General features: G+C 42.2%; 2 protein-coding genes across 2 annotated transcripts; one reads left to right on the top strand and one right to left on the bottom strand.

The window, feature by feature from the left end:
- Window positions 1–20,170: 20,170 nt before the first annotated feature.
- Window positions 20,171–28,829, bottom strand: LOC149473165 (small ribosomal subunit protein mS34-like; the record flags this gene model as incomplete). The annotated part of the gene is made up of 3 exons (XM_089681748.1): window positions 20,171–20,463; window positions 25,155–25,197; window positions 28,731–28,829. Coding segments are annotated over 3 exons (435 nt in total), but the record flags the coding sequence as incomplete, so codon positions are not given.
- LOC149473166 (structure-specific endonuclease subunit EME2-like) lies at window positions 28,829–46,609 on the top strand. The gene is made up of 8 exons (XM_089681749.1): window positions 28,829–28,835; window positions 29,158–29,294; window positions 34,745–34,836; window positions 38,343–38,447; window positions 40,522–40,624; window positions 42,388–42,503; window positions 44,120–44,309; window positions 46,379–46,609. Exons 1-8 carry the CDS (start codon window positions 28,829–28,831, stop codon window positions 46,607–46,609), a joined length of 981 nt encoding a protein of 326 aa, XP_089537875.1.
- The last annotated feature ends 25,480 nt before the right edge of the window (window positions 46,610–72,089 follow it).

A 72,089-nucleotide genomic window follows, 5' to 3' on the forward strand; every position in this document is an offset into this window, starting at 1 on the left:
TTGCCATTTAGTGATGTTGTAATACATAACCATCATCATCAAAAATGCATATACAATCTAATGTCATCTAGTGGCCATTTATGAAAAATAGTAAAATGAAAATAAAAATGAAAAAATGTGTGCTCCCCATTTATAAAATCGCTATCAACACCTATCTAGCTTAGTTTGAATGATAAAATCTCAGAAGTATGAAATATCTCCTCCTTGATACTGGAGATAAAACAATTGAGATCTTTCTCTATCTTCAAATCCTGTGGGCTCAGGGCTTCCAATTTGTAAATCCCCTGGGTTTTCTTTCTAGAATTATTCCCCAGTTGTGTTTTCTTCACTATTTTTGTTTGCATATTAGGGTCACCTACACACACACATATATATATATATATATATACTGTATATGGCTTGTTCTTTATTCTAGGAAACTATATTCTAAAGTTGAGTGATAATTCACAGACTTATAGGTAGAGCTGCCTAGCGGGTACATCTGAAAGCAGCGGCTGGGTTCATTTGCTAGTAGCACACTAAAAAAATTAGAGCTTTCAAAAATAGACGTGTTAATAGTTTATGTAATTTCCATTTTGCTCATAAAAATAAACAGCAGAGAATCCCAAATCAAATCAATATTTGGTGTGACCACCCTGTGCCTTCAAAACAGCATGAATTCTTTAAATCTTCTAGGTACACTTGCACACAGTTTTGAAGGCACTTGACAGGTAAGTTGTTCCTAAACATCTTGGAAATAACAACAGATCTTTAGATGTAGGCTGCCTCAAATCCTTCTTTCTCCTTATGTAATCACATACAGACTGGATGATGTTGAAATCAGGGCTCTGTGGGGGCCAAGCCATTATTTTCTGGACTCCTTTTTCTTGTGTACACTGAAGATAGTTCTTAATGACATTGGCTGCATGTTTGAGTGTCGTTGTTCTGCTGCGGAATAAATTAGGGGCCAATCACACACCACAATGATGGTATGGCATGATGGATAAGTATCTGCCTGTATTTCTCAGCTTTGAGAACATCATTGATCCTGACCAAATCTCCAACTCCAAATCTTCAGCTCCATTTGCAGAAATACAGCCCCAAACTTGCAAGGAACCTCCACCATGCTTCTGTTACCTGCAGACACTCATTATTGTACTGCTCCCAAGCCCTTTGCAAACAAACTGCCTTCTACTACAACCAAATAGTTCAAATTTTGACTCATCGGCCCAGAACACCTGCTGCCATTTTTCTGCACCCCGGTTCCTATGTTTTCATGCATAAGATATGGAAACAAGGCCTAGGCGACTCAACTATGCATGAAAACTGGCGTGCAAAAAAATGACAGCAGATGCTGTGGTCCAATGAGTCAAAATATGAAATATTTGGCTGTGGCAAAAGGCAGGTAGTTTGCCAAAGGGCTGGAGTGCGGTACAATAATGAGTGTCTGCAGGCAATAATGAAGCATAGTGGAGATTCCATGCAAGTTTGGGGCTGCATTTCTGGAAGTGGAGTTGGAGATTTGCTTAAGATCAATGGAGTCCTCAATGCTGAGAGATACAGGCAGATAATTATCCATCATGCCATACCATCAGAGAGGCGTGTGATTGGCCCAAATGTATTCCTCAGCAGGAGAATGACCCCAAACATACAGCCAATGTCATTAAGAACTATCTCCAGTGTAAACAAGAACGAGAGTCTTGGTAGTGATGGTTTGGCACCCATAGAGCCCTGATCTCAACATTATCATGTCTGTCTGTGACTACATGAAAAAACAGAAAGAGTTGCGGCAGCCTACAGCCATAGAAGATCTTTGGTTAGTTCTCCAAGATGTTTGGAACAACCTACCTGCCGGGTTCCTTCAGAAACTGTATGCAGGTGTACCTGGAAGAATTTATGCTGTTTTGAAGGCAGAGGGTGGTCACACCAAATATTGATTTGATTTGGATTCCTCTTCTGTTCAATTACTTTCCATTTTGTTCATTAATAAAAATAAATGATTAACACTTCTATTTCTGAAAGCATTCCTTATTGACAGCAATATATATATAAAATCTGTCTAAAGTTCCTCAAAGTATAGGTGGAAGAACTACTCACCCCCCTGCCTCTAGGTCAGGCTGTTCTCCACCTCCTACCCACTCCTAGCACAACCCCTTGTCTGAGCCGCCCCCTCCTTCTAGCATTGCTCTACATCTGCCTGAGCTACATGCAAACAGCCTATAGAAGTAGATGCATGTCACAATCTGGATCATCTGCACGGCCCTGTGTGCACACAATCTGCATTTGGGGCTGCGCAGCTATCACATTTTGACATGTGGCTGTGTCATTGCAGCTGCTGCATCTGCATCCGCTTCTGTAGTTTGTTTCTGCATCCACCCTGAGCTGCATGCAGGCAAAGGCAGCCTGCACACAGGACGGGGTCCAATGCCCATCTGAATGAGGCTTTAATTGCGATATTTGGCATGGATGCGCTTCATATTGTTGCGCTCTACTACTCCGTGCCTGGTGGGTGACAGAGAAGTTGAGGGCTCATGCACATAGGCCCTCTGAGCCATATAGTGTAATACCAGGCATATCTTTGCCATAGGTCTTATGTATAGTTGGCTGCCAACAGCCTGTAGAAATCAATACCAGAATGATATACGCAGCAGCTGTATTCATATTTACACATCCCAGCAGTAATTCCATACAGGGACAAATACCTACAGGGATGCAGAGCATATGTCCCTATACACATCAATCACAAAACTCCAGTATCACGGGGGATGGGCATTAATAAATGGGAACTGCTGCTGTGTGTTGCACCTTGGCATTGATTTCTACTAGCTGAATGCAAGACCTGTTATTTGCTAGCACAGGAACATGCCCAGTTTTTATACAGTACAGCTCTCAGTTCCCATGTGCATGAGCCATTAGAACACATCTTTGCATGAACGATAACCCCCACTGACTACGGGAATTATAGGCCCCTTCTAGCAACAATAGTTACCCCAGCAGGAAGAATATATACCCCAATAACAACAGTAGATGTATGAGCAACAATAAATAGCAGTAATAGTTACCCCAGCAGCAAGAATATATACCCCAACAACAACAGTAGATGTATGAGCAACAATAGATAGCAACAATAGTTACCCCAGCAGCAAGAATATATACCCCAACAACAACAGTAGATGTATGAGCAACAATAGATAGCAAGAATAGTTACCCCAGCAGCAAGAATATATACCCCAACAACAACAGTAGATGTATGAGCAACAATAGATAGCAAGAATAGTTACCCCAGCAGCAAGAATATATACCCCAACAACAACAGTAGATGTATGAGCAACAATAGATAGCAATAATAGTTACCCCAGCAGCAAGAATTTATACCCCAACAACAACAGTAGATGTATGAGCAACAATAGATAGCAATAATAGTTACCCCAGCAGCAAGAATATATACCCCAACAACAACAGTAGGTGTATGAGCAACAATAGATAGCAAGAATAGTTACCCCAGCAGCAACAATAATTAGCCAAGCATCAAGAAAAGATAGCCCAGCAGTAACAATAGATACCCCAGCAGCAATAATGTGCCTCTTAGCAGCAACAATAGATGCCCATACTGTTCCTCAGCAGCAACAATAGATCCACATTCTCTATGTAACATGAACAATTAGTTATGGGGAAACTGTGCACTCAGCCAGGAGGAGCGAGGACACTAGGAGTGGGCACAGGCAGCAAACCTACAGGCAGCAGATCTCTCTCAGTCCCTGCAGCCTGTTCCTGGCTCCCCTGTCAAGGCATATCCCCTACCCTATACAGGGAGAGGGCAGCTTCACATAGATCTCTGCTGGAGACGGTCAGAACTGCTGCAGCCGCCGGCCAGCACTATAGAGGCAGCGTTGGCAAATGCATCCGCCTGCTTACTCTGTGGCCGGCACAGCTGCAGAGAGCTGAGAAAGTCCCACTCGTTCCCCGCGTACATCAGTGGGGGTGTCAGACCCTAGTTCAGCCAGAAGGAAAGCCCTGTGTATATATATATATCTATCTATCTCACACATGGACATGTTTTCTGTTCAGCATTAGGGACTCAAGCCTCCACATCACAAGGCCCCAATGATGAAGAGAACTGAATGACATGTCACTTGGGACACTTCAATAACATTCTAGCAAAATGTAAACAACCCCATCCACCAAAATCTGATCTAGTGAATGAATTCTACAAATTCTACATAATTAGGGGATTAAAAATGCATTGTATGACAAGTGTATTATAAGGAAAAATCTATTGTTGCTATTAGCAACCAGTCAGAATTCATTTCACAGCCTGGTGCAGCACTGACAGCTAGAGGCTGACTGGTTGCTAGGGGCAACAAGAGATTTCTGTCACAGCACACTTCTCCTACATCATCCCCAGACAGGGCTTTCAGTGATTGCTGCATAGGGATGATGGCAGGCTGTGCATAACACACAGCCCTGATACCCAAAGGGATGCTGGGACTTGTAGTCTGCACAGACTCCAGCCTCAGGCTCATCACTACATCCTATATCATGGCATATGGGAGGGGCCTGGAAACCACAGGGCAGGCCTACCACACCAAACCCCACCCACAGGGAGAATAACTAGTCCTCTAGAGGAGGGGTAGGCCTTGTAGGTGGGGCTAGCACTGTAATTGGGATTACTGGTGGGCCATTCAGATTCCTAGGGACACTGCTGGGGACAGGCCCATCAAAACAGAGAAACGGTAACCATAGCAACGGTTTAAAAAATTTATTTAATAACACTCACTTATTGTCTCTGGGCGTTCAGACGTCATCTCCGGTCTTCTCTGAAACGAAATCACTGTAAAATCGCTGTGGATGTGACTAGAAATTACCAAAGTCTCCCTGCTTCCCTCCTCTCCAATCTCTCAAAGCAGAGTGAGCTGTTAGTGTCAGAAGTGACAGGTGGAGGTCACCTGACCCTGACCGACCAATCACTGGAGACTTTCTTCATTTTCTTGCACTCCGGCTAAACTGCACGATTTGTGGCTCACAATGACTTTATATTCCTAATAAATTATATATTTTCCGAAAGCAGAGACTCTGGAGAACACATTGATGCTAGTTTCAAATTTTTATCTTACAGCATACTAGCACAGCGGTTTAATAAACCCCCTATTGTTAGTAAAAAAATGTATATAAGTTAGTTTTGATGTATACAAACACTAAAAAATTCTCATTGTTTGATGAAATATAAAAGATAAGGTTGAGCCAAGTACAAACCCAACATGTCAAGCCATAAAATTGAAATGGCAACAAACTTTGATACCCCAAATTATCCATAGGTGATGCTTTAAAGGGTTCTTTGCAGGTCATCAGTTTTGTCTTTTTAGATCTGTCCTAATAAAGAAATGGTTTTATCGGATGGCAGTCATTCCTCCATCCTTAGATCTAAGCTAGACTAGCACTTGATAGTCCTGGCAGACAAGGGTGGACCAGCCTGGAGCAGTAGTTTTGGTGTTCTTCAGTTCACAGTTAACCATGAATGATGGCCCTAGAATTGTTCTCTCATTCATATTTAATATGTGTGATACAATCAGTTTTTCTTTGGCACACTCTACATACGTGTTTACATTTGTATGTGCATGCACTTATGTAGACGGTGGGGGGCATTACCCCTTGGTGACCAAAGGTAAAACAAATGTTAATGCCTGAACACCATTTTGCAACTTTGGCAAGTGTTAGTACAACTGTACATATCGGTGCGACTACTTATTGTATCCAGGTCCATTATACCATGGTGTATTTCAGGACAAATGGGGCTTTCTTATAGTGGTAAATGGTAATGGATAGCTCCTGATTTTTATTTTTATTATCAAAGGGAAACTGATTCAAATTATTTAAAAAGAAAAGCAAAAACTTATTTTTAAAAATTTAGCTTTTGTATTTTTTGCTATTACCATGCTTTACCACCAAGAAACAACCCAAAATAATATCTCCTACTCCTGATGATCGCAGCGATACCACATATGTGTACATTATTTGTTTGTACCCGTAGTACAGCCCATAGACAACAGTGTGTATTTTGCTTTTTTTATCCTACCTAAACAGTACTAATTAATAATTTTAAAAAAAATTTTATTTTTTAAATCCTACTTAAAATATACTGTCCTTGACCTTTTACCTTTACCTTAACCCTAATGCTGACCCTGGCATTGATTTAGATCGTACCATGGTATAGCTAATTTTTTCTTTGTTTTCATTTTTTCTAATATATTTTCTTTACACACATTTGTTTATTTACTTCTTCCTCTCGTGCAAGAAGAGAAAGATACAATGTATCCTCCTCCCACCTAGAGTAGGAAACACATGATCCACAATAATATAAAAATCCTGGGCACATGCTACATACGTGTTTACTTTTAAATATGCGTGGGGGTGGCGGCTTAAAACTATTTTTTTAATTCATTTTTTTCACAGGAACAGGTCTCTCCACTACGCCATTTCATTTCACTTCTTGCTCTAGTGGAAATGCTAACATTCTGCATTTTGTCGCACTTTCTGTCCCAGTGGCAGTGGTCTGCAGGATGCATAGAGAGGGTGAAGGGTGAATCTCCCCAGATGGGGACACCAATAGAAAAAAAGAAAAAGACAAAAATCGAACCCTTCCCCCAGACTATTTCAGTTTCATTCAGTAACAATGGTTGCTAAAACCAATAAAATGCAAAAAAAAAAATGCCCAGAGTAGTACAATATTACTATGGTAACATTGTATTGCTTTGGGCACCATGTGTTGAAAATGGTAATAAAATAAAAAAGTAATAAAAAAACTGAAAAAAATAATTAAATTATTATTTATTTTTACATACTGTCACCAGGTCAGTGTCCCTAATCACCACCACGCCACTTATATGATAATACTGGACTGGACTGGTGACAATATGTTAAAAAAAAATATATATATATATATATATTTATTTACAACTTCAAAAAACTTGCCGTGCCTCTTACTAAATAACTTTGGCTGTCTATTTTCCAAAAAATGGGTCATTTGGGGGGTATTGGTACTGTCCTGGCATTTTTGGGCCTCAAGAATTGAGATTGGCCATCAGTACATTAGAATTGATTGATTGGTAGATATACAGTGGGGATCAAAAGTTTGGGCACCCCAGCTAAAAATTTGTATTAATGTGCATAAAGAAGCCAAGGAAAGATGGAAAAATCTCCAAAAGGCATCAAATTACAGATTAGACATTATTATAATATGTCAACAAAAGTTAGATTTTATTTCCATCATTTACACTTTCAAAATAACAGAAAACAAAAAAATGGCATCTGCAAAAGTTTGGGCACCCTGCAGAATTTATAGCATGCACTGCCCCCTTTGCAAATCTGAGACCTGCCATTGTCATGGATTGTTCTCAATCATCGTCTGGGAAGACCAGGTGATGTCAAGCTCAAAGGTTTTAAATGCCCAGACTCATCTGACCTTGCCCCAACAATCAGCACCATGGTTTCTTCTAAGCAGTTGTCTAGAAAACTGAAACTGAAAATCGTTGACGCTCACAAAGCTGGAGAAAGCTATAAGAAGATAGCAAAGCATTTTCAGATGTCAATATCCTCTGTTCGAAATGTAATTAAGAAATGGCAATCATCAGGAACAGTGGAAGTTAAAGCAACATCTGGAAGACCAAGAAAAATATCAGACAGAACAGCTCACAGGATTGTGAGAAAAACAATTCAAAACCCACGTTTGACTGCACAATCCCTCCAGAAAGATCTGGCAGACACTGGAGCTGTGGTACACTATTCCACTATAAAGAGATACTTGTACAAATATGGTCTTCATGGAAGAGTCATCAGAAGAAAACCTCTTCTACGTCCTCACCACAAAAATCATCGTTTGAACTTTGCAAATGAACATATAGACAAGCCTGATGCATTTTGGAAACAAGTTCTGTGGACCGATGAGGTTAAAATTGAACTTTTTGGCCGGAATGAGCAAAGGTACGTTTGGAGAAGAAGGGGCACAGAATTTAATGAAAAGAACCTCTGTCCAACTGTTAAGCATGGGGTTGGATCAATCATGCTTTGGGGTTGTGTTGCAGCCAGTGGCACAGGGAACATCTCACGAGTAGAAGGAAAAATGGATTCAATAAAATTTCAGCAAATTTTGGATGGTAACTTGATGCCATCTGTGAAAAAGCTGAAGTTAAAGAGAGGATGGCTTCTACAAATGGATAATGATCCTAAACACACCTCAAAATCCATGGGGGATTACATCAAGAGGCGTAAACGGAAGGTTTTGCCATGGCCTTCACAATCTCCTGACCTCAACATAATTGAAAATCTATGGATAGACCTTAAAAGAGCAGTGCGTGACAGACAGCCCAGAAATCTCAAAGAACTGGAAGACTTTTGTAAGGAAGAATGGGCAAAGATACCTCAAACAAGAATTGAAAGACTCTTGGCTGGCTACTGAAGGAATCAGCCTTTCAGCATTACCATACCGCCATTTTGTCTCTTAGCCTAAGCTCTGCCATTTTAAGATAAGTATCCATTTTAAAACTTAGTACTTAAAGATGAATTTGTGTTTTAAGACTGTTTTTTACTTTCGATAAGAGCCTAAGGTTCCTCTTTTCCCTTCAGGTATAACTTCCCTTTTTCTTTTAGCTAGCACAAGACTGAAAGTCTGCGGTTGGATATATCCTGTTGCAAGATTATTAATAATTATAGCCAATGTTAAATAGGGAAATTGTCTACTTTCTATACTGAACAAAAGGTCATGTTTGACGCACTTAATAATAATTTACATAAATGCCAAATGATTGGGCATGACTGACGTATGTAATATTCTGATTGGTTTATGCATATCTGACAATTGATTGGTTCTTCTATTTCCATGCATTGTTTTAAGTTTCATATATAAGTTTAAACACGGAAGAATAAATTCAGTTCCTTCTGAGATACCACCTTGTGTCTGTGTGCATTTCCTGTGTCTCAGAGGGGGCTCCAGGCCTGAGGACAGACACTGATCAAGGCCAGGGACTGACGGGGGTCAGTGGCTCGAGAGGAACGACAGTCAATTCCTTTCAATTGGGGGCTCGTGTCCGGGATGAGATAATCACCCTTCGGTAAGTAAGATTTTTTGTCATTCTGCCAAATAAGTCTCTTGCCGTTAAGGCTCTGATAAAAATTTCATGCCCTATTGTAGCACTGGACCTCACGTCATAAGACGCCAGTGGCCAGGCGCAGAGTGCTGTGGGAAGCACTCTGGAAAGACCGGAGCAGTTTTGGGAACTGCAAGTCTCTTAAGAGAAGGGACTGAAAAGAGTTTCTTTGAGAAGAAACCAGAAAAAGTCCGGGGTTGATCAGTTCTGTCCTGCAACTCTTTGCTTTTCTTCCTATCGCATAGAAGTATAAGATAATTTGTTTGTGTGACACAAGTGTCCAGGTGGTAAGTGTATGGACCAGCGGTTACTGAAGGTATTGTCAATTTCAGTGTGACATGCCCCACCCCTTCAGCTAAACCTTATTGGTTGATGATCTGGATGGGGTGATTGCGTGGCAACACTGAGTTGGGTGCCTATGTAAATGTCTTGTTCAAATTGTGTTGTAGGCTTATTGTTAGAAAAAGTGGGAGGTAGTCAGAGTCAGGATATTATTAGAAGTATTGTATATCCAGGTTATAATCTCCACTTTTGGTCAACCACTAGAGAAAGACCCAATCAATATCTTAAGTCCAGACATTTTTATAAAGTAAATTGTCATTTGGAAGTTGACCCCTGTCTTTTGGGACAGCCTATAGGACAGATTTGTAACACAGACCTTTGTAAGTGTAAAAAATGGGAAGTGGTCGAAGTAAGGATAAACTCCCCCCCCCAAATGTTGGTGAGATATGTAAAGATTATGTAGCCCGTATCTGTGGGACAGATTACTATCTAGTTAACCCCTGGGTGGATAAATTAGCAGACTGGAGTGAATTCATGGGAAGTGTTGACCCGTTTCCCCGTGATGGGAGTAATGATACTTTTCATATGGATATGATTAGGGGTCTCTGTCTGGGGGATAAACAGGCTTTTCCATGGTATGAGGGAGATCCTGCGTGGGATCAGAAATATATGGCCAGAGGAGGACAAAATTGGTTAGAATTTGCCCCTCTCTGGTTTCATAGACAAACTGGGAAACAAAATAAAGCCAAAGCTAGAAATGTAGATGCCACTAAAAGACATGCATTAGAGTCAGAAATAGACAGACCCACACACCCTCTCATGCCATTCCCTCCCCCATATGTCCCACCTGTCCCACAGCCCACAAAACTTTATCCATCTCTAAGAAGATATTGATTTTTTAGCCAGACATTATGCAGTCCAGCACCCCACTGCACCTCCAGCACCAACACTTCCACAGACCCCTCAAATACCTAGTGCTGTTTACATTTGTACCACACAGCCTAGTACAGTTCAAACTCCCGCGCACTCCCAGGGTGTGGTTCAAATTCCTACCACACAGGGAGTGACAGGGGGAATAGCTGTTTCTTCAACTACTGAAGCAGATGACTCACTTGTTGATGATTCCGCTAGTTCAGGCTCTCTGCTGTTCAGAGCAGCTAATAGTCTAGGTATAGTGGACATGCTAAGTCCATCACACACACGCCATAATACCCAATATGGTATTGATTCCAATACACAACAGATGCCCTTCATGACAATAGGAGACAATCTATTAAAGATCCATTGAGATAGAAGACATAAATAGGATTGTCAAACATTGTCCAAGACCCACTGTTTCTTCAACGGCTACTGTGAGCTATTTGAAGAAAGCATGTAAAGGTAGAAATTACACACAAGAGGATATGCGCCTTATCCTCGATGGAATATTGGGACAAACATCCCCTTGGAATTGGGGTAATGTTGGGACCATATCCATCTTAGAAGCAGGCAACATTACTGCCACAAATTATAAATTAAACACAGAAGATGATAGGGACAATATGTGGAGAGAGGTCTCAGAAGAAATGGAATGAGCTTTCCAATCTAGATCCTCCCTCCCTACCGCAGTAGCCTGCAAGCAAAAGTCAGGAGAAACTGTGTTAGATTTTTGGAAAAGATTTAATGAGACATGGACACAAGAGGCAGGATTGACATTGCAAGACACCATGCATAGTCTACTGATTCAGACTTTCCTGTCCAATCTAAAACCCAGTGTCATGTTAACTGTAAAACAGATGATTTCTGAATGGCCCACTTGTACCAGAGAACAATTTCAATTAAAATTGACTGAGAAAGATGCTGCCGGATGTCTAGAGATACCCAAGGCGGTGGCCACTCATTTTCAGGAAGATCCTTTTCCCCACACAAACCCGCCGTACAAGAGAAGGGGGGGTTTCAATAACCGAGGCAGAGGCCGGTTTAGGGGAAGAGGGAGGAATAATAGGGGACGGGACACGGGTTGTTTCAACTGTGGGGCTGAGGATCATTGGAGAAATCAATGTCCATATGAAACTCAGGACCACGCCCAGCATAGCCCCTCCCCAGGCCAACCACAAAGGGACCTCCCACAGCAGAATGTGAGGTTTCCTATCTCTTGGCAGACACAATCACAAAATAAATGAAGGTGCCCAGAAGGTGGTATCCCAGCATTCCCGCTTGCCTCTCATTCTTATAAGGAACAACCCCTTGTATCCTTACATATACAGGGCAAATTAATCCCATTTTTGTTGGACTCCGGGGCCACTCGTTCGAGTCTGAGTGAGGATTATTATAAGGGAGAGGTAATGAATGCTGAACCTTCCATGGGAATAAATGGGATACTGACCAAGACTTATAAAACACCACCTCTTCCAATTTTTGACCCCATACAGGGAATCACTCTGCTAGATCACTCATTCAGAATCATACCCAATTGTACAGTTAATTTGTTAGGGAGAGACCTCCTGGGAGAGTTGAACATCAACTTGAAATCCACAAAGAGAGGTGGTATTGTGGCTCACTCTGCCAAAATGCCAATCATCCCTGCCATGACAATGATTACTAAAGAAGACCCCTCATTTCCTGCTGGAATAATTAATGACAAAGTTTGGGCAAAAAGTGCCTTGGATGTGGGATCCATTTCCTGCACTCCATATAAGGCCACACTGAAACCATGGGCTCAACCTGTGTTTCACAAACAATACCCTTTGTCAAAAGAAAAGGAGGAAGGAATAACGCCCATGGTGGAACACTTTCTCAAGGAAGGAGTTCTTGAAGAGGTGATTTCACCATACAACAGCCCAATAAATCCAGTTAAGAAGCCGGACGGCTCTTACAGATTTGTGCAGGACCTGAGGGCCATTAATGATCTTGTGATTCCCATTGCCCCAATAGTGCCTGATGTACCAACACTCATTTCCTCCATCCCAGCTGATGCTGAGTTTTTCACAGTGATTGATCTGACAAATGCATTTTTTTCAATCCCTGTTGCCAAGGAGACACGCCCAATTTTTGCGTTTAATTACAGGAGAAAGACCCTTGCTTGGTGTAAGTTACCGCAAGGGTATGTAGATTTGCCTGTGGTCTACTCTGTCGTCCTCCAGGCTACCTTAAAGCCATGGACTCCTCGCCATGGTTCAGTTTTGGTTCAATACGCAGGTGATTTGCTTCTCTGTAGTGTTAATCGGGCAGCCAGCCAGGGGGATAGTGTAGATCTCATGAACTGGTTATATGAATGTGGTCATAAAGTGTCTAAGAAAAAGCTACAATGGTGTCAGAAAACTGTTGAATACCTTGGTTTTGTTCTCACAAAAGGTGAAAGGAAAGTCAGCCACAAAAGAGCTGCGGCTCTTATGGGTCTGCCCCGCCCATTGACCAAGAAAGACATGCTCACCTTTCTTGGTATGATTGGTTACTGCCGCCAATGGATACCTGACTGTTCCTACTATGACAACATTTTGAGACAAGCCACAGGTTCAGAAATGTCAGATCTTGTGAAATGGTCAGATGATATGTGCAATGCTTTTGTGTATCTGAAAAATGCTATGGTAATAGCCCCTGGTCTTGGTCTGCCCGCATATGATCAAATGTTTCATCTGTATGCTAGGGAAAATTGTAAAACTATGGCAGGGATCCTGGCCCAGGAGCATGGAGGAAAACTCCGCCCTGTTGCTTTTTTCTCAAAAATGGTTCCAGTACAGGTCCAAGGCATGCCTGCGTGTCTCAGAGCACTAGCATCATGCGCTATGGTGGTCCAAATGGCTACGTCACTCACTCTGGGACATGAGACCACCTTACATACCACCCACAATGTGTCTATTCTACTCAAGAATATACATACCCAACACATGTCAGCCCAGAGACTTAGTGGATATGAGGTTATACTGTTGTCAAACCCTAAGTTGAGAATAAAATATACCTCTCCCACTTCAGGTCCAGCTCCAATTTTGAATGCCTTATTAGGCTTAAAGGGAGAGCAGGATGAAGTTGTTCCACAGCATGATTGCCTGGAATTGATTCATCAGGACACCTCCCCAAGACAGGATATGTCTTCTGTGGCTCTTCCAGAGGCACAGAATGTTTTTGTAGATGGCTCTTGCTCGAGACCCACTGATACTGTTTACCATGCAGGATATGCGGTGGTGCAGTTGCCAGATAAAGTACTTGAAGCAAAACCCATCCCATACCAGTCAGCTCAGGCCGCTGAGCTGATAGCCCTTACAAGAGCATGTCAGCTTTTTGAGGGACAGGATGTAAATATTTACACAGATTCCAGATATGCGTTTGGCGTGTGCCACGATTTTGGAATAATTTGGGAAAAGAGAGGAAAATCCATCTCACATTCATCTCTGGTGAAGGCTTTACTCAAAGCCATACAACTGCCAAGATCCCTTGCTATCCTACACTGTAGGGCACACACAAATGAACAAACTGATATTGCAAAGGGAAATGCTCTAGCTGACAAAGTAGCAAAAGAGGCGGCCCTTACCCAGCCTGCCATGATCCAGATGCCAATGCTCACCCCTGAAATGCCACTGTTGGATCAAACATTGCAGGATTTACAGACATATGCTACCTCAGAAGATATTAAGCAGTGGAATGCAGCTGGTGTGACCAAAGATCCATAAACTGGACTTTGTGTCACAGAGGGGAGACCATGCATTCCAAAGGCTAGTGCACCTCTGTTCATCTCACAGTATCATGGAGTAGGTCACAGGGGATGGCAGGTTACATGTGAACTGCTGGATAATGATTTTTTCATTCCTGGCCTTCCCTCTTTGGTAAAATCTTATGTGTCTAGATGCATTACATGCATAAGGAATAACCCAAACAATCCTCACAAGTCACAAGGCAAGACATGAACACCTGACATACCCATCAACACCTTTTACCCACCTACAAGTAGACTTTACACACATGCCAAAGGTAGGAAAAAGACAAGAATATCTTTTGGTAATTGTGGACATGTTTAGCCGCTGGGTAGAAAACTTTGTAACCACAAAAGAAGATGCCCAAACTGTAGTGAGGATCCTCACACGGGAAATTATTCCCAGGTGGGGATGTCCACTCCAGATTAATTCTGACAACGGTCCAGCATTTGTGGCCAAGGTATGTCAGGAATGTCCCACTCCCTGGGCCAGACAGCCACTCATGGTAGAAAGAGGGGATTTGGAATTGATTCAGGAGGAATATGTGAGAAAACGTATTGAAACTTTGGACAAGGTTGAAAGAAATGTTGCTCGCACCTTTCCTCTTTCTTCACAGGAACCAACTCACTCTTTCCAAGTCGGGGACCGTGTGGTGATACAAGCCCTCCATAGGAATCGGAAGCAAGAGTATCCCTTTGGGCCCCCTACTTCTGTGATCGCTGTCACCAGGACCGCTGTCCTGACTGAGGATTCCAAGGCCTGGATCCATGCCAGTCGTGTAAAAAGGGTGAACCAAGCCCCTAAGAAGCAAGACAAAGACACAGATAGAGAAGAAGAAAAAGGAAGTGAAGCCGGTGTAAAAGTCTTTGAAGAAGATGACCTTTCTGATGCTCTCACAGAACTCTGGGCAGACATTTTGCTTCCTCATACTAGCAACCCTGACTGTGTTCCTCCCAGTATGGACAATAACTAACTGTATTTATCACCCAGATGATTATGGAGTGATTAAGAGTATATGTAATACCCCCATCCAAGCTAATGACCCAGATAATGCAGAACCAGTGCACACACAAAACCATAGTACACAACATTCTAGTGTCAGAAAGAAACGAGGTCTAACCCGCACTAAGAGAAGGATGAGAAGAATGTCAATACAAGATAAGGGATGGGGGTTACAGGAAACACCAGTCTTGACTACTGAGGATGTAAATCAGACCATAGTGTTTACTCTGACTAAAAACCAGGTGTTTGACCCGACTAAAGTTACTTATGATATTGGACCTTATAATGTGTACATGTGTGGGAGGAATAAGCCCTGTGGTTACTGGGAGAATATATGGTGGACAACAGACCCTCATAAATGGGAGACCCAATCAGCTAGAATTCCCCTAGAGGACATAGGCACCTATCAAAGAATCTCTATAGCAAAAGGCCAAGGGAATATCATTTTCACAATAAGGAACCCACAGGTCAGAGATAGTGGGGAATATAGGTTGGGAATAACTGTGTCAGGAACAGACCCCTGGGCCAACCTCATATTACAGGTAAAACCCTCCCCAAGAGTCCATGTCAATACCATAGACAATTCATTCCCCAAAGTTAGGGATCGACTGGATAATGAGGTGACAGGAGTAGTGATGCAATCAGAAGACAGATTAAGCATTGAAACTGGTTACTCTGACAAAAATGAATGGATTGAATGGGTGAGATGGACCACTAAGAGCAAGGGACAGGGAGACTGTGTTTCATGTGCCAATCCCCGCCCCCTACTTGCCACAGTTCCTTTGTTAGAAGAAGAAACTAATATGTCCTGCCTAATTAGAATGTATAAAGATAACATCACTGAGAAGGAATGTTCTGATTTTGTTAAGAAGTTCCCTGTTACCGGATTACGAAATTTACCTTTGGCCTCTAAACCGGTACCAGGAAATTTCACCTGCTTTGAACATGATGATGCTAAGGGTAAAGATTTAGGTACATTTCCACCTAATTACTGTATTAAGACCAACCGCACCTCCGCAGAAGGCTACCGGAAGGAATGGTTTCAGGACCACCGGCAGCAACTGTCAGATGTGTGGTGGCTGTGTGGAGATATGAGACTCAGAGCCAGACTCCCCAGCAGATGGAAGGGAAGCTGCGCTCTGACCCATCTTCTCATGCCTTTCTTTATGATCAAAGTAGAAGATGGGATAAGAAGCTTGCCCATCTTGGAAAAATCCAGATCTAGAAGGTATAAAAGAAATGCACCCAGTGGTTCCTTTGACAATAGAGTTTACATAGATGCTATAGGTGTACCAAGAGGAGTCCCTGATGAATTTAAAGCTCAGGACCAGATTGCTGCAGGGTTTGCCTCTATTGCTATATGGGTACAGCCTAACAAAAATGTGGATTGGATTATTTACATTTATTATAATCAACAAAGGTTTGTTAACTATACTAGAGATGCTCTAAAGGGGGTCTCTGCCCAACTTGATGCAACATCCCTTACTGCTTGGCAAAACCGCATTGCTCTTGATATGTTATTAGCTGAGAAAGGAGGGGTATGTAAAATGTTTGGTTCCTACTGCTGTACTTTTATCCCCAATAACACCGCTCCTGATGGAAGCATTACTAGAGCCCTTCAAGGCCTCCAAATGTTGTCTGAAGAATTGGCTGAAAACTCAGGAGTAGAAAATCCACTAGCTGGTTTATTTGAAAATTGGTTTGGTAAATGGGGAACCCTGATGAAAACTATGCTGATTTCCATAGTAATGGCTGCTGCAGTATTAACTCTGTGTGGTTGCTATTGTATCCCCTGCATCCGAGGTTTAATGCAGAAACTTATTGACGCCACCATTACTAGAACCATGTGGAATCAGTATCTTGATAAAGGACCTACTAAGGGCCCCAGGTACCAACCTGTAAAAAAGGTCTCAGCATTACCATACCGCCATTTTGTCTCTTAGCCTAAGCTCTGCCATTTTAAGATAAGTATCCATTTTAAAACTTAGTCAGTACTTAAAGATGAATTTGTGTTTTAAGACTGTTTTTTACTTTCGATAAGAGCCTAAGGTTCCTCTTTTCCCTTCAGGTGTAACTTCCCTTTTTCTTTTAGCTAGCACAAGACTGAAAGTCTGCGGTTGGATATATCCTGTTGCAAGATTATTAATAATTATAGCCAATGTTAAATAGGGAAATTGTCTACTTTCTATACTGAGCAAAATTTCATGTTTGACGCACTTAATAATAATTTACATAAATGCCAAATGATTGGGCATGACTGACGTATGTAATATTCTGATTGGTTTATGCATATCTGACAATTGATTGGTTCTTCTATTTCCATGCATTGTTTTAAGTTTCATATATAAGTTTAAACACGGAAGAATAAATTCAGTTCCTTCTGAGATACCACCTTGTGTCTGTGTGCATTTCCTGTGTCTCAGAGGGGGCTCCGGGCCTGAGGACAGACACTGATCAAGGCCAGGGACTGACGGGGGTCAGTGGCTCGAGAGGAACGACAGTCAATTCCTTTCAGCTACAAAAAGCGTTTACAAGCTGTGATACTTGCCAAAGGGGGCAGTACAAGATATTAACTCTGCAGGGTGCCCAAACTTTTGCAGATGCCATTTTTTTGTTTTCTGTTATTTTGAAAGTGTAAATGATGGAAATAAAATCTAACTTTTGTTGACATATTATAAGAATGTCTAATCTGTAATTTGATGCCTTTTGGAGATTTTTCCATCTTTCCTTGGCTTCTTTATGCACATTAATACAAATATTTAGCTGGGGTGCCCAAACTTTCGATCCCCACTGTATATACCATGGTTTGTGGACTCTATAACTTTCCTACAGACTAATAATATACAATAATTTGGGTTATTTTCACTAAAGAAATGTAGCAGAATACATTTTGACCTGAATTTGTGAAAAAAGGTTATTTATTTAAAACATTTTATAACAGAAACAAAGAAAAATGCGTGGTTTTTTTTTCAAAAGTTTGTGTTTTTTTGTTTATTTAGCAAAAAAAAACTCAGTGGTGAATAAATACCACCATAAAAAGCACCTTACAGCATCTGTCTCCATCCTGGGGATAATGGGATCCTGCCGACATTGGGGATCCCTGTAGACCTGCTCCGCTGCCTGGAGCGGGGAATCGGGTTCTGTTTGACCCCCATCCGTAGAGCTGGAGGTTCACGGCCTACGTGGCTTCCGAGAGGGGTCACACTATATGCCACGGCTCATATATCCCCTCCCCTCGATGTGCTAGTGTCCTGCGATACCATGGGCAGAGTTGCTTCCCTCTGATGTGGGTTCAGTTTCCACCTAGTTTAAACTTATTCAGTAATATTCAAGAAAATATTTTTCCTAACAAATTCATTCAAGACCATATTGCAAAAATGAATACACCTCAATGAAAGTCTTAGACGCAAAGCTAAGTTTTAGACAATAAAATCCTAATTAACAAGAATTCAACTACAGGTGAGTCTAAATATTCATTAAACAGGTGTACAGCAGTTGATTATAAAAGGGCATTACTTAACAAAGAAAACCCCTCCCATTTCATGCTGTCAGCAATGGCACCACATGGAAGAGAAATGTCACAAGGCCTGAGAAAGAAAATAATTTCTTTACACAAGAAAGGTGAAGGCTACAAGAAGATCAGCAACACTTTACTTATCAGTCAGAATTCTGTATCAAAAGTGATACAAAAATTTAAAAAATATGGAACTGCAACCATCTCACAGAGACTTCCAGGCTGTCCACGGAAGTTGACACCTCGACAAGAGCGTCTTCTGATGAGAGGGGTTAAAGAAAATCTCCATGCAAGTTCATTGCAGTTGTCTAAAATAGAAAGCAAAAACTGGGGCAATTGTTTCCTATGACGCAATATGGCGTATACTGCAATGGCATGCATAGGAATGGCATGCATGGGTGTCATCCACATAGGAAACCTCTCCCATGCACAAAAAATCCTGCCTAGAATTTGCCAGGGAGCATACTCAAAAAGAAGACTACTGGGACTCTGTACTCTGGAGTGATGAGACCAAGATAAATGTTTTTGGAACTGATGGCTTCAAAACTGTACGGTGTTGCAAAGGTGAGGAGTACAAAGAAAAATGCATGGTGCCTACAGTGAAACATAGTGGTGGCAATGTCCTTCTGTGCTGCCGCATGAGTGCTGCTGGTGTCGGGGAGCTGAATTTAATTCATGGTATCATGAATTCACTGATGTACTGCTCTGTATTGAAAGAGAAGTTGTGCACTTTTCCAACATGACAATGATCCAAAACACACATCTAAGGCCACTGTTGCATTTCTGAAGAACAAGGTGAAAGTGATTCAGTGGCCAAGTATGTCTCCTGATCTGAACCCAATCGAACACCTATGGGGAAATCTTAAAAGACAAGTTGAGCATCACTTTCCATCCAGCATCCAGGCTCTAAGAGGTTGTTCTCGAAGAATGGAAAAATGTAGATGTTGCAATGTTGCCAACTTGTTCATTCCAAGCTTAGAAGACTTGGTGCTGTCCTTACAAATCATGGAGGTCATACAAAATACTAGATATAGTAGTTTTTGTTGTGGGGTGTATTCATTTTTGCATCAACTAATTGGAGTAAAACTGAAGATTTTGTAATCTACGTTATACTATTAACCTTACTTTCATGTAATGAGCAAAACAAATGTTACATAAAACTCAGTTTTGCCAACATTTTGGAAATTGTTCTTGTGTTGAGATGTTGAATAAAATCTTACTTTTCAAAAGGGGTGTACTCATTTATGCTGAGCACTGCATATATGGAATGCCTTTAAATTATCAGTAGCACATAATGGTGTGATTTTATATAAAGTTTTATTACAGCCCAGTAAACATCAAATAGGAAAGTCCAACAGTTACTTATGGTGTCATTGAGTAAAAATGACAATTTTCAATTACGGAAGGTGTTGTGTAGTCTTTACTCAGTATGGTCTATAACTGAAAACAACCCTCAACAAAGAGCAGAGCCCACAACCCCAATTACCATGGCACTTTGTTGCCATTTTGGTTTGAAGGTCACGCTGCTGACAATAAACTGTACATGAATCCATGTTTCTAGGAAGTAGCAGAAGTCCATGGCCTTATCACACTGGTGTCCCTGTTTTGGCTCTCCTCACTTTAAGCTCCTTTTGGAGCTCATGATCAGATTCCCGTAATCTCCCAATGTCCAGCATGGGCTCTGTTAAAGGCTTTCCTTCTTTCTGCAACTGAGCCAGAGCAATAGCCCTCAGTAGTGGTGGGTATGGCACATAGCGGACAGGTTCTGGCTCCGGCAGAGGGATAAATTGCTTGAAGTTCTCTTCTTCATGCCGTGGTATAAGACGCCAGTCATGGTACATGACTTTGCTGATCTCCTGCTCTTCAGGCACGGTTTTACCTGGGTGAATGAAGAAGATGACCATCAATATAAGATCATCAAGTCACTCTACCTAAGATAGGCTCTGCTTATGATCCTGGATGAGAAATACGCTATATGGCCAAAGCTACAAGGACCCCACTCCAAATAATTGAGTGAATGTGTTTTAGTGAAGGGTACTGTTCATTCTACAATTCTCTAGCATACAAAGACATTTAGATTTGGATGTCAAGCCTACTACACACGGGCCAAATGTCGAGCGGTATTTTGGCATCTTCCAATTTTTATTGGATATTTGGCCCGATGTGGTAGCCGGTCTGTCAGAAGCCAGACGTTCGGTCGGCTTCTGTCAAAGAGGCATGATTGAAGAAGGTCTGCTGATCAGCTCCTGATCAGTGCTCTCAGCCAATGGCTGACAGTGTTGACCGAAGTGTTCTGTCCGGGATGGGGGGCATCCCTGTCAGAACCCAATAGCACAGCAGGGGAGCTCGCTGTACCAATATCGGATCATTAGTATACTATGACATACAAAGCCATCCACAACACTGCCCCAATTTACATATCTGATCTTATCTCTATCACCCAAACCGTACTCTTTGCTCCTCGCAAGACCTCCTACTCTCTAGCTCCCTTATCTCCTCCTCCCATGCTCATCTCCAAGACTTCTCCAAGGCATCACCCATTCTCTGGAACTCCCTACCCAAATCTATCAGACTATCACCTACTCTACTTACCTTTAGGCGATCATTAAAATCTCTCTCTTCAGGGAAGCCTATCCCGCCCTCTGCTAATACTGGAATCCTCTATGCTTCCAACCACTCCATCCCCCACAGTTTTACCTATTGTACCACTCACCCCTCCCTCCTAGATTGTAAGCTCCAAGGATCAGGGCCCTCAATTCCCTCTTGTATTGAACTGTATTGTTACTGTATTGTCTCCCACTATAATGTAAAGCGCTGAGCAAACCATTGGCGCTATAAAAATCCTATATAACAATAATAATTAGTACAGTGGCTCCTCCTGAGCTGTCCGTTTTTTTTCTCATTCAGTGTGTACCAGGCTTTAGTGCAAATAAAAAAAGTATCATGGACAATACTCGATTGTTCCTAAAGACATTCAGACAATTACAATCTGGTGGCAATTGTTCAATACGAATACCCTTAATTAACCTGAGATGTCCAACAAACTCATATGGGTTTGATGGTCAATAAATGTCCGCAAATCGTTAACCATATAGTGTACTTCACTCTCTTTCTTAACTACCTGCCGACCGCAGATAGCCGAATGACGGCTTCACTGCGGCCGGCCAGTTCTGAGTGGACGTCATATGACGTCCCCCCAGAACGCGCTCTCCTGCGCGCCCCAGGGGGCGCGCACCCGGCGATCTCCGTGATCGCTGTGTCCTACAGACACAGCTGATCACGTGATGTGGTAAAAGGCCAATCACAGCGCCTTTTACCACCTGATCAGCGGTGTCCAATGACACGCTGATCAGAGGGAAATGCAAGTGCCGGTTCTCGGCTGCACTTTCCTCACGCTGTCAGATCGTGAGGAAAGTACTGCCGAGAACCTGCAGTTGTCAGAGCGGGGATCGGCACTGATCATCAGGGCACTGATGATCAGTGCCCTGATGATCGGTGCCCAGCAGTGCCACCCGCAAGTTCCGCCCACCTGTGCCCAGCAGTGCGCCCACTAGCTCCGCCCACCTGTGCCCAGCAGATCACCCACCTGTGCCCAGCAGTGCATCCACCTGTGCCACTCTGCAGTGCCACCTACCTGTGCCCAGAAGTGCCACCTACATGTGCCCAACAGTGCCACCCACCTGTGCCCACCCACCTGTGCCCACCAGTGCCACCCACCTGTGCCCACCCACCAGTGCTGCCCACCAGTGCCACCCACCAGTGCAGCCCAGCAGTGCTGCCAGTCAGTGCCACCAGTCAGTGCCCAGGGGTTGTGCCAGTCAGTGCTGCCAGTCAGTGCCCAGCAGTGATGCCAGTCAGTGCCGTCTATCAGTACCCATCATCAGTGTCACCTATCAGTGCCACCTATCAGTGCTGCATATTAGTGCCGCCTATCCGTGACACCTCATTAGTGCTGTCTATCAGTGCCGCCTATCCGTGCCACCTCATTAGTACTGCCTATCAGTGCCCTTTAGTGCTGCCTATCAGTGCCCATCAGGGCCGCCTATCAGTGCCCATCAGTGCTGCCTCATTAACGCACATCAGTGAAGGAGAAAAAAATGCCTGTTTGAAAAATGTTATAATAGAAACAAAGAAACTTTTTTTTTTTTCAAATTTTTTGCACTTTTTTATTTATAGCGCAAAAAGTAAAGCGCCCAGTGGCGATTAAATACCACCAAAAGAAAGCTCTATTTGTGAGAAAAAAATTATCAAAATTTCATATGGGTACAATGTTGCATGACCGTGCAATTGTCAATCAAAGTGCGGCAGCGCTGAAAGCTGAAAATTGGCCTGGTAAATAAGGGGGTATAAGTGCCTGGTAGGCAAGTGGTTAAACAGCTTAGTTCATCAATTACTTTTCTACACTGTTTACCAAACTATTCACTGCAAACTCTACAAAGAATTAAAAGGAAACAATAGGGGTTATCTACTTAAACTGGAGGGTGCAAAAGCTGGTGCAGCTCTGCATAGAAACCAATCAGCTTCCAGGTTTTGTCAAAGCTTAATTGAACAAGCTGAAGTTAGAAGCTGATTGGCTACCATGCACAGCTGCACCAGATCCTGAACGCTCCAGTTTTAGTAAATCTATTCCTATGTATATGTGTAAGAATTTATACTAGAATTTGGAAAATTAATATAATGAGTTAGTTTGGCCAATTATTTTTTTTTTTCACATTTCATAACCCCTCATTTGCTGTGGCTTCAGTTTGTGTTGCTTGCCTATGAGTAAAAGGTCGGATGTTGCAATCAAATTTTATGGCATACTCCCTTTCAGATGCTATCATTTGAAGGCTGCACTGGGTTCTAAGCAGTCCTGCCAGAAAGACTTGCTTTTTTTTTTTTTCTTCAATAAAGTCATCTGCAGACAACAGGATCTATGAAAACAGAATTATATAACAAAATGCATCCCCAAGATTCCTCTACATTGATATGTTCCCTCAAGACTAGCTGGACGGGATCATCAGAGAGCATGTACGCACGGTTTTAAGCAAACTCCCACACCCCTTCCTTTATAGAAAACAGTATTTTAGATGTCATCCAGACATTTTTACCACCAACGTTAATTATTAAACTAATTGTAAAGGATTGCTTTTTATTTTTTTTTAACCACTTCCTGTCCAGCTGTTGTATATAAACGGCCAGACGGTGGCAGTACAGGGTCGGGTAAACATTTATAAACAGCCTCCCCGCCCCCTGCTTGTGCGCACTCCCTGGGAGCACTGTGATCTAGTGCCCGCTGTGTCCTCCGGACACAGTGGAACACCGATCGTCGTATGGGACCTCTGTGCAAGGTACCGATCATGTAATCACTGATTGGCCAATCAGTGATCACATGCAGAGTATTAAGCAAGATGTTACTTCTGACATCATTGCTTACTACGTGTGAAATCTGTGAATGATCACAGAGGTCACATGGTACAAAGCTATTCACAACAGCCTTGTACCATGTGACAAGCTGTGACCAATCACAGCTCACACAGTAGTTCTCAATGGCTACAAGAATGCAGCCAGAGAGAAGGAGCAATGATTGCTTTTATAGCCTTTATGGGTGTAAAAGCAATCAGTGTAAAAAAAAAAAAAAATCTTCATCACCCCCCACAAGTAGTAGTGTCACCATGGTGACACTGTACTGCTAGGGCGACAGTATGTTAACATAATAATAATAATAATAAAAAAATAAAATAAAAATGTACAAACAAATGTTTAAAAATTATAATTTTGGTTATAAACTAATTTGGGTTATTTATTTATTTTTTTTACTAAAAAGATAAACGGAATAAATTTTGGCCAAGATTTACGATGAAATATTATTTGCAAACTTTTGTAAGAAAAACACTTTTTTTCAAAATTTTGGGACTTTTTCATTTACATAGCAAAAAAAAATCTCAGTGGTGAATAAATACCACCAAAATAAAGCTTTATCTGTTTAAAAAAAATGCTAAAAAATTCATATGGGTACAGTGATGCATGACCGCGCAATTGTCATTCAAAGTGTGATAGCACTGAAAGCTGAAAATTGGCCTGGACAGGAAGGGGGTAAAAGTGTCCGGACTTGAAGTGGTTAAATAACAAACATGTTATACTTAACTGCTGTGTGCAATGGTTTTGCACAGAGCAGCCCCAATTCTCCTCTCCGTGAGTTCCCCTGCTGGCACTCCTGGCTCTTTGCCCCCACCGAGTGCCCTCATAGCAAGCATGCTTGCTTCCGAGCTGGCTCTGTGTGTCCATAGACGCACAGAGCGCGGCTCCTCCCTGGCTCTGATTGACAGCAGTGGGAACCAATGAGGAGGGAGAGAGCCAAGAGAACGGCTGCTCCTGTGCACACTGCTGGATTGAGATTGGGCTCAGGTGAGTACAAGGGGAAGCTACATGCAGAAGGTTTTTTTTTACCTTAATACACATTAACTTTCCCTTAATAATTTCGTTGAACTAAAATATTAACATGGATTTCTATTAAACTTTTTACAGTATGTTTTTGGTCTGTTGCTTTTTTTTTAAATTTGTAATGACATTTAATGTACCAGGACCTACCGCGATATGTTAAATAACCCCAGGCTTGCCCATGGTCCATGTTCTGGAAGACACAAACACAAGTTAAAATATGTAAATTAAGATTAAAGAATGAGCACACTGTTAACAAAACCTAGCTAGTTTCATATATTATTTAGGAAAATCAAGCAAGTTGGCAAACATAACCTTTCAAATTTATCCATCCTCCTTCGGTCACCTTAGGTCTTCAGAGTTCTTCAGTGGTATTCTAGAATCCTGCAGCTATCTTCACTGGAGTACATCAAAGAAAACACCCCTTAAACCTCTTTATGTGTGCGTGCTCTTAGCTGACAGTCTTTCAATAACAACTCTAAATTATAATCTGTCCCTATCATAAGTATACACTGGAGGTTTAACTAAAGTTCTGCAAGATGTAGCTGGTACATCTATCATGAAATCAACAGCTCTCAGTTTGTGCTATCTAAACATACACTATATTGCCAAAAGTATTGGGACACCTGCCTTTACACACACATGAACTTTAATAGCATCTCAGTCTTAGTCCGTAGGGTTCAATATTGAGTTGGCCCCGCCCTTTGCAGCTATAACAGCTTCAACTCTTCTGGGAAGGCCGTCCACAAGGTTTAGGAGGATGTCTATGGGAAGGTTTGATCATTCTTCCAGAAGCACATTTGTCAGGTCAGGCACGAATGTTGGATGAGAAGGCCTGGCTCACAGTCTCCGCTCTAGTTCATCCCAAAGGTGTTCTATGGGGTTGAGGTCAGGACTCTGTGCAGGCCAGTCAAGTTCCTCCACCCCAAACTCAATCATCCATGTCTTTATGGACCTTCTTTTGTGCACTGGTGCACAATCATGTTGGAACAAGAAGGGAACATACCCAAACTGTTCCCACAAAGTTGGGAGCATGAAATTGTCCAAAATATCTTGGTATGCTGATGCCTTAAGAGTTCCCTTCACTGGAACTAAGGAGCCAAGCCCAACCCCTGAAAAACAACCCCACACCGTAATCCCCCCTCCACCAAACTTTACACTTGGCACAATGCAGTCAGGCAAGTACCGTTTTACTGGCAACCGCCAAACCCAGACACATCCACTGGATTACCAGACAGAGAAACATCTCCACTGCTCTAGAGTCCAGTGGTGGCATGCTTTACACTACTGCATTCAATGCTTTGGATTGTACTTGGTGATGTAATGCCCGGATGCAGCTGCTTGGCCATGGAAACCCATTCCATGAAGCTCTCTACACACTGTTGTTGTGCTAATCTAAAGGCCACACAAAGTATGGAGGCCTTTAGCTACTTACTCTGCAGACAGTTGGCGACATCTGTACACTGTGCGATTCAGCATTCGCTGACCCCACTCTGTCATTTTACGTGGCCTACCACTTTGTGGCTGAGTTGCTGTTCTTCCCAGTTTGTTATAATACCACTAACAGTTGACCATGGAATATTTAGTAGTAAGGAAATGTCACGGATGGACTTACTGCACAGGTGGCAACCTATCACAGGACCACACTTCAATACACTGAGCTCCTGAGAGTGACCCATTCTTTCACAAATGTTTGTAGAAGGAGTCTGCATGCCTAGGTGATGATTTTATACACCTGTGGCCATGAAAATGATTGGAACCCCTGAATCCAATGATTTAGAGGGGTGTCCCAATACTTTTGGCAATATAGTGTATATACTGGAGCAGGGTGGATAAAAATCAATGATTTTTTAAAAAAAAATCTGATTTGTTTTTATTTAAATCTGATTTTTTTTATTTAAAATCGGATTTTTTTGAATAAAATGCTTTTTGAGAAAAATATATTACCATCCAAAGGTTATTCCATCATGAAATAAAGATTAGTTTTTTAATTATGTAGAATAAGGCTGTATATGTTTAATTTTTTTTGGTAAATAAATTCCATGACTACATTCACAATGTCATGCTCTTCCAGAGGTTTTTGTAAGATTATTGGGCAGTTTCTCTGCCTACAAGATATTATCACAGATGCTTGGTTTACTTTTGCAGTTCTCAAAACTGAATTTTACTCAGCGGAGATCACATGCCTCTTCTTCACAGCAAAAATGTTATAACATGAACAGAGTTAAGAAAAAGACCTTAATCCTAACTTCTACAAACCTATGAATACAGAATCAACCCCTTCACTGCTAAGTTTCAAGAAGTTCAGTGAATAGAATAGAAACAATATTTTTCTGATTGTTTGGAGTGGAATAGATCTGCACAAGAAGAAAGTGAAACTAAGTGTGAGGAGGAAGGGGCTGACAGTCTAAGTTTCTTAAAATATATATATTTTGTTTAGCCAAATTAGTTACCAAACATGGATGTTTGTTTAAGGAAATCACATATGCTGGAATGTTATTGTTTCAGTTGAATAAATCTATTTAAATTGTTATTATTAAGGTAATGATTATTTTTCTCCTTCCTAAGTACAACAGAAAAGTTGTCCAAATATGAATGATTAACCTATTAAACTGGGGATAAAAAAACTAATATGAAAAGTTGTTATTCTAAAAATCTTCATCTACTTGCATATTAAAGATATACCAGCAAGAATCAGTCTTTATGTAGAAAACTAGGATTTAAATCAAGCCTTACTGACTAGTGATTTAAATTGTGATTTAACTCAGTTTGATTTAAATCAAATCCACCCTGTACTGGAGTATTTGTTACATCTGAACCTATGTCACCATACAATAAATAATTTACTATAAGAATAGTGATATGTAGAACTGTAGGGAAAATTATGGCAATAGATCTAGGAAGGTTCTATGTATTATTAAAAGAGCAACCTCAATGACCCTTTACCATCCCTGTGTTCTATTTTTGTTCCCCTCCTATCTTGTTAGCAGGGTTACCTTCAAAATACATACTTACACATCCAGCTGATATAGTGTTGTCCTGGGTCAAACCACCGATCCACTGCAGCATTCCAGGTCTTGCTCCACCATCTCATTTACTTACAACATCAGGGGGGAACTATCTATTTTGGGTTCTTGTAGCTGGCCTCATGATGGCATGCATGTTTCACTTCATCAGGGGGCTGGCTGCAAGAACCAGAGCCTCAGCAAGCCCCCTGATGACGTGGCATTGTAAAGTACCCCAAGGCCTCCCTCCCTTGATGCACCAGGAGGGAAAAAAAAAATGAAATGAGGTTCCCATGGCATCACCACAGCCCCATATTACACATGACCCCACCTTGGCTTCTAGCCCACAAAAATGAACACAACATGCAGAAGACGTAAGAGGCAGGCAAGCAAGTGTGCTGTCTTGTCTACCATGTCCATGTGTGCAGTATCCTTAAGGGCTGATTCACACTAGAATGCTGCGCGGGTTTCGTGCACCGCATTCTGAATGCGCTGCCCTTGCGACCTGCAGTGGGTGTCAGTGCAATATTACTGACACAGTAAACACAGTGCATTGGCCCACACCACATTGCATGGTACAAAAGTATGAAGTGTGAATCAGTCCTTAGAGTCTGATGAGCTTAAATACCATGGTGTGTATTCTGGCTAAGATTGTCAGCGCCACTTTCTACCCTCTCAATTTTGCAGGACGGCGGTCATGATCTTCTGAACTCTCCCTCACCTCAGCTCTGTAATCCACTTTGACCTTAGTAATATTCCAGTAGCAAGGCTCATCGAATTGCTCCAGCCAGGACTTCTTGGTCACCTCTATGTTCTTACATGCAGGGTTTACAAACAAATGGGGCACATTGAGAACTGGCTATATATATATATATATATATATATATATATATATATAGTCTTTTGGCGCAAGCTACCATTTCAGATTAGTGTTTGGCAGCTTTTTTGGAGGACCAGAAGAGGGTATCTGCAAGGTTAGGCCTTGTGTTCTTACATGTAGAGTTTACAAGCAAATTTGACTCATTGAGAGTTGGCACTATATAAATTGTCTTTTGGTGCTTGCTAACATTACAGATCAACTTTTTGCATCATTGCAAATCACACATATATGTCTACATTGCGTTGTTGATTGATCTCTTATTGCGCAGGTCTTCTCCAAGATGCAGGGTCAGAAGGTATGCTGGAAGCTCTGAGTTCAGCTGGGTATACTTACTCCTTAGAGCCACACTCTGTGCCATGGAGCATTACCTGGAGAAGAGAGATGCCTGCTGACTGGACATGTGTAGTAAGTTGTGATTGGAACAGACAACACGTTTTTGTATTAGAGCCGCTTATATTTAAAGTGGAAGGATCAGTCAACTCCAAACTGATATTTTAGTTCTTTGTAGGTGCTGCTGAGATAAAATGCCTGTTAGTTCTTTATATCTCCTGGGGATTCTCTTATTGAGATCTTTGTTGAGCATCACAGGTTTTCACAACTGATGTGGCCATTATGAGATGTCCCATTCTCTCTATTGGGTTTTCATATTTATTCTAGACTGCGGAAAACATAGCCAGAGCAAAGGTGGCCAGGAACAGTCATGGATTATAGCAGGAAGATCTCCCTGTAAGAGCAATCAAGATCTAAGAAAGAAACCTGGGGCAGTCTCAGTCTGCCAGACGTCACCTGCAATAAAATATCCATCTGAGAGGGTTAGTCCTATTTGAGGAAATCTGTACTATTATTATTATGCAGGATTTATATAGCGCCAGCAGTTTGCACAAAGGATGACAGTACAGTTACAATACAAATTAATACAGGAGGGATCAGAGGGCCCTGCTCAGTAGAGCTTACAATCTAAGAGGGAGGGTCAATTGATACAAAAAGTAATAACTGCGGGGGATGGGCTGATAGAGAAAAATACATGTACCGTTGCTAGGAGGGGGCAGGATAAGCCTCTCTTAAGAGATGAGGTTTTTAGGGATTGTCTAAAAGTGGACAGGGTAGGAGATAGTCGGACACATTGGGGAAGGGAGTTTCAGAGGATGGGAGTACCTTTGGAAAAGTACTGAAGGCAAGAATAAGAGGAGGTAACAAAGGAGCTGGAGAGCAGGACGTCTTGGGAGGAAGGAAAAGAACTGGAAGACTGGAATTTTGAGACTAGGTTAGTGATGTAGCTGGGGGCTGAGTTGTGGATGGCTTTAGAAGTTGTTGTAAGTACCTTGAATTTAATTAGTTGAGTAAGCGGAAGCCAGTGGAGGTATTGTCAGAGAGGGGTGGAGGACACTGAATGGAAGCCAGTAGAGGGATTGTCAGAGAGGGGTGGAGGACACTGAATGGAAGCCAGTGGAGGGATTGGCAGAGAGGGGTGGAGGACACTGAATGGAAGCCAGTGGAGGGATTGGCAGAGAGGGGTGGAGGACACTGAATGGGGGCCAGTGGAGGGATTGGCAGAGAGCGGTGGAGGACACTGAATGGAAGTCAGTGGAGGGATTGGCAGAGAGGGGTGGAGGACACTGAATGGAAGCCAGTGGAGGGATTGGCAGAGAGGGGTGGAGAACACTGAATGGAAGCCAGTGGAGGGATTGGCAGAGAGGGATGGAGAACACTGAATGGATGCCAGTGGAGGGATTGGCAGAGAGGGGTGGAGGACACTGAATGGAAGCCAGTGGAGGGATTGGCAGAGAGGGGTGGAGGACACTGAATGGAAGCCAGTGGAGGGATTGGCAGAGAGGGGTGGAGGACACTGAATGGAGGCCAGTAGAGGGATTGGCAGAGAGGGGTGGAGGACACTGAATGGAGGCCAGTGGAGGGATTGGCAGAGAGGGGTGGAGGACACTGAATGGAAGCCAGTGGAGGGATTGGCAGAGAGGGGTGGAGGACACTGAATGGAGGCCAGTAGAGGGATTGGCAGAGAGGGGTGGAGGACACTGAATGGAGGCCAGTGGAGGGATTGGCAGAGAGGGGTGGCAGACACTGAACAATTGGTAAGAGCAAATAGGAGCTGTCAGTACTAAAGTCTCTTTTGGAAATTCTAGCTGCTGGACTATTATGCTAACCCAAAGGCTTTCAGTACTTTGAGTCAATAACTCAGATTAGATGAGCCGTTCTGATTTTTCTCTGGGTTCATTAGCTAAATTCTTGCCCTAGGTTGGAAGTAGAGATGAGCGAATCGAACCAGGCGAAGTGGAATTCGTTTCGAATTTCAGGAAAAATTCGATTCGTGCCGAATCCGAATATTAGCCAACTTCGGATGCACGAATCGAATTTTTCCCGATCAGCCGGCAAAAAGTGTCCCTGCAGAGAGCTCCACTATTTCTGACAGTTCTCTGACAGTTCCTTCACATTTACAGCGGTTGAAACATTGTATCTATTTGTTTCCATTTAGGATACAGATGTTTTTATTCGGAAACAGATACAATGTTTCAACCGCTGTAAATGTGAAGGAACTGTCAGAGAACTGTCAGAAATAGCGGAGCTCTCTGCAGATACACTTTTTTCTGTACTGGAATACTTCTTCTTTTCATTCTTCTTTTCATTCTTCTCATTCTTCTTTTCATTCTTCTTTTCATTCTTCTTCTCATTCTTCTTTTCATTCTTCTTCTTTTCATTCTTCTTTTCATTCTTCTCATTCTTCTTTTCATTCTTCTTTTCATTCTTCTTCTTCTTCTTCTTTTCATTCTTCTTCTTTTCATTCTTCTTCTTCTTCTTTTCATTCTTCTCATTCTTCTTTTCATTCTTCTTTTCATTCTTCTTCTTCTTCTTTTCATTCTTCTTCTTCTTCTTTTCATTCTTCTTCTTCTTCTTCTTTTCATTCTTCTTCTTCTTCTTTTCATTCTTCTTCTTCTTCTTTTCATTCTTCTTTTCATTCTTCTTCTTCTTCTTTTCATTCTTCTTCTTCTTCTTTTCATTCTTCTTTTCATTCTTCTTCTTCTTCTTTTCATTCTTCTCATTCTTCTTTTCATTCTTCTTTTCATTCTTCTTCTTCTTCTTTTCATTCTTCTTCTTCTTCGTTGTGCCCCGTGACTGCCCAAATGAGTGAAGTGTGCGGTGATTCTAAGATCGACGGCACTCATCTGCATGTCATACTGACTGACAGTATTATTTCTCTTCCCCAGCAGACTCCAAGGGCATTTAAATTAAAGGTACAGTGTTCTGCACTAATATAAAGGCTCTCTGAAGCCTAGAAACCCTTTTAATAAGTTAAATTCGAAGCGAATAAATTCGCATTGAATCAAATTTCTCCCGCAAATTCGGCGAATCAGCCGAATTGATTTTTTGAATAATTCGCTCATCTCTAGTTGGAAGCTCTGAATTTATTGATGCCAAAAATAGCCAAACAACAAACATTTTCAGGGGAAGGTCAGTAATGAAGGCATCCAGGCTGTGTCAGTACTGGTTTCCTTTATGTTATTATGTTAAAAAGAGAATAATACATTCTAATAATTCATATTTTATGAGAAAAGGTTTCCATTGTATTCTTTTTATGGCACCACCTTTGTGCACAAACAGCAAGCCACTGCACACAATGTAATTCTCACACACTGTTTTCTGTAATTCCTTTTACCTATATGCAGAATACATTTTTTAAACCTGAATGCCAAATGCTAAGCATGTATATAATGTCATCATGTAATCTGGTAAGTATTCAGTAAACTATAATCAATGTATCATAAAACTAGCATACAGTGTTAAAGTGGAATTTCACACAAAAGAGGGAGTTCTTTTTTTTTGCCGCCAACTCACCCCCCAACATGTTTGGTCATACGTTGTTACGTTACGGTCATACTGGGGGGGGGGGGTCGAGCGGGTATCTAGTTTTGACAGGTATCTGCTCCCACTTCCACTTGGATCGCTTAGGCAATCCGAGTGAAACTTCGCCCAGGCGATCCAAGAGAAACTTCACCCCCACCCCCCTCTTAACCCGCAACATTTTGGGACACATCACAAGTCCCAGAAAGCTGCAAGACCATTCACAAAGTGCAGCTCAACTTGTGCATGCGCAGTAGGTAGCTGGCTGTGAAGCTGTTAGGGCTCACTGCGCACTTCAATTAATAAACATGCTTGCACCGGGCTGCCAAAGACCAGTGAGTAACCAGCCCAGGTGAGGGCGGCACTTGATCCATGGATATCTAAATATCCTTATAATGAAAGTCAGTAGCTACAGTATTTGTAGCTGCTGACTTTTAATTTTTTGGGGGGACTTTGAAAATCCTCTGACTTGATATCAGCCTGCACAGGGGGCACTAAGACTGAGAGAGGTATTCTGAGCTTATCATGGCTAACACTGGGAGCAGCCTCCAAGGGTGGGAATCAGAGGGATGAGATCATCAGTATTGGGCAGGGTGGATAAAAATCAATGCTTTTTTTAAAAAATCTGATTTTTTTATTTAAATCGGATTTTTTTTTAATAAAATGCTTTTTGAGGAATATATATTACCATCCAAAGGTTATTCCATCATGAAATAAAGATTAGTTTTTTAATTATGTAGAATAAGGCTGTATATGTTTAATTTTTTGGGTAAATAAATTCCATGAATCCATTCACAATGTCATGCTCTTCCAGAGGTTTTTGTAAGATTATTGGGCAGTTTCTCTGCCTACAAGATATTATCACAGATGCTTGGTTTACTTTTGCAGTTCTCAAAACTGAATTTGACTCAGCGGAGATCACATGCCTCTTCTTCACAGCAAAAATGTTTTAACATGAACAGAGTTAAGAAAAAGACCTTCATCCTAACTTCTACAAACCTATGAATACAGAATCAACCCCTTCACTGCTAAGTTTCAAGAAGTTCAGTGAATAGAATAGAAACAATATTTTTCTGATTGTTTGGAGTGGAATAGATCTGCACAAGAAAAAAGTGAAACTAAGTGTGAGGAGGAAGGGGCTGACAGTCTAAGTTTCTTAAAATATATATATTTTGTTTAGCCAAATTAGTAAATAAACATGGATGTTTGTTTAAGCAAATAACATATGCTGGAATGTTATTGTTTCAGTTGAATAAATCTATTTAAATTGTTATTATTAAGGTAATGATTATTTTTCTCCTTCCTAAGTACAACAGAAAAGTTGTCCAAATATGAATGATTAACCTATTAAACTGGGGATAAAAAAACTAATATGAAAAGTTGTTATTCTAAAAATCTTCATCTACTTGCATATTAAAGTTACACCAGCAAGAATTAGTCTTTATGTAGAAAACTCTGATTTAAATCAAGCCTTACTGACTAGTGATTTAAATCGTAATTTAAATCAGTTTGATTTAAATCAAATCCACTCTGGTATTGGGGGATTAAGTAAGAAAATTGTTACTCTACCGGGACCAAAGAAGAGAATTTTTACCAAAACAACAGCAAAATTATACAACAAGAACACAAACAGTAACACTAGCACTGTAATAATAATATGTTATGAGGCAAAAAGAAGTATGTGTGTGTGTGTGTGTGGGGGGGGGGGGGGGGGATAAGGAGTGCACATAAGACCTACTACAAATATTTACTCAGAATGGTGATATAATGCCAGCTATTGAGAGCTGCTATCTTGGGGTGTCCTCTCTTCCTCTTAGATTTGGTTCACACCTGCAGATGCAACCAAATGCAGGTGCATTTCCATGTGTGGCATGAATGGCAGCCTGTTCATTTCCATGGACTGCTCTACACACGAGAAACACAGAAATTAAGTTCCGAACTCTTTTCATTCAGCTAACACAAAAATATTTCTGGATTTTCCAATCGCTGTTTTTATATTCCAGGATGGTCTGGATCTATGTAAAGGGAAAGAAGAGCAAATGCTGATTCTGGTGGAGCCTAGAGAATTTCTCAAGAGTGTCTTCTATTACATTCAGGTAAAATTTGGAAAGGTGAAGAACATGCAGATTTATAAATATTCTGTATCTGCCACCCCTCTCTGCCAATCCCTCCACTGGCTTCCCATTGCCCAACGGATAAAATTCAAAACATTAACAATAACATATAAAGCCATTTATAACTCTGCCCCAAATTACATCACCAATCTTGTCTCCAAATATCATCCAAACCGTACTCTCCGCTCCTTGCACGACCTTCTACTCTCTAGCTCCCTTGTCTCCTCCTCCCATGCTCATCTCCAGGACTTCTCCAGAGCTTCCCCCATGCTCTGGAACTCTCTACCCCAATTTATCAGAATATCGCCTACTCTGCTCACTTTTAGGTGATCTCTGAAAACCTATCTCTTCAGGAAAGCCTATCCTGCCCTCAGCTAATAATGGAATCTTCTACTCCTCCTACCAGTCCATCCCCCACAGTTACTAACTTTTGAACCACTAGCCCCTCCCTCTTAGATTGTAAGCTCCAAGGAGCAAGGCCCTCCTATCCCTCTTGTATTGTTGCTGTATTGTCTCCCGTTATATTGTAAAACGCTGAGCAAACTGTTGGCGCTATATAAATCCTGTATAATAATATACTAATAATAATATAGGGACCCATGGGGCATATAGCTCAATATCCATGTGCCATATGTACAATAATTGCATTTGCTGAGGTCAATTATAATAGATGTAAAAAAAGGTTTACAGTATGTGTCCTAGATTTTTTATTTTTTTGTGCTTAAAGTGTTACTAAACCCACAACAGTAAAATCAGTCTGTATATGCAGTAAATCATGCTTGTTATACTCACTGTGGAACCTAAGGGGTTAATCCTCTGCACTGTGTAAAAATTATGTTTGATCCAGACTTCTCTGATCCTCCCCTTCTACTGCTGTCCCCAATCCATCTGCTGATAGAACAGAGCCTTGGAGACAAGCTGCACATGCACAGTTTGGTGTGTATTGCTAGAGACCTTTTTTTATTTTCTTGGGAGAGTGCATATATCCAGCACAGGGTCAATAAGCACTGTCCAGACAGAGGTTTAGGGGTCATGCAGCCTCATAAGTCAGTCGGGAGAATGAAAACTCCTCCTACCATCTTTATCCAGTACTCTGCTGGACATTGATAGAAGTCTCAAGACTGCTCTACCCGCTGATAAAATAAAAGGTACTTAGCAGTTTATATTTACTAAAATAATTATATTTCCATGTTCTATGTACTGTGGGAGGCCAGATATAGTTAATGCAGGGTCCAGGGTTTAGTAACACTTTAAAGTGGAGTTCTACTCACTTGTCAAAAAATAACTCATTAGCTACAAAAACTGCTGACTTTTAAAAAACAGCCATTTACCTGTCCCTCGGTCCTGTGGTGTGTCTCCCGCAGCCCGTTTCACCGGCCGTCCTGGATTCCAGGAGGCCAGCAGGCCGTCATGTATTCCAGGAGGCCGGCATCTTCAGTGTGGGCACCCAGCTGTGATAGCTTGCGGCTTCACAGCCGGGTACCCACTGCACATGCGCGAGTAGTGCTGCACTTCCTGAATGGTCCTGTAGTCTTCTGGGACCTGTCACGTGTCCCAAAAGACTACAGAGAGGGAGGGAGGACAACTTCTGTTTCCAATCGCCTAGGCAATCAGACCGGAAATGGGAGCAGGTACCTGTCAAATTTGGGCACCCAAAGGTGCCAGTCCTTAATGGGGAGCGGGGGAGCAGTCCTTAAAGCGGAACTTCACCTTTTGGGAGGAGCTCCGCCTTAAGGCTCAGTTTACATCTGTGCGTTTAACTGCGTTTTTATCAAGTTCCTGTGAGTTATGTGTGGATCAGTTTATTAATTTCAGTGGGCTTCCCTACATGTAGGAATCATGGTAAAGAAGCCCCTGACCCCTGTTAAAAATTATGCCGCATCAAAACGTACCCTGCATTTCAGTATGTGTGAAAACAGACGCATGGGAGTGCCATTAGGAGTTGATAAATACTACTACTACTAATAATAATAATTAATTAATTCAGAAATATTGGCACTGCCATGTGTCTGCCAAAGGACAGCCCTTTTGTTACCATTTAGTAACTTATATAAAGAGAAGTACAGACTCCTGTAGTGTTGGCTCTGAAGAAGAGGTTGTGTCCTCGAAACGCGTTAGCCAGTTGGTCATCCAGGGTTCCATCGTATGGACTCAGATGTTGTTTGGATCATACACCTTGTTCAGTTTGACATGCCTGTGTTATTATGTCCATTGTGAGTATGATACCTATTTTTGTTTCTTTAATACATTATTTTAAACGATAATGCACTAGGTCGGTGCGCCCTTTTTCTGTTTCTCCATTTGTATCCAGTGTATTCGGACCACCCCGGTCTGTTGAGGGCAGCAAGCAGTGCATATTCCAGAAAATTCCAGAACATTCTTATTAGGTCTACTGAGTCCTTTCCTAGCGCAGGAGTAAAGTGTTTGTTGTACAGGATGTTTTGCGTCAGGAAAGCGCACAATTTTGTTCACAACCAACAGTAGTGTGAATCTTACCTTAGAGAGACTTGAAGTAGTAAAATGTTGCTAAATGTCTATGTATATTTCAGTTGTTTTCATTTTGGGAGATTATACGTGGAAGTAGTTTAATTACAAAGGAATACGTAAGAAAAGGCATGTACTGTAGATGGATATAGAAAAGATATGAAGTATACAGATAGAACAAAGGGGAAAACAAGGGAGTGATGCGAACTGAACCCACATTTTCTTCCACTCAGGCTTTAGATCACCTGAGCAGCCATTTTTTTTAATAACAACAAAAAGGTACTTTTTTTACTCAAAAGAATGTCATGGTAAAATGTTCCCATATTGATTCATGTGCTTTCTAATTTGTAATGATAGATCCGCTTTCATTGGTATTAAAAGCAGGGCATGATCGGGGTGGAGGTTGTGTTTAATCCTTTCACTGGCACTGACGTAAGGGCAGAACTGCTTGCAGTAGGCCATGTCAGTAATCCTTTTTGCAGTTGCATTCCCTTAAGCCAAGGGTCTCCAAACTTCCTAAACAAAGAGCCATTACTGTGCTTCAGACTTTTGGGGAGCCAGATTGTGGCCCTTGGGAGTAGAAAGGTCCTAACATGAGTGGGAAAACACAATGCCCCATTTTTGTCATTAAAGGGAGTTGTGTCCCTTCATTGGGATCAGTGATGGGGGGAGGTATGGTTGGTATCAGTGGAAGAAATAGTGCCCTAAGGGCTGGAAAAAACAAGCAAAGGCCTGCATCTGGCCCCCGGGACACAGTTTGGAGACCACTGCCTTAGTCTATAAGCTAATAGCCACTACGCTGATCATGAACTTATGGCAGAGTGGTACCTGAGACTCTCCTAATTCATGAAGGGCCACAATCAGCAGCTGCCGATCATAACCAGTGAAAACATTGCCAAAGTGGTCTGGGTATGTGAGGTGAAAAAATGGACATCGGGCCCAGCAGTGAAAAAGTTAATAACAGCCTTGTAAGATCTAAAGTAGCTGATCCCTCTCCATTCCTGGCTCCTGAAAACGCCATGACTCCGACCTCTGTGTTTGGAATAGATAGGAAGTGTTCTGGAAAGAAGATCACCTTGGCTGTTTTGGGGCTACATGATTATAGAAGGTAAGTTGGATTACAGACTGCAACTTTCATTAAAGAGGACCTTTCACTTTTGAAATAATACCATTAGTCTGATTCAAGTTAAACATTTTTATTTACATTTTTTTGTCCAAAAAACTTTCTGTTCAAAGCTACAGTGTTCAATAGTCAGTCTGATTTTAAGATGCAAGTCTGGTTTACAGATTGAAATTTAAAGCAGAACTCCATGTAAAATTTTACTTTCCCATGCAGTGGGGCTGTGCGCTGCATGGGAAAACTGCTCGTTTTGTCCAGGGGTTTAGTGGAAAAGCTATATATATCCCGTCCTCCGATCCTCCGGAAAACCACGCTCCCCCAAGTCCAGCGGTGGACTGTTCCTGCCATCCTCAGGCTCTGAGACGGTCTGTTGGCATGATGACGTCAGGAACAGTCCATTGACAAGACCGCTAGTATGCGGGGGGGGGGAAGCGGCAAGGACCAGTGTTGCGCTCTGAGGATCATCTGATTCGGTAAGTATATTTTCACTCTTATGACCCCTAGACAAAAACGAGCAGATGGCCCGTGCAGTATGGGCACAGCACCACTGAATGGTTCAAAAAACATTTTGCCCCGATTTCTGCTTAAAGGTTAAGTGTTGAAGGTGAGGTTGCACACACATTAATAAAATCAAAAATGTGCATTTATTAAAAGAGAAGTATGGGCTATACAAAGAGAAAATCTTCTACTCACCTAGGTTGATGCAGCATCAATCTGATGCTGCATCTGTCCCCCACCGGCTATCCACTGAGAATTAAGTGATCAGACACTGCTGATCGCTCAGTTCTCCCCTCCACTCTGAGAAGGGAGCAGTGATTGTCAGTGACTGGCTCTCTGCTCTGCCCCTCCAGCACTCACTGGAGTGATAGGCGGGGGTGGGAGTGGCTGGCTCAGGATATCAGTGGATTGCTGAGAAGCTGAGTCAGTTGCCGGTCCAGGATTCTGGGTGGATTCCAACCATGTGGTTAGGATCTTTCGGAGCCTGGACTGGCTCTGTGAGGTCAGAAAATGGATCACAGGAGTGCAGAACAAGCTGCACACCTATGATCCATAGGAGACGATTGGCAATGCTTCTCTTTTAAATATATGCATTCAGTCCTGCAGAGCATTGCAAGTGTAATCAGTGCATAGTGGGTGTAGTTCACAGGCACCTGCATTATTTACCCCAAGTCCTCAGTTTTTTGCTAAAAACCGTGCACTAACAACACCAGACTTCTGGTTCCAAAAGCTAACGTAACAAAGAGGTGGGTTCTCTTTTTATAGTAAGTAAAGTGCAGCACTATAAATAAGTAAATAAATTATAATAATGTCCGTATAAATGAATATTCTTATGGTGACAATCCGTGTGTAGAGTACCCACTATGGCGGTACTTCAGTGCTTGTGCTTTTAAAAGTGGGGTAAGAATACGCACTCACCAGATGCGTAAAGAAATTACGCATATAGATCAATGATCGGAGGTCCCCTTTAATGAAGTGGAGTGATTGATTTCCTAGAGCTCACCCCTGAATCAAGATCTACCTTATTACACAGAGGAGGGAGTTCCTGCTACACAGGTTGCTACACCCACTCATCCCTTAAAGGGGACCTCTGGTTTACTGGATCCATATACCACCCAGAAGTGCCTGACATACCACCCATACAGAGGGAGGATATCTCTATACATGGCTTAATCCGCTTCCTTAAAGGGGACCTCTGATGATTGATTTAAATGCGTAATTTCTTTACACATCTGGTGAGTGCGTATTCTTACCCCACTTTTAAAAACACAAGCACTGAAGTACCGCCATAGTGGGCACTCTACACACGGATTGTCACCATAAGAATATTCATTTATACGGACATTATTATCATTTATTTAATTATTTATAGCGCTGCACTTTACTTACTGTTTTGACTGAAGTTTTATTTGGTTACCTTTAGTGCATAGCTGCTGACGTTGAAAGCACTCACTTTTTTATTTATTTATTTGGGGTTCTCTTTTTATGCTTGAAGACGGAAAACACTGAGATGGTATAAGTGAACTGACTGAGCTTTAATAGTAAATGTTTTTTTGACCACCAGATGTCAAAGACTGTCGCGTAAGATGGAGAGACACTCTCTAGAGCCAAGCCTTTGCTATGATGAACAGCCAGAAAGCCAAGTGACCAGGCGACATATAGATGAGGTTGGTAGCTAATCTACATTTAAATACCAGTCCTCGGTTAAAGACTTCTCCATACATCATCTTCTTTAGTATCATCTTCTAGGATTAGTTTTGGAAACTAAATTTTGAATACAATTTTTTGTTTTAAGCAAGAGCCTAAAATGAATTTTGTTTTGCTACATAGTTCTTTTACTTTGCTGCATTGTGTCCTAAAGGGGGGGGGGGACTATGTGGCCCAGTGAGCTTATGCAATACATTTTTGTCTTAAAGTGGAATTAAAGGCACACGTACTTACCTTAGTTCTAGTTCCAACAATCTGACACCCATAAAGTCCCTGCTCGGCGCTGTTCTCTTCTCCCTGGGTTCTTTTGGACCCTGGTTTTTGTCTGTTTTGATTGGCTGATGTGGGATGACATCACTCCCATACATGTGCAGGAGTGCAGTCATCCGGGCACGCTGGGAGTTTGCCAGTTTGTGCAGTTCAGTGTACATTCTACAGAGGACTGCAAATAGGCAGGAAAGTGTAACATTGCATTTTTTTTCTGCAATAAAAAGACTGCCTGTTCACAAATGTTTCTATTTTACATTTAGTTCCACTTTAAGTTTACATGTTCCAGACACCTCAGGTCCCATGCACACTAGACATTTAGCAACGAAGCATGAGATCCCAGCATCTTGATGCGGGCGGAAGGCAAAGGTTGCACCATCCAGCCTCACTGTCGGCAACTTGTAAAACTCTATGAGAGGCTGAAAGCTGCTGCGGCTGGACAGGCCTGGATGTTGCACTGAGTGTTCCTAATGTTTGTGGCAGTATCAGGGGTGGACTGACAACTCATGGGGCCCCCGGGCAATAGGGGATTATGGGGCCCCTGTGTCCTTGTCCAAACTCAAAAAAGCCTATGAAAAAGGTACCAGGGGCATCTCATGGGGCCCCCTACTGACCCCGGGCCCTCGGGCAGTGCCCGAGTTTCCAAATGGTCAGTCCGCCCCTGGGCAGTATGTGGCCAAGGATGAATGCTGGGAGTGCACACTGCATGTATTCTGGGTATTCGTTCCTGGGAACATACTGCCCTAAATGTTAGTACCACTCTGCGCACCATCCAGTCCCATCCATCCGCAGCAGCTTTCAGCCTCTCATAGATTTTTTCAGACTGTCAGCAGTGGGGCTGGATGGTGAACTTTTCATTTGCACCAAAATGCCAGGATTTCAGGCACGGGGGGCTAAACACCCAGTGAGCAATGAGGCTTTTATGTTGAAGCCATAATATATTTTTCAAACTAGCTTCTGGGGAGAATTTACTAAAGATTTGTCACTTTATTTAACCTTCCTGTGTAATTTACAGTAGAAACTGAGTTATTGTCAAAACTTTTTGCAAACTGACTGCCAAGTGGCAAGATCAGCCCTCTTTCTGATCAGTTTCAGAGCTGTAATAAGAATCTCAGACCTTCTCTGCATCAGTGGCCCCGGCTTAGGTGTTTTTTTTTCTTTTGTTTTTTTTTTTACTTTTTGTAGTCATGAATGTAAAATTAATATGTAAGAAAAGGAGCGACCTTTGCATCTCTTTACAAGATCCTTTTAGATTGGGGCAGCACCTAAATATGGGCGTAACATGGTGCAAAAAGATGGAGTTGCCCTTTAACTCTGATTTTTCTCTAGTTTATTATCACTGTTAGGCATCCTGTCAAAGCTAAATTTTAATGTGAAAGCATTATGTATATTCTAATAAAGTTTTCTCTGTGATGTCACCTTCTTTGATAACTGTTATCCTCCTCTGTGGAGGTAGGCACTTATCTTTCTACAGCTGTACCATGAGACCGAAGTCTTATTCTTGGATACATGGAGAGAACTGGGGCAACATGTGTGTGCTGTGACCAAGAGTATAGCTCAGCGCCCGTTCCGGTGAGTTCACAAAAAAGTGACTGGACAAAAAATTCCTTGTGAGTGAAAGGTTATACAAGTGACATGAGCAGCCTTATAATCATTGCCCTGCTTTAATGGATTATTTAGATTTCTGTTTTTCAGCAAATCAGCATTTTCAGGTGGTATAAAGGAAAAAGAATTTACATTTAAAATGAATTGTCTATTTTGAATCCACTGAATGCCTACTAAATTATTTCCGTTTTAGGTGTACGCCAATAACCAAACTGCAACATCTTGAAATAACATACACTTAGAGCAGAGCTAAACCCTCTTGCCCTTTACAGCCAAGGAAGCTATTTTCTTAGCCTCTGTTTAGCCTCTGTTTAATCATTTGACCTCTCGAAGGTTTTACCCCCTTCATGACCAGGGAATTTTTTTTATATTCACCACTGTGCTACTTTAACTGGCAATTGCTCAGTCATACAACACTGTACCCAAGTGAAATTTGAGTCTTCTTTTGGTGTTATTTTTTATTATATAAACAAAAAAAAAACCCAAAAAAGTTTGGGGAAATAAAACACAATATTTTCTACTTTCTGTTATAAAAAATAAAGAAATGTAAAAAATCTAATTTCTTCATAAATTTAGGCCAAAATGCTGCTACATGTCTTTGGTAAAGGAAAAATCCCACTAAGTGTATAATAATTGGTTTGTTTGAAAGTTATAGCATCTAAAAACTATGGTGTATATATACTGGAATTTACGCAGCTTTAACGCTGTGCTGGTGATCAGTGACTTACAGTTGGACTGTGATAGTGTGGTGGGCAATCTAGTGCTAACAGACCGTCACTGGGAGGTAAATTAAATGACACTGACATCACTAATACAGTGATCAGATATAATACTTTACACTGTCCCTGTACTAATTACACTGGCTTGGAAAGGGTTCACATCAAGGGGCAGTCAAGGGGTTAACTGTGTGCCTAACAAGTGTTGTATGTGTAATATGTGCTGCTTTTACTAAGGCCCCTTTCAGACGGGGTGGACCAGTCAGCGGATCAACTGTCTTCTATGAGCGGTCGAATGCAAAACAACCGCCTGTGTGTTTCCATCCAACTGCCATCCCATCCGATCCGGTGGACAGAAGGGGAATGGATCCCCATCCATCTCTTTTCGACGGATCAAATCGGATTGGATGTCGTTGGGTGTAAACAGACACATGTCCATTTACACCCGCCGCTCCATAGAGGAGAATAGAGGTTTCAATGGGTCCACCTGAAAAACGGGCAGATGGACCCGATCAGAACGTCTATGTGAAAGGGGCCCAAGAGATCTGGCTGTTTTTTTTCCCTGCTTTTCAGGGAGAAGAAACAGACAGATCGCTGTTCTGTGTACAGAGTCCTGTGTGTTTGTAAACACAGGGCTGTGTGCTGTGAATGGATACAGCCAATCAGCAGGTGTCAGCCATAAATCATTGGATGAAACCTGCTGACAAAATTGCACAGTGTCCAGTCTCAGTGGGGGTCAGCAGTGGGCACACGCATGCGTGCCCCAAATTTTTCTTTTCTTTGCAGCAAACATTGAGGTCAGATGACCTATAAGTGATGGCGCAGCAAGGTGGACCGTGGTAAACAACGTTCTCTCTCTGTCTGCAGGTTGCACTGGGAGGCTCAGAGCTACTCCTTCTGCACCTCAGCAGGCACCTGGCGAGGGTGGGGACCCAAAGGATCGCTCACTGGCTTACCATTGGCCTGGAAGAGACAGATTCAGCAGTTTAATAGAGTCAGTCCAGCAATGGCTGCAACTATAACAGAGGCCTATCCTTCTCCACAACTCCTTATGCAGGTCAGTGTCTTTGTGTAATGTGTTTTCTGCCCAGGATCCACATGCAATGGGGAGATTTACTAAAGCTGGTGCAGCTGTGCATAGTAACCAATCAGCTTCAATCTTCAGCTTGTTCAGTTATCCTTTGACAATAAAACCTAGAAGCTGATTGGCTACCATGCACAACTGCACCAGATTCTGTGTGCACCAGTTTTAGCAAATCTCCCCCACTATTTTTCACACTAAAGGGAAAGCTTGAGCATTTGCAGATATTAGACAGAGGAGTGTATAGCCATAGGGATCATTGGTCACTCCTATCAAAACAATGGACCATCTTCTAAGGCAGGGTCTCCAAACTTTCCAAACAAAGGGCCAGTTTAACCTCTTGACGCATGCAAATGTGCGGCCTCCCGGTGTCTGGGCCTAGACGCTGAGCGGCCGCACATTTGCGTTCTATTAAAAAAACATATGTGCTGAGAGCACACGCCTGCGCACTCCCAGCACACATGTCCAGTACTCATGGAAAGGTCCCAATCTCCTCTTTCGATCGCGACCTTTCCCGATCATGTGACAGTGTGTCACGGCGGTCACATGACGCTAAACCCTGCCCCGCCTCCCGACTTCTGAAACCCTTAAAGGGCCAGGAGGCGCCGGTGCCAAGGGGTAATGTCCTTTAGACTTTCTGGGGGCTGGATTAGGAGTAAAAAAAGTCCCTGATGTTAGTGGGGAAAAGTCATTGACGCCATCTTTGGTGTCATTGGGAGGAAATTTGCCTCATCATTGGTATCAGTGAGATAAATTCTGTCCCATCTTTGGTGTCATTGGGAGGAATTGTGCCTCATCGTTGGTGTCATTGAGATGAATTGTACCCCATCATTAATGTCATATGGCCCTATTGTTAGTGTCATTGGGAGAAATTGTGTCCCATCCTTGGTGTCATTGGCAGGAATAGTGCCCCATCATTGGTGTCAGTGAGGGTAATTATGCCCCATTGTTGGTATCATTGGATGAAATAGTTCCCCAAGGGCCAGATAAAAGCAAGTAAAGGGCCGCATCTGGTCCCCGGGCCACAGTTTGGAGACCACTGTTCTAAGGCATGCCGTAGAAAAGCACATATCTGAAATTGACTGGAAGTAAGACATTTACTTAGTTACATCAAGCTGATGTACAGTATATATAAAAATAGACCTTGTTTTTTAATTGCTTGTATAAGGTGGTTTTGAAATTTTACAATCTTTCCCAAAGCCCCTCTCATCTACTATTCCCCACTGACAGGTAAGCTCAGTGGCCAATAGGGAGGCACAGGAGCCAGGAGAGGGGGAGGGGGTGTCAACCCTCACCATTACTCTTTTAAGGCAATATTTGCATATTCGAGCACCCCAGAATATGGGGATCTCTGGTGGATCTGGAAAATATTAAAAGGAAAGTGCTTCAAGTATTTCTTAGACTTTACCATACTAGTCTGGAAGGTATTAAAAGGTAAGTGCTTCAAGTATTTCTTAGACTTTACCATACTAGTCTGGAAGGTATTAAAAGGAAAGTGCTTCAAGTATTTCTTAGACTTTACCTTACTAGTTTAATAGAAACATACATTGATGCTGTTCTGTAATCATTATTACATCATATTAATGTATTTTTTTCAGTGTCAGCAGTGTAAGCACCATGTTTGGCTTGGTATCAGCCTGCATTCCCCTGTACAGCAGAGCTCAGAAAGGAGGAAGCACAATCAGCCAGGTGTTGCTGCAGTGCAAAAGGAGCATGCTGATAAAAGAGCAGTGATGAAGGGATGAGCGCAGTGTGCTGCTTCTCCTTTCATTGCCCTGACACAGGGTGGGGTGGAAAATAGATCTGTAAGTAAAAATGAATCCACAGCAGAGACAAATCAAGTCCCCTCCCCTTCCAGGCAGGGATGTGCTGTGAGGCAGAGCTGTGTAAATGGTAAGACCGGATGGACAGAAACACAAATCCTTTAGCAGGTAAATAAGCTCACATGTACGCATTTCATCTGTTCCGTATTAATTCTAGTAGTCGGTGTATAAAGCTGATGTTATTCAAATAAAGTAAATTCTGTATCTTTTCTCTCTATCCAGGCATACGTGGCATGTAATACTGATAAAGAGAGACTATCTCTCCTCAGTAACCTGAGGGTACCACGTGCTGGAGGTGCCACAGACGATATGGAGTATCCAGATGAAGATGTCACACAGTCTAATGACCAAGACCAGACAAGAGAGAGGCGCATTGGTCCTGATTTGTCACGACGCATCTGGCTGTTCATGACCTCAACCAATCCAGAACTGGTATTGGACTTAAATTCCTAGTACATAATCACTGGTGCTTTTGTACTGTTATTTGGCAGTAAAGTATTTATAATAAAAATATGTTTCCAATCATTGCAGTAAGGAAAATGTGCCTGTGTGTTTTAATGACTGGCTCATTCACACCCTATGGAAAGATCTATAGTCACTTTAGATCAGTGGTTGTCAACGTATGAGATAAAGGGGGCATCAAATGTGGCCCCTGACATCACCAAAGGACCGCACATACTGTTCAATATATATAATGCTTGAGTGGACTGTCGGAGACTTCAGACTTTAATAGATGAAAATGAGGGCTAGAGAGTGTAGACGTGCCACATTTTGGGCTGGGGGTGTGCTTTTGAAGACAATAGAAAACAGGGAACACGTTACATGAAACTAGTAAACATCAATTCTATTGCCCCAATCGATGTTTCCACTATAGACCACTAAGGTCTGAGGGCCACACATCATATATGAAAGGGCCACATGCCTACAGTCAATAAAGTGGTACTTTAGCTAAAATAATAAAAATGGGCAAAGAGGCAGGAAGTTTAATGCAGAAAAGACATGCTTTGTCTCTTCTGCACTGAAGTTACTTACCTGCTGATGATTTTTAGGTGACAGGTTCTCAGTCTAAAAGATGTCTCCTCTGTACTTCACTGAGTGTACTGCAATGCAAATCGCACTGCAATACATTCCTTCCCGACTCTGCTAGCCAACGAAAGTGACAAGTGACCTGGAAAAGATGTCATACACATAGTTTTCTGGGTCACAGCAAGAAGGGGAGGAGAGTGGACGTGTGTCACTCTCCTCCCTCCCCTCCACCACATAAAATACCCCTCAAAATAATTATGAGGCCACTCCCATATACACTATATTGTCAAAAGTATTGTTCGGCCTGCCTTTCCACGCACATGAACTTTAATGGCATCCCAGTCTTAGTCCATAGGGTTCAATATTTAGTTGGCCCCGACCTTTACAGCTTCAACTCTTCTGCTGTCCACGAGATTTAGGAGGGTGTCTATGGGAATGTTTGACCATTCTTCCAGAAGCACATTTGTGAGATCAGGCACTGATGTCGAACGAGAAGGCCTGGCTCACAGTCTCCGCTCTAATTCATCCCAAAGGTGTTCTACCGGGTTAAGGTCAGGACTCTGTGCAGGCCAGTCAATACCTTCCACCCCAAACTCACTCATCCATGTCTTTATGGACCTTGCTTTGTGCACTGGTGCGCAGTCATGTTGGAACAGGAAGGGGTCATCCACAAACTGTTCCCACAAAGTTGGGAGCAGGAAATTGTCCAAAATGTCTTGGTATGCTGACGCCTTAAGAGTTCCCTTCACTGGAATTAAGGGGCCAAGCCAAACCCGTGAAAAACAACCTCACACCATAATCCCCCCTCCACCAAACTTTACACTTGGCACAATGCAGTTTGCCAAATACCAGTCTCATGGCAACCGCCAAACCCATCGGATTGCCAGACAGAGAAGCGTGATTGGTCACTCCAGAGAACACATCTTCACTTCTCTAGAGTTCAGTGGCGGCATGCTTTACACCACTGTATCCGATGCTTTGCATTGCGCTTAGTGATGTAAAGCTTGGATGCAGCTGCTCAGCCATGGAAACCCATTCCATGAAGCTCTCTACACACTGTTGTTGAACTAATATGAAGGCAGCCTTTAGCTATTGACTCTGCAGACAGTTGGTGACTTTGCGCACTGTGCGCTTCAGCATGCACTGACCCCGCTCTGTGATTTTACATGGCTTAATTGCTGTTGTTACCACTTTGTTACAATACCACTAACAGTTGACCGTGGAATATTTAGTAGCAAGGAAATGTCACGGATGGACTTATTGCACGGGTGGCAACCTATCACGGTACCACACTTGAATTCACTGAGTTCCTGAGAGCGACCCATTCTTTCACAAATGTTTGTAGAAGCAGTCTGCATGCCTAGGTGCTTGATTTTATACACCTATGGCCATGGAAATTATTGGAACAGCTAAATCCAATGATTTGGAGGGGTGTCTCAATACTTTTGGCAATATAGTGTGTATGGAGGGAGGGGTGTAGAGGTGAACAGAGGAAGGGAGTGGCTGCAGAGGTGAGCAATGGAGGTGATATGGGGGGTGCAGTGGTGACCAGTGGATGGAGGGTGGTACAGAAATGACCAATAGAGGAAGGATGCAGAGGTGACCAGTGGATAGAAGAGGGGGGGGTTGCAGAGATGACCAACGTATGAAGGTAAGGGATGCAGAGATTGCTGGTGAATGGAGGTGGGGGTAGAGGTGACCAATGGATGGAAAAGGGGTGCAAAGGTAAGCAGAGAAGGAAGGAGGTACAGCAGTGACCAGCGGATGGAGAGGGTGCAGAGATGACCAGTGGATGGAGGGGGTGCAGAGGTGACCAGTAGATGATGGGAGGTGGGTAAAGAGGTGACCAGTGGATTAAGGAAAGAGGTGGAGAGGTAACCAGAGGATGGAGGTGGGGGAAGAATTGACCAGCAGGTGGAGGGGGTGCAGAGGTGATCAGTGGATGAAAGGAGGTCGGGGTAGTGTAGGATCGTCTTTAAATTTTAAGTCAATGTAGAACTCTCCATTTTTTTTCTGTGGTCAGCGTAATTGCTCCATTACATTGGTGGTTAATGTAAATGTTCCATTATATTGGTGGTCAGTGTAATGCTCAGATTACATTGGTGGTCGGGGTAGAAAGCCCTCATACTGACCACCAATGTAAAGGGGGATCTGAAGATTTTACACTTTGAAAAAAAAACTAATTTGCTCATGTTCGCCAGGGCAATCTTCTTCCTACTGACCACCAAAGTCAGGGCATTCTTCTTCCACCAGACAATGATGCCAGATATTCAGCCTCCCACTAACCACAAGTATTTGTTTCTAACCACTGAAGCTAAGGCATTTTCCCCTACTGACCACTGCTGCTGAGGCTTCTACCTTCCACTGATGCTGGGGTATTTGTTCTGCCATTGACCAGAAATGTAAGTACATTCTCCAGCACTGCTATGTACATTGCATAGTCCTGACCGCTATGCTCTATATACGGTTTAGAGCAGTGGTTCTCAACCTTCCTAATGCCGTGACCCTTTAATACAGTTCCTCATGCTGTGTTGACCCCCAACCATAAAATTATTTATCCAGTAATTATAATTCATGAGTGTCGTTTTACCTCCAATACTGCTGCTTTCAACACAGCAGCTGCTTTCTACACAGTAGCTGCTCTTTACACATCGGAAATATGTGTTTTCTGATGGTCTTAGGGGACCCCTGTGAAAGGGTCGTTTGACCCCCAAAGGGGGCGCGACCCACAGGTTGAGAACCACTGGTTTAGAGTGTCACATAGACCTGATATGCTATGTTATGTTTTACATACAGTAATTATGCATAAAGTGTTTATTTTCTCAAAAGTTGCTCATTGCTGTGTAGTTTGTAACTATTTTAAACCAATACTAAAGGATACTTTTTTTGCTTTAAAATAAAAAAAGATGTTATACTTCCCTGCTCTGTAGAAGGATATTCTGTGATATTGCACAGAGCGGCTCCTTAACTCCTCTTTTGGGGTCCCCTGCCAGTGCTGTCTGCTCCCCTTTCCTCTGGGTGCCCCTTCAGTAAGCCGTGTGCTAAGGGGGCACCCGTGCAGCAGCGGTTCCGAGCAAGGCTGTATGCATCCATAGACACACACAGCACTGGTAAGCCACATCTGTGCTCCCTCCTCAGAAGTTTGATGACAGCAGTAGGAGCCTTTGAACCCAGGAAGTGGAGGGGCAGTGCTGCAGCCAAGACAGCACGGGATTGGTGAGATGAGCCAGCTAGATGTTTAGGGACAGGGGGGCTAGGACAGGTATTGCAGTACTTTTTTAACTTTAATGGTAAAAAAGGTTTTGCGTTTAGAAGCACTTTAATGAAATTCTTCTTCAAGGTAGGCTCAGACAAAGTGTTAGCTATCTGTCTATATTCTGTTTCATTTCAGTAAAATATTCCTTTAAGTTAAAGTGGAACTACACTGCATTTGAGCACCACAAACCAAGATCGCTATTTAATTCATTTTTAATATGCAAAGCAAACTCCCCCATCAAGCCATGTCTCCATGGTTTATTGTCCTTTTATAAATCACTTTGAAAAACAACTCCCTAGCGTTTCTGGCTGCTGCCATCTTGAGTAAGGGCAGATGATTCATGTAACATTCACTTCCTGGAATTTATCTGCCCTTAGCTCAGGAATACAGGCAGGAAGGTGTGCTTAGCTGAGAAAACCCCTCCTCCCCTCCCGAAGACTCCTGGGATGTATGACCTCATTTGCTGGCAGCAAAAAAATTAAAATAATCAATGTTGAGAAAGTGGAGTTCCACTTTAAGCAAGGTGGGTGGGGTGAGGGAAAGTAAGTAAAGCTTTTCATAAATTACACTACATGGCCCCCATCCTTTATTTTCCATACATGAGCATCCATTACCTGTGATTGTGCAAACCGGGACATCCTGGTATATGTTGGGCAGCACAGTGGCTAAAATGTTAGCACTTCCACCTGGCAGTACAGGGTCGTTGGTTCAAATCCAAACCACAGCACCACCTGCCTGGAGTTTGCATGTTCTCCCTGTGCCTGCTTGGGTTTCCTCCGGGTACTCCGGTTTCCTCCCACACTCCAAAGATGTGCTGGTAGGTTAATTGGCTCCTGACTAAATTGTCCCTAGTATGTGTATGTATGAATGTGAGTTAGGGACCTTAGATTGTACGCCCCTTGAGGGTTAGCGACTGATGTGAATGTACAATATATATGTAAAGCGCTGTGTAAATTGATGGCACTATATAAATACCTGGAATAAATAAATATGTGGAGATTATATTATTATTATTATACAGGATTTATATAGCGCCAACAGTTTGCTCAGCGCTTTACAATATAACGGGAGACAATACAGCAACAATAAATAAAGAAAAATAGTGAAGCACTTACATTACATAAAAATTAATATAAAATAAAAAGTGCCTTCAAAAATTATAATAAATATAATAATATGTGACAACTCTATATAATATACGCTAATATCTCCCTCTAGTGGAGGAAGAAAAATGGTGCAACCAAACTTATTAAATTGGTGAATTAACACACACTGTGAAAGATACTATTTTGCAGGGCATATAATCAAAAGGACTCCACAAATCAAATTAAGAGTGAATAGTGAATATACAAGTGAATAAAAACTCATATAATATATCAATTAACCACTAAAATATCGTGCCTAATTTACACACATTATATATACATCATAGGTGATAAAATGTCCATGCATGTGACTCTGTGCTTTTAAAACCACTCGTGTTCTCCACTTCTAGGTGTAAAATGAATCCTCCAAATGGCAGCAATGCCTGCTCACCTCCCCTCCTTGACCCTCACAGGGCCGCAGAGCTGTTTCCACCTCAGTGGTATATCCCTCCTGGCAAACTCCTTATTCCTTCTCCTCTCTTAGTTCTCCACTCCAAACTCTTGCACAGGCTCTACAGTCCATTGGTCCGCCACTCATGCTGGTAGGTTAATTGGTTCCTGTCTAAATTGGCCCTAGTGTGTGTATGTATGAATGTGAGTTAGGGACCTTAGATTGTACGCCCCTTGAGGGTTAGCGACTGATGTGAATGTACAATATATATGTAAAGTGCTGTGTAAATTGATGGTGCTGTATAAGTACCTGAAATAAATAAATATGTGGAGATTATATTATTATTATTATATAGCCAACAGTTTGCTCAGCGCTTTACAATATAACGGGAGACAATACAGCAACAATACAGTTCAATACAAGAGGGTTAGGGGGGCCCTGCTCCTTGGAGCTTACATTCTAAGATATTGTCTGAATCAAGGAGCACTACAAGCCCCAGCAGAGCCAGAATTTCCCACTAAGTGCTTTAGAGTCCAAGTCTAAGAGTCCGCTGAAGTCGGTGAGTGAGTGGGATCATTGGTGGGGAGCACAGCATGTGAATTTGCCACTAATTGTATGGAGAACAGCACACTGGCACTGATATTGATGTACTTTTGATATGATGGACTTTTTATAGTGATATTTGTTTACACGTTGTGTTGCACTTATGCGTTTGAATATCCAATAAGGCAACGCTTATCTACCCGTATTTGTACAAGTTTACTGCTGGCTGAAGGTCAGAAGTAAAGAATCACCAACCCAAGACAAGAATGCGGATCAGGTGCTGTCATTTTTTCTACCTCTCTGCTTATTTCAGGCCAGTGGCTCAGTATTGACACCATCTGGAGTCCTTGAGAAGTCACCTATTCCTGAGATTTCTTTCACTTTTATTTTGCTCTGTTTAGTATGGCGTCTGCTGCTATGAGAGAAGAACTGACTTGTGGTATCTGTCTGGAAATTTACACGGATCCCGTATCATTGAGATGTGCTCACTACTTCTGCCATGACTGCATAGTGAAGGCACTAGACACCCAGGAAGGGGGTAGATCTTATACCTGTCCTGAATGCAGAGGAAAGTACCCAAAGAGGCCTTGTCTGAAGAAGAACAGGAAGCTACGTAATATAGTGGAATACTTCAGATCAATGCAGAGAGAACAGGAGAAAACCGGGGTATCATGTATGTATTCTATTTCATTTTCTGTTCCCGTGTTTGTATCCTTAAGTCTGTTGGTATGAGATCACATGGAAGTCTTTATTGTCTTTTGTGCTCAGGGAGTGTTTCTCCAGCTTTAGCAACCCCACAACCACTTTAAGCAGGGCTCTCATTCTGAACCCTGGTCTCAGATAAGTAGATTCTAGTATTGGAATCTTAGTCTTGTGTTCCAGTATAGAGGCTCCGAGGCAGAGGATGATGTGAATATAATGCGGAGTAAGTAGTAGAGTTTAGACTAGGATCCAAACACACCAGAGTTCATCCCTATTTAGCACTACCTTGCTGTGCAATAAAATTGTTAAATGTCCCCCACAATGTATGAAGAGGACATGCCAGGCTGGTGATTTAGGAGCTCACTGGCCAATTTAAATAGCTTCTTGTTGTTTCTTAGATTGTATTTCTGGCATACCACACCTTGTTCCCAACTCACCTGCATCTATCCATGAATTCTCTGTTTCCTGTCCACAACTTGTTCATCTCTACACAACCCTTCTCCATACACCCTCTGCTCCCTGACCACACGTAATCTACCAATGCCCAACACCTCTCCATGAACCCCTGCTACCAATTCTGTTCTGTATATATTTGTCATAAGGGTATTCTGCCTGTGTTTCCATTTTTGCCCTCCACTCTCCTTCTGTAATCTCAATCAGTGCTCTGCTACCTGTCCCCACCTCGCTCACCTCTTCTCAACATCTCCCTATGAACCCTCTCCAACTTGTTCCCACCTCTCACCTCTCCCACCCGCTTTCTTCCTGCCCACACTTCATTCACCTCTCGCTGTTTCCTCTCCATGAACCCTCTGCCTGCCCACACCTTACTTACCTCTGCCTGACACCTCTTCATGAACCCTCTGCTTGCCATCTACACCTCACTCACATCTCTTTGTTTCCTTTCTATGAACCCTTTGCTGCTTGTCCACACCTCCCAATACTAGCTATTTTATGCCTTGTCCACATCTCACTTGCATTTCTCCATAAACCCTCTGCTGCCTGACCACAACTGACCCACTTCTCCCTAACACCTCTCCATGAACCCCTGCTGCCTGACTACACCTTATTAATTTCCTATATGTCCTATATTTTTTACTTTAAGAGCATTCTGCTCATGTTTCCATTTCTGCCATCCACTCTCCTTCTATAATCTCAATCTATTGCTTGCCCACTTCTCGTTCACATTTCTCAGGAGCCCTCTTCCTACCTGCCCACACCTTGCTTACCTCAACCTGACACCTTTTCATGAACTCTTATTTTTGTGTCCACACATCACTCACCTCACTCATCTCTACCTGTCTGTTCTCTGTGAACATTCCGCTGCCTGCCTACAACTTACTCTCCTCTTCCCGACACCTCTTTGTGAACCCTCTGATTCGTGTCCCCACGTCACTCACCTCTCCGTTTCTATTCCAGGAATCCTTTGTTGCCCAACCACACCTTGCTTACCTCTGTCCTACACCTTTCCATGAACCCTTTACTACCTTACTACACATCACTCCTCTATTTCTGATACAGAACTTCTCCATGAAACCTGTGCTGGCTGTCCACACCTAAATCACATTGACCAACACCATTTCATGAACCCTTTGTTGCCTGACCACACCTCACTCACTATTTCCAGGTAACTCCTCATAAACCTTCAATGACCCCATATAACTCACCTTGTCATCATTCCTACTTGTACAATATTCCTTTGGCCACCTAATCTTCACCTTTTGATCACTTTCGTCCCATGTAATTCTCAGAATATTTTTCACATTTCCCTTGTGTTTCCAGTTACCATTTCCAGTCTGATGAGTGAATTCGTTCAGTTGGCCATAGGGCTGCCTATCAGATTTGTCAGAGAGGCAGCCAAATGGACAACTAAGGCAACTTGCACAGCAGACTGACAATGCCACTGTCAATTGGAAGATAGTGGCTTAGCACTATCAGTCTGCAACCTTCAGGTTGCTAGGGCTTGGTTTGCTTTGATATGATTGAAGACTGTTTTGTATTTAAGTTAAACCAAGAGCCTTCCCCGACAGATTCAAGGCAATGCTTGGAGCATAAAGCTAACACTTTGTTGTAGGTTTTTTGTTTTTTCTGACTGCACTTATTAATTTTTGATTGAAGTGGGTAAGTTTTTGTCAGCTCTCTCTATGTCTGCCCCATGTCTTTATTGCTTATACACTTTATTGATTGAATAAAGTATGCTTTATTTTTAGCGTATGTACTTTACAGTGTTTGGATGTCTTCTTTCCATTCTCCAGTCCCCTTTACAGGCTTGGGTTCACCCGGTAGCCACAACTCCTACCACTGAAACCAGCACAGGTACACTTTCCTCAATGGGAACCAGAACCTTTACTGGCCTAGAACGTCGCAAGCTTATCCAGCAGCAGTTGGTGTTATTGCTACATGCACACGAGTGTGCACACAAGTGTCAACGACAGCAGAAAGGCAGTGGTGTCATGCATGTATGCAGTCTTCCCCATTGTCTTACCATGAAGAATGTTCTGAATCACATGCCACATTGTAAAGCTGGGAGAACCTGCCAGGGTAAGCTGTTATCAAATGTACCAAGTTGTTAAAATAACCTTTACTGCTGCTCCGTATTCACTGTACCATGTTCCCAACTATAGATGAGCGAATTATTCAAAAATTCGATTCGGCTGATTCGGCGAATTTCAGGAAGAAATTCGATTCGATGCGAATTTATTCGCTACGAAGTTAACTTATAAAAAGGGTTTCTAGGCTTCAGAGAGCCTTTAAATTAGTGCAGAACACTGTACCTTTAATTTAAATGCCCTTGGAGATGAGGAAGGAGAAGGAGAAGGATGAGAAGAAGGAGAAGGAGAAGGATGAGAAGAAGGAGAAGGAGAAGGATGAGAAGAAGGAGAAGGAGAAGGATGAGAAGATGGAGAAGGATGAGAAGAAGGAGAAGGAGAAGGATGAGAAGAAGGAGAAGGAGAAGGATGAGAAGATGGAGAAGGAGAAGGATGAGAAGAAGGAGAAGGAGAAGGATGAGGAGAAGGAGAAGGATGAGAAGAAGGAGAAGGATGAGAAGAAGGAGAAGGATGAGAAGAAGGAGAAGGAGAAGGATGAGAAGAAGGAGAAGGATGAGAAGAAGGAGAAGGATGAGAAGAAGGATGAGAAGAAGGATGAGAAGAAGGAGAAGGATGAGAAGAAGGATGAGAAGAAGGAGAAGGATGAGAAGAGGATGAGAAGAAGGAGAAGGATGAGAAGAAGGAGAAGGATGAGAAGAAGGAGAAGGATGAGAAGAAGGATGAGAAGAAGGATGAGAAGAAGGAGAAGGATGAGAAGAAGGACAGTTCTGTGACAGTTTCTGTCTATTTCTAACAGTTCTGTGACATTCACTCCATACAGCGGTTTCAACCGCTGTATGGAGGGAATGTCACAGAACTGTCAGAAATAGCCTATTTCTGACAGTTCTGGGACATTCACTCCATACAGCGGTTGAAACATTGTATCTATTTGTTTCCATAAATGACATTCTGCAGATACACTTAGAGGAGCTCTGCAGATACACTTTTTGCCGGCTTGGAATTATTCTTATTTTCATCCTACTTCTTCTTCTTCTTCATCCTCATCCTCTTCTTCTTCTTCTGAGGATGAGGATGAAGAAGAAGAAGAAGTAGGATGAAAATAAGATTAATTCCAAGCCGGCAAAAAGTGTATCTGCAGAGCTCCTCTAAGTGTATCTGCAGAATAGAGGAGCTCTGCAGATACACTTTTTGCCGGCTTGGAATTATTCTTATTTTCATCCTACTTCTTCTTCTTCTTCTTCATCCTCATCCTCATCCTCTTCTTCTTCTTCTGAGGATGAGGATGAAGAAGAAGAAGAAGAAGAAGTAGGATGAAAATAAGAATAATTCCAAGCCGGCAAAAAGTGTATCTGCAGAGCTCCTCTAAGTGTATCTGCAGAATAGAGGAGCTCTGCAGATACACTTTTTGCCGGCTTGGAATTATTCTTATTTTCATCCTACTTCTTCTTCTTCTTCATCCTCATCCTCAGAAGAAGAAGAAGAGGATGAGGATGAAGAGGAAGAAGAAGAAGAAGAAGAAGTAGGATGAAAATAAGAATAATTCCAAGCCGGCAAAAAGTGTATCTGCAGAGCTCCTCTATTCTGCAGATACACTTAGAGGAGCTCTGCAGATACACTTTTTGCCGGCTTGGAATTATTCTTATTTTCATCCTACTTCTTCTTCTTCTTCTTCATCCTCATCCTCATCCTCTTCTTCTTCTTCTGAGGATGAGGATGAAGAAGAAGAAGAAGAAGTAGGATGAAAATAAGAATTCCAAACCGGCAAAAAGTGTATCTGCAGAGTTCCTCTATTTCTGACAGTTCTCTGACAGCTCCTTCACATGTACAGCGGTTGAAACATCTGTTTCCGAATAAAAACATCTGTATCCTAAATGGAAACTAATAGATACAATGTTTCAACCGCTGTACATGTGAAGGAACTGTCAGAGAAATGTCAGAAATAGCGGAGCTCTCTGCAGGGACACTTTTGCCGGCTGATCGGGAAAAATCCGATTCGCGCACCAGAAGTAGGCAAATATTCGGATTCGCCGCGAATCGAATTTTTCCTGAAATTCGTATCGAATTCCAGTTCGCCTGGATCGATTCGCTCATCTCTATTCCCAACCTTTGACTCCCTACTTTTAGATATTTTTTTCCATTGCCTTCAGTGCAAAAACTGTCAGGCTGCTCAGTCATTGTAGCTTCTGAATGTGACATCATAGTGCCTGTAAAATATGAAATTAAAAGAAAAAAGATGCAGAATGTGAATAGGAATCCAATATGTAAATCTTAGCGTTCAGGAGACAGCTATTAAATCATTTTCGATGTCTTTACTGTATATTTCTTGGTTCCATAAAATTGCTGCTGGAAACCAAATTTGACTCTTCAATTCTACATTAAATAGCCCACCTTGCTTATGATTTGGTTGCCCGTTTGAGATGAAACAATTTTAAGCTTTTAGGTAGGCTAAAACTGAATGTTTTAAGAGTGTTTTATTTTATAACAGAGCTTTGTCTAAAGAATTGTAGGCTTCTTCTTCAACTTTTGAAATAAACCTGTGGGATTCACAAACGAAGATGTAGGTCTAAGTGAATTCTCCCTTTGAGGTAGACCGACGGTGCTCCAAAGGACAGTGTCTTCTTGGCACTTTAAATAGCATGAGAGTATAAGGTGAAGAGCCAGCAATCGCTCTCCAGATAAAACTACTTTATTAACCACTTCCAGTCCGCACACTTTTACCCCCTTCCTGTCCAGGCCAATTTTCAGCTTTCAGTGCTGTCACACTTTGAATAACAATTGCGCGGTCATGCAACACTTTACACATATGAATTTTTTAGCATATTTTTGAGACAGATAAAGCTTTATTTTGGTGGTATTTATTCACCACTGGGATTTTTATTTTTTTTTGCTATGTAAATGAAAATGTCCAAAAATTTTGAAAAAAAGTGTTTTTCTTATAAAATTTTGCAAATAAATAGTATTTCATCATAAATCTTGGCCAAAATTTATTCCGTTATCTTTTTAGTAAAAAAATAAAAATAACCCAAATTAGTTTATAACCCAAAATTATAATTTTTAAACATTTTTTTTATTTTTTTATATTCTTTTTTATGGGTTTTTTTTACATACTGTCACCTTAGCAGTACAGTGTCACCATGGTGACATTGTACTACTTGTGGGGGGTGATGAAGATTTTTTTTTTTTTTACCCTGATTGCTTTTACACCCATAAAGGCTGTAAAAGCAATAATTTCTCTGTCTCTGTAGCTGCATTCTTGCAGCCATTGAGAACTACTGTGTGAGCTGTGATTGGTCACAGCTGTTGTAAATAGCCTTGTACCATGTGACCTCTGTGATCATTCACAGATTTCACACGTAGTAAGCAGTGATGTCAGAAGTGACATCTTCCCTACTACTCTTGCCAATCAGTGATCACATGATCGGGACCTCGCACAGAGGTCCCTGTAACAGCGTATACCCAGAAATGGACGCAGTTCAACCATTTTGGCTTCAACCTCCATCTTGGCAAAGGGATTAACCATCCTGACAAATATATTTCTCCCTCATTCTTCCCCCCTCCCTTTCTGAGAGTCCCAGCGACATTTGGCCAGTGTGTATGTGTGTCACAGAAGGGTCATAGGAGCTATAAAGCCCCCCAAGGGAGCCGGGGCCTCCCTGTCCAAAGATCCTGAAAATTGTAACACCTCAGAAGAGATAAGGTAAGCTTTCCCAGGAGTTGAAAGAGATTCCGACCTAATAAACCTAACTCAGCGTATGTGACAGAATCAGATAACCATTGTTAAAATCCATTTTCCGAATTCCTGCCTCTAAAGAAAATGCTGCTGTTTGTTTAACCCTCTGTATAACCGTGTTATGCAGACGATTACCTCAACCATTATAGTGTTATTGCTGAGATTTCCGAGGTTCCTCTTTCTCTGTACAAAAAGGAGGTAGTGGCAGTGTGAAGGGTTAATTGCATAATTAACCTGACCCAGTAACAATCGCTCAGGCTGCCAGTACATCGATTGTGGTCCAATTAGCTGGAAAATCATTGTGCAGGGTGCAGTTGGGTGTGGCATTGTTACGCACGTGACATCGCGGTTTTAGATCAGCTAGTCCTTCGGTCACAAGTTTGGTGAGAAGGCCTGGGGTCTGACGCCGCGATCGTGACAGTCCCATCTGACGATCGGTGTTCCACTGTGTCCAGAGGACACAGCGGGCTCCAGATCGTGGTGCTGCGTGCTCCCAGGGAGCGCGCACAAGCAGGGTGCGGGGAGGCCGTTTATAAACGGCCACTCCACCCTGCACTGCCACCGTCCAGCCGTTTATATACAACAGCAGGACGGGAAATGGTTAATAAAGGGTACAGTGTGCAAGTTACAGCAGCTTACGCATTTTGGTAAAAAAACATTATTCATAGCCATGGCTATGAATAAAGACCTAATAAAGACTGGTCACTGCTAATCTCTCTCCCTGTGCAGGGTGACTAGTCTTGTATCTGCCCCTATTGTATTTTGCAGGCAGCGTGTAGTGGGTGGGCCACATTAAATGAAATAAAGTTTTTATTTATATCTTACCCTACAGCATGCACTTACAGAATATTGTTCCTTTTCATCCCTTAGTTCCCCACTGCGCTTCCTCCAGGCAGATAATCTCTCATTATAAGAATTGCACACGGCGTGACTGTCCTGTGTGCGCACCTGTAGGGAATGCCAGAAGCAACAGGAACCAGCTGTGTAAGTGTATTCATTGCCCATGTATTCTTTGGTGATATAGAACAATGTCCCACAAAAGGGCATAATTGTGAGCCATATCTGCCCTTACTGATGATAGAATATTGTGCATATGATATGTTGCAGAGCAAATGCAATTCCAAGCTTTAAAGTGACCCTGTTGTAATACCAGGATATAAACCCAAAGTACTCTGTAAAAGAAGGAGCTGAATACTTTCCTGTCCGGTGGGCAGAGAGTCCAGTATTTGTTTTATTCCAGAGCTAAAGGGTGCTGCTGCTATCTGACACTTCTGGGTGTGTCAGATAGTGTGTACTCACTGCACTCTGTGGTTCCATCTGCTGGTCACTATGTCACTCCAGCACCTTAAAGTAGTGTAGGAGCAGGTAGGTGATACTGCAGAACACGGCAGGGAAAACACTAACCTACAAACCCAGAAGTGTTGAAAAACAGTGATGCCACTAGCTCTGGAAGAGAAAGAACACTGAGAAGCTAAATACTGTGTTTCCCCGAAAATAAGACACCGACTTATAGTTATTTTTCCTCAAGAAGACACACTATGGCTTATTTTAAGGGGATGTCTTATTTTTATTAAGTATCGTACAGCAATCTACATTTATTCAAATATAGTTAAGTTGTCTTAAGCTGAAGCTTTTCCCCTATCCCCTGGTGTTTGTGGGGGGTGAGAGAGACCCACAGACTGTTGCTAGTCGGTGCTGGGGAGCAGCAGCTTTACTGGTGTTTGTGGGGGGTGAGAGAGACCCACAGACTGTTGCTGGTCGGTGCTGGGGAGCAGCAGCTTTACTGGTGTTTGTGGGGGTGAGAGAGACCCACAGACTGTTGCTGGTCAGTGATGGGGAGCAGCAGCTTTACTGGTGTTTGTGGGGTTGAGAGAGACCCACAGACTGTTGCTGGTCGGTGCTGGGGAGCAGCAGCTTTACTGGTGTTTGTGGGGGTGAGAGAGACCCACAGACTGTTGCTGGTCAGTGCTGGGGAGCAGCAGCTTTACTGGTGTTTGTGGAGGTGAGAGAGACCCACAGACTGTTGCTGGTCGGTGCTGGGGAGCAGCAGCTTTACTGGTGTTTGTGGGGGCTGAGAGAGACCCACAGACTGTTGCTGGTCGGTGCTGGGGAGCAGCAGCTTTACTGGTGTTTGTGGAGGTGAGAGAGACCCACAAACTGTTGGTCGGTGCTGGGGAGCAGCAGCTTTACTGGTGTTTGTGGGGGGTGAGAGAGACCCACAGACTGTTGCTGGTCGGTGCTGGGGAGCAGCAGCTTTACTGGTGTTTGTGGGGGGTGAGAGAGACCCACAGACTGTTGCTTGTCGGTGCTGGGGAGCAGCAGCTTTACTGGTGTTTGTGGGGGGTGAGAGAGACCCACAGACTTTTGCTGGTTGGTGCTGGGGAGCAGCAGCTTTACTGGTGTTTGTGGAGGTGAGAGAGACCCACAAACTGTTGGTCGGTGCTGGGGAGCAGCAGCTTTACTGGTGTTTGTGGGGGGTGAGAGAGACCCACAGACTGTTGCTTGTCGGTGCTGGGGAGCAGCAGCTTTACTGGTGTTTGTGGGGGGTGAGAGAGACCCACAGACTGTTGCTGGTCGGTGCTGGGGAGCAGCAGCTTTACTGGTTTGTGGGGGGTGAGAGACACCTACAGACTGTTGCTGGTCGGTGCTGGGGAGCAGCAGCTTTACTGGTGTTTGTGGGGGTGAGAGAGACCGACACTGTTGCTGGTCGGTGCTGGGGAGAAGCAGCTTTACTGGTGTTTGTGGGAGGTGAGAGAGACCCACAGACTGTTGTTGGTCAGTGCTGGGGAGCAGCAGCTTTACTGGTGTTTGTGGGGGTGAGAGAGACCCACAGACTGTTGCTGGTTGGTGCTGGGGAGCAGCAGCTTTACTGGTGTTTGTGGGGGTGAGAGAGACCCACAGACTGTTGCTGGTTGGTGCTGGGGGAAAGAGACCCACAGTGCCGAATAAAACAGCAGGCACAGCTTTTCTTCTTCCCCGAGGCCACACAATATGGTACCTAAAGCAGAGCGTCCTGATCCTCACTTCACTGAGAAGACTTTTACTTTCACTTTCTACCTCTTCACCATCTCCCTCTATGAATTGGCTTGCAGCACGCACAGAATGACTGGGAGCCGACCTTGTTCATGGGGCTGCCCGCAACCTCTCCATTCACCTCCGAGATAGCAGCTGTCACAATGGGGGAGATGAGAAGGGCTGCCCGGCTCCGCGCCCGTACACTGCATAGCCACGCCTATCACTGTCTTATTTTCGGGGTATGGCTTATATTGCGCAAATGCTTAGAAATCCTGCTATGGCTTATTTTATGGGTATGTCTTATTTTCGGGGAAACACGGTACTTACCTATCCAGTGGGCACTGAATCCAATTTCAGGAATTTTTTATTATAGCGGCACATTCACTTTAAGGCGCACATTCCGGAAACTCTCCATGTGCATTCTTGAAATGCTCAAAAAATGTGTTAAAAATGCACATCACACTTGTTTTGCCATTAATTGTTAATGGTACCCCAAATATGGCTAGAAAACACGTGTTTTGCGGCATGGTAAAACGTGTGCGAAACTTAATGCCCGAAAACGTCCGAGAGCTTCTTTTGGCACGTTTGTCCCCCATAGGGCAGCCCATTCAAATGAATAAACTGCCATATTCTGTTGCGGAAAAAGCACAGAAAAACATGGGTGACAAATGTGACACAGCACTGTGAATGGGACCTTGAATGTGGCATGCATTCCTGCAATATTGCACTCTCTGCTGTGGAGTATAATGGAATGCCCATCTATCTACAAACATGCAGGGAGGCAGGCACTCTTTTATACTCTATGGCATGCCTGTATCCAGAGGTGTACCTACAGGGGTCGCAACTGAGACCTGGCCCCATGCTTCAGGGAGCCCATGTGGTCAATTGTACGCCTGGATAGGAGGAGAGGCAGGGCAGCTTCGACCGCAGGAATTCAGTGGTTACAGGAGGAAAATCGAGAGATCATTTCCTCTATATGCAGCTTCCCCCATTTCTCCTCCTATCCAGCTTCTTTCTGCTTTGTCATTTAGCGGCCCCTTCATTTTCTCAACAGACAGTTAGTGATCAGTACCAATCACTGACTCTATCTATTCATAACTGAAACACAGTAAACTGTGTTTACTATGCTTCAGTTTATGAATGGGCAGGGAAATCTGTACAGACCTATTCCTGTCCATTCATTCTGTGCAGCTGAGGATGCAGAGAATGAGATTGAGGGCTGTCTCCTTAATCTCATTTCTCTGTCCCAAAGGTGGAACATCAGAGGTCTGTTTAGACCCCTGATATCTCACCAAAGCCAAAGAGCTCCTAAAAACAAAATTGTAAAAAATAATTTTAAAAAATTTAAAAATGGTAAAAAGAATAATAAATAAAATAAAACAACAACAATAAAGAAAACTACTGACACCAGTGGCGGAACTACCAAGGTCGCAAAGGTCACACTTGTGATTGGGCCCTTGCGCCCCCCCCCCCCCCTTAGCTATTTCTCTAATGATTGAATTAATTTTTTTCCCTAATTATTTTATTATCACATTAAAAATGCTCCAAATGAAAAAAAAAAAAAACTTTTATTTTGATTATAAGTAGGTCCACCAATGCTTTGTTCTATTATTGTAAGTTTAGTGTTGTTATAAATTGGACAAATCAAAGAACAATGTAGACATTTTTATCTACTACACTAGTTGTTTTAAAAAAATACTTTTCAAAGTAGAAAACAAAACAGTTTATATATATATATATATATATATATATATATTTATTTATATTCTATCCCTGGCCATGCGGGATCTCCTGCATGGTAGGGGTTGGGGAAAGACCTGGAAACCTACCCTGTACAATAATTGCTAAGAGAATTCATGGAAGAAGTCGCTTGCGAGTGATGGTCCATGCAATTGCCAAGGGTCGGATACAACTGAATGGATAGATAGATATTCTATGGATTTAATAGACAATAAAATATTTTTTTGCAAGACAATATAATCAAAAGAAAGTGTTGTTTGTGCTAAAAACTGTATTGTTTTGTTAAATTCTATGCAGCCATCCAATCAACCTATGGATATAAATTTGACCCTTTGTCTCTTTTAAATAGTGCTTATGTAGTGTGCAAAAATGCCTATAAAAATGTGATATCAGCACCAATATAACCACACATACATACATAGTATACATCTTCTTTATAAAATGCATTAGACTATTGGTGGTTTATGTGGATCCTCTGAGATCTATGCAAAGCAGAATGGGCCCCAGGTCAGTAAAGATGCAGATACATATGTATGTCAGTAAGAAGATATGAACCAGGCTGGGCTGCAGGCAAATATCCCCTCTTCCTTTGTGTCCCTATCTGATAAATAGGTCTGAATGTGCAGTTTATAAGCATGATGTCCTTTTCCTCAGGAGACTTTATATAGTCATCATACAGGGTTTTTTAGTCTGGAGACTAAAGCTTGCCATAGATGGATCAAAATTTGACCAGTTCAGCAAGGACCGGACAAATTTCAATTAGTGTGAGACCTTCCCTTAGATTGATGACTGTCAAATGAACAAGCCGGAAAACTTTTGATGATCAACTGCTGCAGTCAATTGGCTGCAGCTGCTAATTAGTGTATTCTGACAGCGCCGGGCCCCACTGTCAGAATACAATATCCCAGTTGGGTAGGAGGGGTTGATGGATTCCTCCATCCAACCCGTTTGTGTAGTTGGAGGAACTGTCTACGGTCAGCTTTAGTTAACAATTTCTAACACAATAGTTTGGATTGTCTTGGGTATATACAGGTAGTGCTGCAAAAACAAATAGCAAATAGTATTTCTCTGTTGAATATTTTTACTTTCTCTCTCTTTTTTTTTTTTTTTTTTTTACAGCATAGGTACATGGATATAAAGTCAATACAGAACTGAAAGGCAAAATGAAGCAAGATTCACTGACATCAGTAGCCCAACTGAGCGAACAGTGCCAGAACCTACCGTGTGAACTTACGTGGTGCCGCCATGCAGATTTTACTAAAGATTCAAAATAAAAAAACTATACAACTAACAAATAAAAATGGTTTTTGTGTATGAATTCTAATGGTTGCCAGTAGCCAAAAGCCCATTGAAGAGTACAAGTTTTTTTCTTATTTTTCACCATTTTTATTTTATATGATACCAATCAAGGTTTACGCTGGGCAAATAACCTTTCAGTTTTTGCCTGCATAGAATGAATAAATACAAATTATTTGTAGGTGATACTGCATGTATGAAACTGAAATATAACAGATGAAGACTTCAAGGGTTATTGGGGAACTGTCCAACCTCTTCTGTATGGTTCTCAGTGGTCTGAGAATTTAAATTGAAGAAGGCCCAGACTCTTCTCTATCTGATAAGTTATGCTTCCTCACATCATTATGCAGCTAAGGACTGGGAAATGTTTTAGGGCCCCTTTCTCCAGGATAACATGGTGTAAGCAGAAGTTGTTACTATACTCTTAAGTACCGAAGTGCTGTAATCTTTATTTCTGGAATTAAAGTATAACTAAAAGCAAACATTTTTTGTGTCAGATAGAAGGGAGCTCCTTCTGCTGCCAGTCAAACTCCTGCAAGGAGGGAGCATGGGCATGGCTTACCAGCGCTGTGTGTATCTATGCATGCACACCGCTCGGCTTGGGAGCGCATACACATGGGTGCCTTCTTAGCATCCGGCTTGCTGGGGAGGCACCCAGAGGAGGAGCAGGAGGATCAGACAGTGCCAGTAGGGAATTGCCAAAGAGGAGGTAAGGGACCTTTTAAATAAAACCTTAAAATAAAAGCCACAATATTGCACAGAGCAGGTAAGTATAACCTCTTTTTTTTTTTTTTTAATTCCAAAAGGTATTTATTGAAGTAAAAGGCATATCAGGTCATATACAGATACGGAGCACAGTCCGCGTATATACATCTGGCCTATTCTCCCGTAACGCAGACGGGTTATCAGATATTCATTTGAAGTGTGAATCGTTCTGAAGCAAAATAACACATTATAACAGGTGAACGATATAAACCAGTAAAGTATTGATTATAAATGGTAGTCTAGAAAATTAGGATGGATGCTGATCTATTGAGTAGGGAGTGCTCACATAATAGGACAATGAAGCATAGGACAACGATATCATCTAAAGGCGTGCATATCGTATGTGTCCGTATCCAAAAAATGTAGGTTTTTTTTTTTTATAAAGGACATGCACACCTATATGCGAGAGGACACTCCATCCCTTATAAGAGATATAGTCAGTTGGGTAAGAAAAAGGTGTGAAGAAAAGAAGGAAAAGAAAGGAGAAGGGAGCATCAGATGAAAAGATAGGAAAGATAATGTCATAGAGGGGAGGGAGAGAAGGAAAAAAAAAAAAAGGGGGGGTCAATTATTAAGTAGTTACTGTTAAACCAATCATATCGTGGTACATTAGTCAAACTAACGTATATTATTCCTTTGATTTAAGATACAGTCCGGTTAGGCTCAATCCATGGAGCAATTCTGGGGGTGAGAGCTTTAAAGGTTGTCTCTTTTTTTTACTTTAACAAAAAAAATTATAGCCTTTAATATCACTTTAAGTGTGGGCCCTGACATGTCCAGAAGGCTGAAAAAAAGTTAGTTTTTGAAAATTTGCTTTTTATTAGTTATTGAGATGGTAATAATGCAACATATCTAACGAGCAGGGCCCTCTGTTTCCTCTTGTACCAAATTGTATCGTAACTGTAATGTCTGCCTTCATTTTGTAAAGTGCTGCGCAAACTGTTGGCGCTATATAAATCCTGTATAATAATAATATATTTCTCTGCAGCTCCTTCCCTGTTTGGTCAGGTGACAAAATGGAAAGTGATGGGAGCACTCACAATCGGCCACCAACAAAAGAAGGCATTCTAATGTCCTCCAATGGAAGGGGCACACAATACTGACCACCAACCTAAAAGGACCACTTTTACCATTGACCACTAATGTAGGAGACACTTCTCCACTGACAATCAGTGAAAAGGTGCACTTCACCTATGACTGCCTATGTAAGGAATATAAGGTGATACCACACTGAACACTATGTGAACATACTGCAAAAATACCACTGAATTTCATAAGCAGTGCTGTACATTACATACTCCTGACCTAAGGGTTTGTTATCTCAGCGGTTGCTGATTGCTAACTAGTACCCAACCTAGTTAATCAAGTTCTTACTTAAAGAGTAACTCTACTTTTGTTGAGAAGAATGCAAGCCCTATTGGGTAACAGTGTACTCTCCAGCACTCCGGGAATCAATTGCCAAAGGAAGGCCAGGGGAACCAAGGCAAAAGGTGGCCTATGGATAGCGTTTTGGAGATGCAGCCCTCCTCAGATAGGGAAATCAACAACTTAAAAAGAGCAAACAGGTGGCGCAAACACCTACTGCATTATCCAAGGTTTATTGAAAAGTAAAAAAGACAAAAACATACAGACATAGCATGTGTGCAAAGCTTTGTATGATAATAAGAGATGGCCACAACAATGGGCAGGGTGTTCCGACTGTCAGTGTGGTTGGCTCTCTGAAGCGTTTCAGGGACGAATCCCTTTCCTCAGAGCTAAGCTAAGCTTCCATCATTAGCTCTGAGGAAAGGGATTCATCCCCAAAACGTGTCAGCAAGCCGACCACACTGACAGTAGGAACACCCTGCCCATTGTAGTGGCCATCTCTATTATCATACAAAGCTTTACACACATGATATGTCTGTGAGTATGTTTTCGTCTTTTTTACTTTTCAATAAAACTTGGATAATGCACTAGGTGTTTGCGCCACCTGTATGCTCCAATCCCTATTGGGTGACCAATGTACATCTCAAGGATTTTATCAAACTTTGTGGCAGATTCCTGCCTTGCCCTTTACCATGAAGTTTTCTCTGTTTTTGTTTTACCATGTCCTCTGCAGACTGATTCTGAATGGGAGGGGCTGACTCATTATAATCAGCTGGTGTACTCTCAGTATTTTAATGAGAAAAGCTGCAGTATCTACATCCCTGAAGAATCATTTAACCCTTGGGGAGTACCTAACCCAAACTGAAATCCCTTGTGCAGGGGGTGTTTAAAAATTTTACTTATATCTTAGTGAAAACATCTGGGAAATTTAGTGAACCAATCAAATAAACAGGAATATGAATTTCTGGGACCCTTCTCTACACCAGCAGTGTATAGAACACAATCAGGTTGCCATATTACATTGAATTTTTCATAAGATTACAGCATCAGATTGAAAAAGAAAGGTAATTTTAATAAGATAACATTACAACATGGCTTGTGTTGCAATTCCACAGTATATGCTTCATTATTTTTTGCATTTTCTCTATTTTTTTCCACAAATGTTGAAGTTAAGGAAGGCAAAGGCATAGAGTTAGCTTAATGTCTATATTTTGTGCATAGGAAGGCATGCGGTTTCTTTTTTTATTTTTGTTCCAACGTTCACTGTGGTATGATATACTGTACGTTCCTTGGGATTTCTCTTTCCAGTGCGCCCAGGGTTGCACAAAATTTTTTACAATCAAAGCAATGCACCTGACTTAAAACATTCAGATTAAAAAATGAGGTGTCGCGCAGATATTATTATTACAGGTACTTATATTATTATTATTATACAGTATTTATAAAGCACCGATGATTCGCTCAGCGCTGTACATTACAAAGGGGGACAGAACATGTGACAGAACAATACCAATACAATGCAAAACATGAGGGGATTGAGGGCCCTGCTCTTTCGAGTTTACAATCTTATATAGCGCTGTCAATTTACGTAGTGCTTTACATACAGTTCAGCTCATATATATTTGGGCACAATTTTAGTTTTTTTTTCAGGTATTTACCAACACATATTCAAACTATAGTTATATCATGGATATGGGCTGAAAGTGCACACTCTCAGGTTTAATTTGAAGGTATGTACATCCAAATTGGAGGAAGGGTATAGGAATTACAGCTCTTAAGAGTAGCCATCCGACCTTTTTCAAGGGATTCCAGAGAAGGGATACTGTACAATAGCCTTGCCAGCATAAGAACAGACATCTAGGATTACTCCTACACAGGGGCGGACTGACCATTTGGAAACTCGGGCACTGCCCGAGGGCCCGGGGTCAGTAGGGGGCCCCATGAGATGTTCCTGGTACCTTTTTCATAGGCTTTTTTGAGTTTGGGCCCCATGATCCCCTATTGCCCGGGGGTTCCATGAGTTGTCAGTCCGCCCCTGCTCCCACATAAGGTCAAAAGAAGCGTTACTGCGTAGCATCCAGCCAAGGCTTTGGCTATAGACAGGGCTGCTGATAAGACAGTTCAGCCAGTCCTGTTGTACTAGACCTGGGCCCCATCAGCTCAATAGGGGTGTCTGGGGCAGCTTTATAATTCTTTTCTGCCAAATACAAAGATAGGACTCTCCTTTAAGAATCTTTCACCCAAGCTTTTCCAATTAGGGCCACCTGCCAGTTTTTTATGCTTACCTTAATTGAAAGCTCCATGTGGGTCTACAGGAGTCTGGATGTAAATGGAATTCTTGCCATTTACATCCGCCTACCTCCATGTCCATTCAGGTCCAGAAAAAAAGTTTTTTTTCAAGGCAGGGTCAGGGGAGGGGCCAGGGGTGGGATCAAGGGTGGAGTCAAAGGGGGCCCTATCAGGTAGACTGTACAGGATTTCTATCAGTGACCCTGGCTATAGATACCCTTTAACATGTGATCTGCATTCATCTCTTGGGTCGGCTGCTGAAAGTATTCAGCATTCGTTGTCGTTTCCAGTATGTGCTGAATATCTTCACCCATTCAACACAAGAACGCAGATAAGCAACTGTCATTTTTACTTCCTCCATACTTATCCTGGGCCAGTGACTCAGTATCTGGGGGGTTTCCAAGAAGTCATCTGTTCTTCTTAGAAATTCTTTCACTTTCATTTTGTGTTCATCATGGCGTCTGCTGCTATAAGAGAGGAGCTGACCTGTGCTATCTGCCTGGACATTTACACGGATCCCGTATCACTGAGATGTGGTCACTACTTCTGCCATGACTGTATAGTAACTGCACTGGACACCCAGGAAGGGGGTATATATTATACCTGTCCTGAATGCAGAGGAAAGTACCCAAAGAGGCCTCGTCTGATCAAGAACAGGAAGCTACGTAATATAGTGGAATACGTCCGAACTACGCAGAGAGAACAGGAGAAAACCGGGGTATCATGTATGTATTCTGTTCCCATGTTTGTATGCTGAAGTCTCTTGGTCTGAGATCACATGGAAGTCCTTATTACCATCACTGCCAGCAGAGCTCTCACTCTGCCCCTTGGTCTCAGATCAGTAGCTTCTACTTATCAAACTCTGTACCTCAAGTAAAAAATGCTGCATGTGTACAGCCCCATCCAGGTGTATTGTAACAACAATACAGTAATTACAGCAGCCAGGGCGCAAAAAACACACGTCTGAACCACTTTTTTTTACCGTGCCCCCTCATCCCCAGATACCCATGTGTAGGAGCCCTTAAAGCATATCTATGATCAAAATTTAAAATCATATATTCATTTCCATATTGTGTTTCAATTATTTCTAGCCTATTCCCATTCATCTAAATAACCTTGAAGGTTTCAATTCACTTTGTAAAGATCCCCAGACATTTCCCTGCTTGAATTCTGTGACATAAATTCGCTATGCCCTATTGATAGTCACTGTTGTGTCACACATTTCACAGAGCCTGCCTTCTGAACTACAGAGGTTCTCAGAGGAGGAGTTTCAGGAGGCGGAGTCAGTACAGGAATCACAGCTTGCAGGCAGCAAGGTACCATGGGATATGTAGTCCTTAGAAATGGCGAGCATGCAGCAGAGGAGCAGCTGGAAAGCATGCAGGGAATCTGAGAAATTGTGGAAAGAGATGGCCAGCAGACAGGCAGTACTCATGACATGAAAGCAGAATTTTTTTTAAGTAAGCTTATATTGGATTGTCAAAAATAACTATTGATTGTATTGCTATCACAGTACTGATGTTAAAAAAAGGAAAGTCTGTGCTGTGACCATAGAATTCCTTTAAGCTTAGGGGGTGGGACTTAAGTTTGGTGTTAAGGACAAAGTGAACCTGTGCTTTCCCCATTCCTCTCTACCCTGCTTTTGGAGTATTACCAGTCATAATATACTAGGCACCTAGACATATTAGGAGACAATTATCAAACAAATTGGCAACACAATTAGATGGAAACCAGGCTACCTCCTGTTAAAATGCCTATGCAACAGTTTATCTATAACTACCACTTCCTCAAATATAATAAGTGACAAATTCAGAAAATCAATATACAACAAAACTTAAATCCCCATAGCACAAATAAAACCTTCCCCCTTGAAGATATGAAATAACAATATAGAAATGTGCCAAAATTATACAATACTTATACAGTCCGCCCCATAGAACAACTCTATATCAATATTCAAAATAAAATTAAATTAAAAAAGTCCAAAAAAAAGTCCAACCAAATAAATATAAATCCAAAAAATTCAAAAATAAAATAAAATAAAACTGAGAAATCCTTCCAATCCTTCCTTTCTCACGATAAACCTCAAAAAAAAGAAAAATATCACATAGTGTATTATCTTTA

The sequence above is a fragment of the Staurois parvus genome, unplaced genomic scaffold, assembly GCF_062004578.1.
Source record: "Staurois parvus isolate SC_StPar_1 unplaced genomic scaffold, SC_StPar_1.0 ptg000018l, whole genome shotgun sequence".
Taxonomy (NCBI): Eukaryota; Metazoa; Chordata; class Amphibia; order Anura; family Ranidae; genus Staurois; species Staurois parvus.

Bases quoted from the DNA above. Each gene is read 5' to 3' on its own strand.
- LOC149473166 (XM_089681749.1), top strand. The intron at 38,448-40,521 runs GTAAGTTGGATT...TTTGACCACCAG, and splicing joins GGGCTACATGATTATAGAAG to ATGTCAAAGACTGTCGCGTA. The intron at 40,625-42,387 runs GTTGGTAGCTAA...CTGTGGAGGTAG, and splicing joins CCAGGCGACATATAGATGAG to GCACTTATCTTTCTACAGCT.